Genomic DNA, 72,089 nt, shown 5'->3' with positions numbered 1-72,089 from the left:
AAGATGCGCACACCCTCCAGGCAGGCGAGGTTGAGAAGGACCTAGGTCTGGAGACCATAGTGGAGGCCGCCCAGGGTCTTGCGCTGGACGACTCGGAGGAGGAGGAGGACGGTGACCTGAAAAATCATAGTCAACCCGTCGTGCGAGGTTGAGTTAGCCACCCATGACACTAAGGGTGCTGCAACTCAATCTCCATAAAAGCAAGGTAGCGTCGGCGGAGCTCCTCATTGCCATGGAGCAAGCTGCCGACATAGCTTTAGTCCAGGAGCCGTGGATTGCGTCAGGCAACTCTGTGGCCGGACTAAAGTCCTCAAATTACAGCCTTCTCTACTCCACATCGGTAAGCAGGAACAGAACCGCCGTACTCGTACGGAAGGGAATCCATGCTCATCTTATGTCTCATTACAGCACGGATGACCTGACGGTGGTGATGCTGGAGAGTGAGGAAAAGCGCCTTATGGCAGCTTCCTGCTACATGGCACACGACAGGAGTCTGGTGACAGAAGCCGGCTCCAAAAATCTCCAACTCCTCATCGGTGCAGACGCCAACGCCCATCACAATGTGTGGGGAAGCCCTGACACCAACGATAGAGGTGAGTCACTCCTAGACTTTATCTTATCCACTAACTTAGATGTAGCAAACGTGGGGGAGGAACACACCTTCGTGGGTCCCACCTCGTCAAACGTGCTAGACCTAACTCTTGTCACGGGAAAGAGTACCTTGGTATCTGACTGGAGAGTCCTCGAAAGACCATCCCTCTCAGACCATAAGTACATTCAGTTCAAGTGCGAATTCAAACACTCTTCGAAGATAACAATCTATAGAAACCCCCGGAACACAAACTGGTTAAAGTTTAAAAAGACAGTTACTTCGAAGCTCGCGAATCCGGGCTCAGTGAAATCCGCGGAGGATATAGAGAAGTCCCTAAAGACCCTATCCAACGAGTTACTGAACGCCTACCATGCATCGTGCAAACCCTCGAGAACGAAGAGGAGGTCCAAGCCACTCTGGTGGAACTGAGATCTCTCTCTCCAAAGGAACAACCTCAAGGAATTCTTCAAGATCGCCAAAAAAGCGAACGAAGAGATTGTCAATGAGGAATATAAAATCCTACTTAGGAGCTACAAGAAGGAAATACGTAAGGCACAAAGGAACTCGGGGAGAAACTTCTGCTCCAACATTGAGAAAGTGCCCGGTTTCGGCTAGGCTCCGGAAGCTGCTCTCAAAGCAGCCCACAGTACAGAGCCAACTAAAACTAGACAACGGACAGTGGACAGAGGGCAGTAATGAAGCCCTACCAGCACTACCAGGCGCACTTCCCTGGATGCACCGAGGTCACTGACGCCAAGGAGCATCAGGACCTAGCAACTGAGGAACAGCTCCCCCCAATAGGTCTGTTAACCACTAAGAGAATCCACTGGGCCATAGACTCCTTCGCGGCCATAAAAGCACCAGGACTGGACGGGATATTCCCAGCCATGATGCAGTTGACCAAAGAGACCCCATGGCTCTTCGCAATATACTCAGCATGCCTAAGTACGGGCTATATCCCCATCCAATGGAGAACCTCGAGAGTTGTCTTCCTCCCTAAGGCAGGAAAGTGCAGCCACGTGAGTCCCAAGGATTACAGACCGATAAGCCTTACCTCCTTTCTACTAAAAACACTAGAAAAGCTGCTGGATTTACACATCAGGAATGAGGTAGGGGGACTGATGTCAACAAACCAACACGCCTACACCAAGGGGAAATCAGTGGAGACGGCACTACACTCGCTAGTAGCCACCATCGAGAGCGCCCTTCACAACAAAAAGTATGCTTTGGGAGCATTTGTGGACATCTCAGGAGCATTCAACAACGTGGCCACAACCGCAATAACAAGTCGCCTAGAAGCGAATAACATACACCCTGCAATCAAGGTCTGGATCAAAAACCTCCTAAGTTGTAGACGGGTGCAATCGGAGCGGGGCACTGCTTCCATGGTAAAGGGGGCACACAGAGGCACACCTCAAGGTGGAGTCCTGTCGCCACTACTGTGGAATTTGGTGGTCGACGACCTCATTAAAAATAGCAGCTTATGCAGACGACATAAGCATACTTATTACGGGTGTATGTCCATCGACCCTAAGCTCCATAATGGAACGTACACTCAGGGAGATACGTGAGTGGGCGGAAGAGGTAGAACTCAGTATCAACGCGGACAAGACGGACCTCATCCTCTTTACCAAGAGGTACAAGGTACCGATATGGACCCCCCGAAAATTTACCAAACTAGGCTGACTCCAAAATCACAGGTGAAATACCTAGGCAGAGTACTGGACAGCAAGCTGGCATGGAGGCCCAATGTAGTGGAAAGGGTGAAGAAGGCTACCATTGCGCTTTATCCAAGAAGATGCTCAGCAGCACATGGGGCCTGTCACCTGCTCTAATGCACTGGATCTACATCTCGGTGGTGCGACCAACTCTGCTGTATCGGGCCTTAGTGTGGTGGCAGGCTACTGAAAAGACGACATACCATAAGCTTATGGAAAAGACTCAGCGACAGGCTCTGCTCTGTATTACAGGGGCGCTGAGGTCAACCCCAACAAAAGCACTCGAAACTGTACTCGGAATCGACCCCCTGGACATTCACGCTCGCCTGATTGCGGGAAAGGCAGCACAACGCCTTATAGCATCAGGAAACCTATCAATACAAGGATACGGGCACAGTTCAATTGGCAGGGACATGACCAGATCAACTGATTACATGACCCCCCAAACTTGCCTTGACGTCAAAACAACCACATCTTTGGGATCTGAAGACTGGAAAATTGGAAGGGACCAAACTGAGCACCTCAATATATACACAGACGGCTCCAAGATGGACGGAGGAGTAGGAGCGGGCCTATACTGTACAAACCCTGAGATATAAACCCTGTCGTATAAGCTACCGGACCAATGCAGCATATTCCAGGCAGAAGTTTTTGCCATCGGGAAAGCAGCGGAGCTCGCTCTCCTCACAGAACGAGCACACGATGCGGTCAACCTATTCGTCGACAGCCAAGCGGCGATAAGATCCATGCATTCGTCCGCGGTCAGTTCCAGAAGTGTCTTGGCGAGCAGGGAGGCATTAGACATCCTAAGCACGACAAAGACAGTGCGGATCTATTGGGTTCCCAGCCACCAGGGCATCGAAGGAAACGAAGCGGCGGACGTACTAGCTAGGGAAGGCGTCGGGCTGGAGAATAGGAGGACCGAGAACGTGCCTGTCTCCCTTAGAACGCTGCAACGCGATCTAGAGAAGCAGGCTAGAACACAGACTGATAGCAGGTGGAACAGTACCACCACCTGCAGAACCTCGAAGATAATGTGCAAGGAACGCAACGAGAAACTTAGCCACTACCTACTGCACCTACCACGAAAGGACTGTAGATTGCTAGTGGGAATACTTACAGGTCACTGTCTGGCTGCTGCACATGCAGCTAAGCTAGGCATCACCAACAGAGACAGTTGTAGGAAATGTGATGAACCTGGGGCTATCGAAACCCTGGAACATCTCATCTGCTACTGTCCGGCTCTCTCAAGGGCAAGGAGGAGATACCTGGGCGCCCCAGTGCTGGCATCACTGGAAGATGCCTCCAAAAGGACGCCACAGGAACTGCTGGCCTATGCTAAAAACACCTCGATTCTCGGGGACTTTAAAACCACCTAAACACTCCCGCGACGGTTCATACACCCCCCCTATCCGGATAACTAAGGGCCAGATTGGCCTATGCGTGGCCCCGCTGAGGGCCGTCCGGGTTAACCTAACCTAACCTACCCCCTGAAATATATTAAGCTTTCCAATTAAACTTGTATCAATTTTGAACTTTAACAATTTTAAAAACTCAGGCACATCAACATCCAAGAAACACTTTTTAGCTTCACCTTACCCTCTGGGAAATATTAAGCTTTCCAATTGAACTTGTATCAATTTTGAACTTCAACAATTTTAAAATCTCAGGCAAAGTCCAAAAAATTATGTCCTGGCCTTTATTTTTGTTTATTGATAGATACATTATCAACGAAAGTCAACGAGGAAGCCGTCGCAAGCGCTTCTGTGGTCATACTTGAAGCCGCTAACGCTGCCGTCTGGAGGAATGTCGAGGATCTCTCAACCTCAACTTTCATAACTACTACTCTTCCAACTAACACCTAACACCTCACCAACGTCCACTGCTCCCGTCTTAACAAATAATTCTGTGACCCCTTTTCCTGTTCTTACTGCAGTTGCTCCTTTAAAATCTATTCTCGTCTTTCGACTAATGGCATCGGCTACGGAGGTCTGGCCGCTACATCCTCTGTAGCAAAAAACTAGCTTCTCCTAGTACGTTAAAGATCGCCTTTCAGAACGTTCGTGGTTTGGGCAGCAAGCTCAACAAGTTACATACTGATAGTGAAAATTTTGAGGCCGACATTAACGCTTTCTCCGAAACCTGGCTTCATTCCTCAATCTCTGATTCCGAGATCCTTATTGACAAATTTAACATTTATAGATCGGATCGTCCATCTCGTGGTGGAGGTGTCCTAATTGCTGTCCGCTCTGACATAACATCCCAACTTTTTTCTGTCGAAGCTCATAACAATATTGAAATTATAGTGGTTAAACTACGACTCTCCTCAATAAATCTATTTATATCGTGTTCTTACATCCCACCGTCCTCTGAATTTTCAACCTACATGATTAACGCAGTCCATTTTCAAACTGTTTCGTCCCAACTTAACGAGCCCGATTGTCTTATCGTCCTCGGAGATTTCAATCTTCCAAATATTTCCTGGTCTCCATCCGAAGACTCCAACCAGATGTTCCCATTCATGCAGCATGATTTCGTTGATTCTCTGTCCGACTCATCATTGGGTCAAATAAACGGCATATGCAATGGCATAGGCAGGACTTTAGACCTTCTCTTTACTACCGACTCAACGACCACTCTAGTCCACAGAGGTTCCCCGCTATCTCTTCCCGAAGACTTTTACCATCCCACCCTGGAAATTGATGTTCAGCTGCCTTCTCCTGGTCCCACCAAATCCTGCATAAAGCCTTCGGCTATATTTTGCTTTAAGAGGGCTGATTTTATCCCTTTGAATAGCGCACTTTCTCTGATGGATTGGTCATTCCTCGACGACTTTCATGAGATCGAACCCACCACTACGCATTCTACAGCACTGTTTTTTTCCATCTTTCCTACCTTTGTTCCGTTGGTTTCCCCTCTCAGAAATCTTTCTGGCCCCATTTGGTTCACTCAGCGGCTAATAAGCCTAAGGAATATAAAATCTCGTTTATACAAGAAGTTTAAACTGTCTGGCTCGCAGTCAGATTTTTCTAAGTATTCAATTGCAAAATCTAAATTTTCCATTTGTAATATCCTATGCTATAACAGTTATTTTTCTAAATGCAAGCTCAACTTTAAACGAGATCCTAAACAATTCTTTAAGTTTGTTAACTCTAAACGTAATTCTTTACAATATACCTCTTACCAATATACACTTAAATGGTACTTATGCAGATAACAATTCCGATATTGCTAACCTATTTCCTTCATTTTTTCAACGTTGCTACTCTGCTCCTTCTAATAACATGGCCTCTATTCTCGCTTCACCTAACGACTATCCTGCCGCGCACTCATATCCTATCCCTTTAAATAGCGCAAGTTGTATATATCCCCCCTTTATCGATTATGATAGCCTTCTAACTAATTGAAAATCGTGTACATTTTCTTTCTCCACTGGTCCAGATTTGGTGCCCAGTGCCGTGCTTAAACTTTGTGCGGATTCACTTTGCGTGCCTCTCTTAAAACTGTTCAACCTCTCTCTCGAGCTTGCTGATTTTTCCACCGTCTGGAAGGAATCATACATAATTCCTATTCATAACGAGGGGGAACGTTGTGAGTTGCTGCGGACACCGCAACTCTACAGTTATACCCGATACTTAGTCAGTATGGCTCTCCTCCGGCAGACGCCGCTAATATTGAACGACACGACAAAGAGTGCGTGCGAGAGAGACAGAAAATCAGTCTGAGCGTGACGTCGGGCGCTGCGTAGCCACTGCAAATTGATTTGTTCCTATTGGCTATAAAAATGATCTGATCTGATCCAGATTCAGCAATCTGATAGATATGGTCATTATCTATGATTTCTCGAATGTGCAATATTGTGGATGCAACAGATTTTCGTCCTTTGTGTGGGCGGAAGGGGGTGGGGCGAAATTTTGAGATACACGTTTTATAGTAAGATCTAACAGAAGTGCGGATACCAAATTTGGTTACTCTAGCCTTAATAGTCTCTGAGATTTTTGAATATCCCCAGATTTTCGTCCTTTGCGGGGGCGGAAGGGGGTGTGACGAAATTCTGAAACAAACTCGTCTCGGTCCGATATATTAGGAGTGTGGATACCAAATTTGGTTGCTCTAGCTTTCGTAGTCTCTGAGATCTAGGCGCTAATGTTTTACTCTAAGCAAAGCCGCCTATGCTACGTGTGTGTTAGAGAGAGACAGGGCGAGAAAAAATGAAATTGTTTTCTTGATGCTGGCTATAATAATAATGCGATCCAATTCAGATTCCGCAGTCTTAAAGATATGGTCATTCTCTACAATTCTACGTTTTTGGTTTTCTCATATCTTTAAAATTGTGGATGCCACAGATTTTTGTCCTTTGTGGGGGCGGAAGTAGGCGGGGCGAAGTTTTGAAATATTTTTGTAGCAGTGACATATCACAGAAGTCTGGATCCAAAACATCGTTGCTCTAGCTCTTATAGTCTTTGAGCACTAGGCGCTGAAGGGGACGGACAGACGGACGGACGGACAGACGGACAGACGGACAGACGGACAGACAGACAGACAGACAGGTTCCAATCGACTCGGCTATTGATGCTGATCAAGAATATATACACTTTATGGGGTCGGAAACGATTCCTTCTGGACGTTACACACATCCACTTTTACCACAAATCTAATATACGCCAATACTCATTTTGAGTATCGGGTATAAAAAGGGGTCTAAATCAGACGTCTCAAACTACCGTTGTATCTCCAATTTATCTGCCATTCCTAAGCTCTTCGAAAAAATTACTTCTCAGCTCTAACACTTTTTTAGTTCCCTGTTATCAGAATCACAGCACGGATTTGTAAAATGTCGCTCAGTTTCGCCTAACCTCCTTGAATTTTCCTCCTATGTAACTGCCGGACTTGCAAAGCAATGCCAAACTGACGTAGTTTATACTGATTTTAGTAAAGCTTTCGACTCAGTTAATCACAATCTCCCCATCCACAAACTATCTTTGCTTTCTCTGGACTAATGCATACCTTTGCAATCGTTCTCAGCGTGTCTGCTTCCAATCTTCTCTTTCTAAACCAGTTTTTGTCTCTTCGGGTGTGCCGCAAGGTAGCCATCTCGGGCCCTTATTATTTAACCTCTTTATCAATGATCTTTTTTTGTTGCAATATCTTTTGGTGTGTTCGTATTCTTGACAACGGTGACACTGTGATATCTCCTGTTTGCGTTGTGGCTGCTCAACAGTTATCTTCTGTCTGCAGAGGTCTGATACTTTGAAAATCTCTTTATTATTTTCATTTGGCTCTAAGTCCACGAAAAATAAGCTGAGCTGCTTCTTGGTCGCTCTGTTAAGAGGATTGTGGATGAATCGGGCTAGATGCCCCTTGCTCATGAGATCTTGCTTAATATAATCAGTTGGGGTGGAGTGGTGAAGATTTTTGATTACTACTCTATATGACCGTTCTTCTTTCAACTGGTAGCTATGACAGAGAACGCCTTTAGCCATCAACGCGGAGGCGATTTTGCGGTAAGTGGTTGAGTCGTTGCATAGGAGTCTAATTTGTCCTCCAGTGCTTGTTTTTATACGGTAATTTTCGGGGCTTGCCAACGTATCCAGCATTGACCAGAACAGTGCGATGTCGTTTACCCCGGGTATGATGATTGGAGGAGGCAGAGGGTTGCGTTTGGTTATAGGGGATTCATTACACTCCTTGTGAGGGCTGAGGTCCATATCTTCGGTACCGTCGGCAGTTGGGTCGTCAGTGTCCGCGAGTGGCGCATAGTAGTTTGCGAAAGAAGGGTTTCGACTACTTGGGAGACTGCGTTCAGTTGAGTGAAGTTTCCTTTTTGGAGGAGGGAGAGCTCCTCTGTTTGCACGCGACATGCCGCTACCGCACGTCAACCCAAGCAACTTCCTGGTCGCCACTTACGCTGACGATACTGCTATTCTTTCGTCATCCACCTGCTACAGAGCTGTTGCTGAACAACTTCAAATCTACCTCGAATCCGTGGAAAAATGGGCAAAAAAATGGAACATCACAATTAACGAAACAAAGTCAGTTAACGTAAATTTTACTCTAAGAAGCAAGCACCCACCAGACCTAACCTTCAACGGAAATATAATTCCGCGCAAGAGCAGTCACTGCTACCTCGGTGTCCACTTCGATAAAAGCCTAACTTGGGGACCGCATATCAGAGCTACAGTCATCAAATGTCAAAACAAACTCAAAAAGTTGCACTGGCTCATGAACTCAAAAAGTAAGCTTCCCCTACGCAATAAAGTCATATTGTACAAGGCAACTATAATCCCTATATGGACATATGCCATTCAAGTCTGGGGATGTGCAGCGAAGACGCATCTGAATAAAATCAGAGTCATGCAAGCGAAGGCTCTAAGGGCGATGACAGGTGCCCTGTGGTTTGTTCGGACCACAATGCTGGAAAGAGATCTCCTCATCCCAAAAATTGGAGATCAAATAAACCATCATAGCAGTCGATACAACGATAGGCTCATTAACCATCCAAATGAAACAGCTAGAGGATTACTGCACCCCCAAATCCCACGCAGACTCAAACGTCTCCACCCATCGAACATAAAAAAATAGAAAAATTTGCTGAATAACACATCATTAAAATGTATATATAAACCTAATCATTAAACTCTTATAATATGTAGTAAGCCAATGTAAATATCACTAATATTAGATCATAGTTTAAGTAAAGCTGATTTCTAATAAAATAAAAAAAAAAAATAAAAAAAATAAAAAAAAAAATATCAATGATCTTCCCCAAGTTTTAACTAATTCTCGAGTTCTAATGACTGCTGATGATGTCAAGCTATGTTTTTCCTACAGCGACCCGGTGTCCCCGTTATTTCTTCAATCGGATCTAGACGCTCTCAACAATTGGTGTACTATTAACGCTCTTCCTCTAAACATTTCCAAATGTAACGTCATGACCTTCCATCGCAACAAGCCTTACCTTTTTGACTTCACAATTAATAACATTTCCTTGGAACGCCTGTACAAAGTTAATGACTTAGGCATAATCTTCGTACCTAACTTATGTTTTAATTCTCATATATCCGCTATTTGGATGGTCGAAGGAATTTTACCACCAAACTACTTTTCGTGTCATTTGTACGGCATATCTTGTGTTTGTAGTGGGGCGGATCGAAGCTCAACTCTCCCACACCGCAATTGCGGTAGCCGTCATAAGAAATGAAAACCGTTATGTTTAGTGGTATATATATAATTATGTGTGTGTATTTGGTTGGACGGTCGCGCGGTAGATCGGCCGTCTGAAGCGGGGGTGAAATCGTAACTGCTTAACTCTATGCCTTATGGTGCTTTTTCTGCCGTGAGCGCCGTGTGGATCGTGGATTGTGGATCCGAGCGCCCCTCCGAGCGCGCGACAACGAGTTGGGACCGGGGCGCACGGAGTTGGCACAGTGCGCGGAAATTGTTTACGGCTGGCCTGAACATCCTCCCCCCCCCTTGCAGGATTGCAAAGTATAATGGGGTGGCCTATGGCTGGGCGTACGCCCCGGTGTGCTCTGGACTTGACAAGGACGTCGACTCAGTGTCGCTCCACGGTCGGATAGGCGTGAGGATGCGCGAAACGGGGGTTGCTCTTGAGGAATCTGTGGATGGCGCCGTGGTTCCTACGACGGGGCGGCTCGCGGGGAGACGAGTGTGTCGTTCGTCGTGAGCCGATGTAGATGGCGACGGTACAGTCGCGGCTGAGCGGGCTGGACGACGAGGGCGGCGTTTTGCATGGTTCGATTTAGATGGCGACGATGCTCCCGAGGCTGAGCGGGCCGGACGACGAGACGTGGGAACGTGGAGTAGCGTGTGGTTTTTTTTGCCGGAGTGTTGGTGAGCCAGGCAGTTCCCGCAATACTGGTTGATAAGGACAGCTCGGAGTTTCTCTTCGGGGCTCAGGAGAAGAAATTGGTGGCCAATTTCCCGAGCACGTCGGTTCTCCCTGGTGCGGTTGGCGCGGGGACGTGGGGCCATATCTGGGTGCGGAGAACTAAATTGAAATAAAGGCGTCGAAGACACATTAGTAACGATCTTGGAACGGGTGAGAGGCACATTTAAGACATTGGAAATTGCCGCCCGGTTACATAGTCTGGTGAGGCTATGTTGATCTAAGGACGGATTCACCTTCGAGTTCAGGCTTGAATTCGGACCGGAGCGTAGAGCTTTCATACAGTGCATATTTTGGAAATATTTCCGTCGGTCAGGAGACCGTTCGAGAACTTCTGCGGAGGGAGCTGGAAGGAAATTGCTGTCGTAAAAAGACCCCGAGTCTTCTACCAGTGTGATAGGTCGTCTGGAAATTTGACTCGAGAACGATGAGATTGGATTCATCACCTGAGGCACTGGACCTGTGAGTACCCAGCCGAAAATGGTCTCCTGCCCGAGGAGAGAGCCACAGATGTTGGTCAGTGAGCCACTTAACTGAATGGACGGAAGGATATCAGCTCCAATCAAGATATCTATTTGTGAACTCTCATAGAAGGTCGGATCCGCCCATGAGAGGCTCGGCAGGTCTCTCAAGAACCCTTGCGAGATCGGATGCGATGGAATATTCGCGGCCAATTCCGGAATAACGTAGGCTGTGGCATTTAGTTGTAAGCCCGGCTTAGTTGGAGAACGGATGGAAAAACTGCAGAGCTTCTTTGACTGAGCGGATACGGCATTATTTAGGCCGGAGACCTGTGCCTGGATACGTTGGAATGGCAATTTGATCATGTCCACAAGACGTTCTGTAATGAACGTTGCCTCTGAGCCAGAGTCGATCAGAGCGCGGGCGTGGAAAGTTTTTCCCAGGTGGCAAATATTAACGATGGCCGTGTCTAGGAGGACAGCACTCGTACCGGAGGCGAAATATGACTGAACGTTTGGCTGGGCTTCGGACGAACTTGGATTTTGTACGCTTGGTACTCGTAGATGTAGCTCGGGCCACGCTGAGGAATCTTGTGCCGTTGTGGAAATCGCCTCGCTGGAGTTTGCTGGATTGCTACGGTGCAGAAGCGTATGGTGCCGGTCTCCACAAATTATGCAATTGTGGGCGCTTTGGCATGCTCGTATCTGGTGGCCCCTTGCAAAGCAGTTCAAACAAAGCTGCTTTTGCTTAATGTAGTCGGAGCGAGCGCCAGCGGGCATTTGAAGGAAGTAAGGGCATAACCGGATTGGATGATACTCTTTGGAGCAGAGATCACACGTGCTCCTCGTTTGATTCACTGTGGTCTCGAACGAGTGGGCACTCCTAGGATAAGGACTTCCTTGAGACCGAAACGGAATGCTTCTCGAATTTTCTGCAGTGCGTATGCTCGCCCTGGAGTGGGCCTGAGTCTCCATGCCTGGATGGTCGTCCTCGGTCACTTCGGAGACAGGTACCGCTCCGCCAGGAACTTGTCCATGGCGTGCCAGGTGGGAATTTCGGACTTGTGCGTCACGGATTGCTCCCAAAGCTCTAAGGTCGTCTTTGGCAGCTTAGCGGAAATGAGGTACACTAAAACTCCGTCAGCGAAAACGCTGTCTGTGGAGACCTCGGAATGGGTGAGTGTCGTGAGGCACTTGTGGACGGCCCTCTGGAGCTCTTTTAGCGCTGCTGCTGACTCGGTACGGATTTGGGACTGAAAAGGATCTTCAGCTGGGCCTTGAGTATCAGCCTCTTGTTTTGGAAACGCTCACGGAGGGCGTTCCATGCGGACGCAAAACCCTCGTTCGTAAGTGGAGCATGTGCCACTATGTCGTGGGCTTCACCGCTGGTCTTTTTGTTGAGGTGGAACAGTTTTTCCACTGGAGCGAACCTTGGGTTTTCTATGTAGATGGCGGTGAACAGGTCTCGGAACGTGGGCCACTGCTGGTAGTCCCCACTGAAAACTTCAGTGTCACATGGAGGGAGGCGGCAACCGCCGGAAGTCGGCACTTGAACGGCCAGTTGCGGCGTGTGAGGGACAGTCGGGGGCTCGAGCTGATCGTTCAGTTCGGCCAGGCATTGCGCGTAGACCGCGTAGCAGTCATCGTACATCTCTTGGACATAAGCTACACCCTCTGGATCCTCTTCCGCCATCGTCACCGAACAGGCCGCGAACTCCGCGTCCACCGCGCTCTCGATGGACTTGGGAGAGCGAGCGGGTTGGTGTGCTAGCATCTGGAGCGCTGAGCTTCTGGTCGAAGCGGGTCAGTCTGCTTGCGGCCAAGGCAAACTTAGACTGTGCGGAACTGGCGGCCATAGTGCTAGGAGCCGTGCGAGGGACTCCCGAGGGGAGCAACAAATCCTCGAAGGCATGTGGTGCGTGAGCCCTGGACGTGGTCGGACCTCGCTCAGCTGGGGCCGGACGGGAAGATGTGGGCGTAGTGGCTGAGCCGTTGGAGCTGGGTGGATGGGTCAAACTCAGCGAACTCACGCGCTTAAACTTCTTGCGAGATTTCTTCTCAACAGTGGGCATGTTTTGCTGATGGATCTGCGATAACGCGTAGTAGAGTCGCAAAGGTAGGTGAGCGGAAAAGGCGACGTGGAATTTCAGAACTACGAACCGTGGATATGTGGTTTTGGTGGAATTTATTGCGAGTATTTAAATTATGGAAATAGTACACCGTGGCCGGAATATATAGATATGTATAAATACTACGATTGAACTACGGTTTAAAACAATATACTCTCGAAATGCAGGGTAGCGCGTCACTTGGCGTTCCGTTACAGTCAAGCGCGGCACCGAAAAATATTCTCCCAACAACTACAACGCAGGCAAACGGTGGAGAAGCGAAAGCGAAAAGAAAAACGAAAAGAATGCACCGCTGCTGCTGCTTGTATGTGTGCATGTATGGCTGTAAGTGCTATGTACCGCGGCTTGGGTTGAAGAGATGTCAAACAACGGGTAAAACGGTGGATAACCGTTTTATATACAATATGTATATTATATAGATGTGCAAGAATATGCTAATTTAAAATGCGTACGTATAGATATGTAAGATAAATACATACATACATACATATGTATGTGCAGTATGTATGGATCGTTATTTTGTTGGTAGTATAATTAGTTAAATAAGGAGGCGCAGTGATTTGTTATTTTATTTCCTTATAAAACCGACAAACTATGGAACGTTGAGCATGCACGGAATAAACCACAAAAATAATTGCAAGAATATGCCTTTATGTTTGTTGCCAGCCGCTTGGATTGCGTTGCGATGTGTACATACATGTATGTATGTATGTATGTTAGCAACGAAAGCTCAGCTGGTAGCTGGAGAGGTAAGAATATTATTTACACTGGATCGGAAGCTGAACGCAGGAGTTAGCTCGGATCAAATTAAACCTTTGGAGAAGAAGGAAGCCACAACCGTTGGCAGAACGAAGTATGGTTTAATTTGGAGCTAGAGCGAGAAATAAATACATACACATGCATGTACATATGCCACGGGAACTCGGACTGGGATGGAAAACTCGCACAAAATTACTGCACTGTTGTTAGGCACAATCGAAGAGTACTTATCTTGAACTTGGAGCGATCCGCCGATGCTGGCTGGGGTGAGCTTCTCCTTATGGGGAAGGCGAAGATCCGGCTCGAAGGACCAATGTTTGTAGTGGGGCGGATCGAAGCTCAACTCTCCCACACCGCAATTGCGGTAGCCGTCATAAGAAATGAAAACCGTTATGTTTAGTGGTATATATATAATTATGTGTGTGTATTTGGTTGGACGGTCGCGCGGTAGATCGGCCGTCTGAAGCGGGGGTGAAATCGTAACTGCTTAACTCTATGCCTTATGGTGCTTTTTCTGCCGTGAGCGCCGTGTGGATCGTGGATTGTGGATCCGAGCGCCCCTCCGAGCACGCGAGAGCGAGTTGGGACCGGGGCGCACGGAGTTGGCACAGTGCGCGGAAATTGTTTACGGCTGGCCTGAACATCTTGGAATATGGTTCCTGTATTACCCATTACCAAAAATATCAAGATATGCTTGAGTCCGTTCAAAAACAATTCCTTATCTTTGGCCTGCGCGGACTTAATTGGGACCCCTCTCGTCATCTTCCTTCTTATGAGAGTCGGCTGCGTCTCATTAACTTGCACTCGCTTGAAAGCCGTAGGACTTGTCATGGAATTCTCTTTCTCCACAAACTTCTCCTAGGCGAGGTTGAATACTCGGCCTTCATTAGCCTTATCAGCATTGCTGTCCCATCCCGCCCGACTAGGCATTACTTTCCTCTCCGTCTTCCTCTCTGTCCTTCAAACTACTCTGACCATGAATCTTTCCGTAGCCTTTGCCGCGACTACAATAAATTTTTCCACCGTATTTCCTTTGATACTTGCGCTCCTAAAAAACTTGCGCGTCAAATCTTCTTTAATGAATAATTTAAGTTAACTTTCTTCTGCCTTGTATTATGATAATTTTATAATTTGTACATTCCTATTTTTATACAGTTTAACTGTACATAGTCGAACTCTAAACATTAAACATTAACTAGGCGTCGTTTATGGTATCGTTTGTAACGGCTAAGTTCATTGTCCAAATCTTCTAATACCGCATTTTACCGTTAATTTCTGTTACTCGAAATACGACCGATTTTTCTTTTACAAAAAATACTTAAGTTTTTTCTTTAAATCAGTTTTTAACGGTAAAATGGAATTTCGGAAGGTACGTAACGGCGTAATTATATCTCTAGCGGACCGCGGGCGAGATATTCAGGAGCATGAACACGACGCGACACAGATCATCCCATAAACAATACAGTCCATTTGAGGGAGGACACTTGAGAAAAAGGACACGAATAGTAATGAGCGATCATAAAATCATCTACATGGGTCGCGTCGAATTAGGTGTCAATAACAAGGATGAGCGAACGAACATTAACAAGCTGAAGCTAAGAAGTGTTTGGGCTGCACTTATCAGCTTTCCGGAATTGCAAAGTTCAATAAGAACAGATAAAAGATACTAAAGTTAAGTGAAGTAAGAAGCTCAAACTCTGAAAAAAATACATTGGAGAAAAATTTTGCAATTTTAATTTTTCTTGTATTTTCCAAAATTGTGGAGGCTTTAGATTTTTGTTTTTTGTGGGGTCGGAAGTGGGCGGGGTGAAATTTTTAAATACATTTGTAACAGTGAGATATCAAAGGAATTTGGATACAATGTTTGGTTTCTCTAGCTCTTATAGTCTTTGAGATCAAGGCGTTCATGGGGACGAACAGACAGATATGGCTCAATCGGAAACTTTTTTGGGGTCAGAAACGACTATTTCTGGGTGTTACACACATCACTTTCCCCACAAATCTAATATACTCCTATAATCTTTTTGAGTAGAGGGTATAAAAAAACCATATTTCGTTTAGAAAATTTAAAGCCATAAATCTATCAGAAAAAGTAGGTTTGGCTCGAAGTGTAAATATGGTGTTGCATTGTGTAATAAGCATTGGCAAACAAATATACTCTCTGTCTTGGAGGGTGTTTGTAGTCAGCTCGTATAGCGAGCTTTATTTGACATTTAGGTTCCATTTAACTTCTTGTCAATTACCAACCCTAATTAGTTGGCACTTTTGCTGAAGGAGATAATGAAATCAATTAGTTAGGAGGCTGGAGAGGTGGAATCTTCTACTTACAAAATATATCGAGTTTCATTTCGATCCATCTGCGAGCTTTTGTCGGACAGATGTGAAGTGTTCCCCCGAGGGTATCGGATGCTACTTTACAGTGTTGGAAGATGATCGGGAAGGTCCGGGCTCCTTAAGCTCAGCTTCTTTTCCCTGTCAATCTTCCCACAATATAGTTGGACTGGATTCTTGAGCGCTTCGCAGTGAGTCCTGAGATCTTGACTATTTGGGTGCACTCCAGCGCTCTTCGCCGTGCAGGCTTTTTTTTTGCATGGACCAAGCCTTTGAGCCTTGGCCTATTCTTGTTTGCGACTTTTTCCTCATGTCAGTTGTCGAGTGCCATACTTATTTATTATCTGTTCGTTTTCCTGTACTATCATCTTCTATAAGAAGCCTAGTACTCGGATCCGATAAGTTTTGCCATCAAAATGTGCCATATATATACATATGTGCTAGCAGCAGAGTGTGACCATATCTGCATACCCTTCGGTTATATTCAGTATTCAGTCAGCTATGTCTTGTTAACTTTTTTTGTAAAGTTTAAAGACTAAATGTAATTGAATCTCACTTTATATAAAAAGAAAGGGATTGGCGAATCTTTTTGTGACGGAAGAAGAGGACAGTAGTCGAAGAATCCGCCGACAACATTGGCTAAATCCATATCTGTGGGACCGAAACACATATGTAGATATGTGTTCAAATACATCTAACAATACCATTTGCACATTTCGTAGTTTCAAAGTTGATCAGTTGAACAAGCTGCAGAAGCAGAGAAACACTTACGATGGCTTCTATGCCCAGAAGTCCGAGGCGGAGGTCACCACAGTCGATGCATTTAAGTTGGATCACGTCTGAGGACAATAATACAACTCTTTATGCTTTTTAATATTAGTTCACCTAATCGCTGGTTTGATTTATGTTTTTTTTCTCTGTCTATTTAAGCCTAGTACTCAGAACTCTTCCAACCACACACCGTATTCCGCAGCGGAATATAGAATATTTTTATATTTTGCTAGTGCCTTACAAAATACCAGGCCGTCAGCCATTGGATGCTACAGGGGGATAAACGGATGGCGGGTCGGCTTGCACAACTGTAAGCTCGGGATGAGGCGCAGCCACTCCGAGTTAGGGTTTCCCCTGTACCCGGGGCGGTCTGTGTCCCACACCCCTATGATACAGAGGGTTGCGAGCGAACCGTCACCCGCCGTAAATGTACACACCGGTGTAAGTGCGACTATACTCTTCCCGTAAGGGCGGCAGGAAACAGGTCCTGGTATGGTCATGTCTCTGTCAGGATGCTGGCGAATGGTAGTCGGGCGGAGAGAAGAAAACTCTTAGTGAAATTACCACAATCCAAGGTGACACTCTTATATGCCGAGGGATGCATGGCCGAAGGGGTGCCCGGTCGATAATATGTGGACTCTGGATACCCACTGACCTCCAGTTTAAATTAGGCTTCCCAGGGCAAGCGGGCTATGCCTCGGATGACTAACGCCTTCCCGCCTAATCGTGGGACCAACAATGCCAAGCTAAAAACATCGCATAGGAGCTAGGTACTCCTTCTAAATTACCGTAAAGACAAGACCATCCCTCTACATCAACGCCTGGGAAACCAGACTCAAGGATAATGGGGAAGGAGACTCAGTCGGACCACCGTCTTCAAACCGCAGCGAGGAGAGGTCCGAAAAACCAATTGTGCCAATCCACGTGGGGGGGTCCCAGGGGCCTCAGCCCCGGGGTGGCTGCCATGCAGAGCGATATCGCAGCTGGCAGACACCTTGCGGCCGCGGACCCCTTAACAACCCCGGCAGGTGGAGCCTCTGCCTCGAAAGATTGGTCCAAATTCCAGGACTAGAGTCTGTTGAAACTTTTGTGTGGAATCGATTTTCAATACCTTACTGAATATGAAAGTAATTGCAATTTTGTTTTTCTCTCATATATTGCATTGCTTGGTGAAGTGCATTTTGTGAGATGGGTGCGATCTGGTTTCAATTGTTTTTATGATACACATTCTCAAATTTATTGTTAATTTGGATGCCCAAAATGATCTGCATAAAAATAATATTAATTTAATTTTTGGAAAATGTCCGTTCTAAGACGAACCATTTTTTCACTTCGGTACAAAAAGTCTATTGCGGTTGAAAATTACATATTTTCAAATGTGTTTAATAATAATGATAATTCACAAGAACAACACAAAGAAATGCAAGAAGGATAAAAACATTTGTAAGCACGTTGCTGCAAAAATGGAAAAAATGTAATGGAACATTGTCACATTTCGAAAAGTATAACAAGCAGTGGTTGGCAGATTGTTTATTAAAACCCAAATTGAACAAAGCTAATAGGCTCTGCACACTGGTGGGAATGGTGTGATTTTTTAGCAGATGTGAAACTCCGATTCACACTGGTGCCATCTACCATCTACCATCCGTCAAAAACAGCTGATGCCCTTAACAAGTACATCAAATTTGCGCGGAAGATTTACAATTTTTGTTTCATTATATCCATTGTATCCATTATAAGGATGATGAAGATTTAGCAATTATTTCGGCTGTGGTTCAACAGCAAAATATGTGAACATATGACTTTAATCAGTCAGCCGAACAGATACGATCTGCAATCGCAAAATATTGTGTAGAAATGCAAATAAGAAACTTATTTATTTTTATATTTCAGCACTTCCAATAAATCATTCTGGAATTTCTTTTGCGTGTTGATGAGTTCCTCGACCATCTTTTCCTGCCTCATATCATGCTCTTCCTTTTTCCTATGATGGTCTTTCTTTCTCTTCAAGTCGCTCTCTGGCGATCTCTGCCATCCAAGAAGTGTCGTATTCTTTGGTTCGCTTTGGCGGGGGCCCATTGTTGCCAGAAAAGCCCATTGTTGCTACATGATCCGTCCAGATCCACCTCGATAATGTCAGAAAAAAACTCATTAACAAATGCAATGAACACCTTTTAGTAGTGTATTGTTAAAAAATATATTTAATTTAACTTACTGTGGTTGTCCAATGTGCTCTGTTCCATGTTGTTAATCCGGTAGCATCCCAGAAACCAGTTCAGCTTTTCGTGGTGCTGCCACTCAGCCCCCGCTCCAAATGTCTATTAGCAGGTTCTCTAAAGTGGCACTACATTTCAGCCTGCCGCCTGCTGTTCTCTTATTTACTGTATTGTGTATTATTATTATATATTATAATCAAATAAATAAATAAAAAATATATCTATTAAGCTTACCACTCGAATTTGCTGCTTCTTCTTCTTCCATTTTATATTTACTTTCCAGCTTTCGACAGTGATCCCAAGCTACCTATTAAATTCAGTTCTGAGGAAGCTTTGGCGATTAATGTAGATGGGCGCTTCACGAAAAATGCATACAAGCTAGTGAAAACGAAAACTAAACTTTAAAACGCAAATATTTTTCCAAGCTATTTATTGAGAAACGTAAAACTAAAATTCTCACAGCCGAAAGTTTTCACAAAAAATACGATAGAATTCATGCTCTTCTATTTACATCTGATCCTTTAATTTCAAAGTTATCAAAATTGTCGTCGAAGCTTTCCAAAAAAAAAAAATAAATTTAAAATTTCATAAGTTACAATACAACATAATTACAAAACTATCCTTGGAATGGTATGATAAAATCTTTAAATATTTTGAAGGATCAGAACTATCCATTTCGTTCGTTCTCTTTCGTAGTGACCAGACGTGTTTTTGTTTTGCGCTCCGCTTCTTTTCCATTTATTTTGCAAATACAGCCGGTGTTTCATAGGTTTCAAAATAAACCTTGATAAAATCCCCACTTAACCTACAGTAAAAAATCTGTTCTTTAACGCGAGTGCATGCCTATTGTTTTCATATAAACTTAATTTTTGATATAAATTCTGTGCGTTTGTGCTGTTGTTTGTGTGTTACTTTCTGTCAGTATGCTCACGCTGAGTTTGGCCCGCTCTTATCCTGTAGTCTTTGCTGTATCTATCACTCTCTCCCTATTATCCAAACTCAAACAACTGTTCTTTCTCAATCGCTCTTTAATCTTTCTGAGCAATAGCGCTCTCTGTTTAGTAGCTCTCGCTATAACCGCTCTCCAACCTGCTCTCTTTTTTTTCTAATTCCGCTTTGAGCGTTGTCTGGCACATTGGTCTGATACCAATTTGTTTGAAATTTTTTGTTGAAAATTTGTAAATAAACAAATAATATAAATGGAATTTTCTGGACGTTGACATGCAATGACTGCATCTTGCAGGAGGCGATGCAATTACTGCACCGTCAAGTGGCCCGTGTGACACCAGCAGAAGGCTGTTACGCGAGCATGCAGGAAAGATAGCTGTTAGACTAATATTCGAGGAAAATTAGCACTAAAGTTACTAAGAGAACTAGGCATGCGTTCAAAATACAAATACAAAAACCGCTACATTTACTTATTACTAGAAAGGTGTGTAAGGATTAGTAATTTAATAAGAGGAAGAGAATTAGTGGTGGATATAATATGGTAGAGGGCATAAGACCATAAACGGTTCATGCATGGAATAACTCGATCTACAAAGTGGAAGGAACAACTGTATAAGATTTCTAGTAAGTCTAATAGGAATCGTGAAGTTTATGCAGCTCAACAGATCAGGGCTGTCTATGTCACCCCTGATCAAGTTGTGCATAAAAATCACACCAAACATTTTTCTACTGTTAACTAAGGATGGGAGGTTTAGTAATAGCAGTCTACTAGAGTAAGATGGGAGTCTCACACCTTCATCCCAGCTAAGGCCCCGCAGAGCAAAGAGTTACAAGTTTTTCTGTACGGACGAACAAGCGAGGTATAGAGAGTCTTTGTTACTACTAGTTACTACTAACCACCAAACAGTGTATAGGGAGCCAACAAGGGGCTAGAACGATGAAATGTCATAACTTTGCATTTCGAGGCATTAAGGTGTAACAAGTTTGCACAACACCATGACTGAAAGTTATTGAGATCGGATTGCAAGCGAGAATGAAATAAAATGTCCTTATACTGGACACAGGGTTTAACATCATCCGCATACATAATTACTCGAGAGTATTTTAATGCCGAAGGCAAGTCATTAATAAAGAGTGTGAAGCGTAAGGGGCCTAGATGGCTGCCCTGTGGTACTCCCGAAGAAACCTTTACTGGTAAAGAGAGGGAGTTTTCGAAGAGGACTCTTTGAGACCTGGAAAAAATATAGCTAGAAATCTATCACAGGAGGTTGGGCGGAAACCCTAAAAGTTAAAGTTTATGCGCTAAAAGAGTTTGGAGAATGGTTTACAGAGTCGAATGCTTTACTAAAGTCGGTGTAAATAACATCCGTCTGTAAGTTACCTTGAAAGCCTTTAATAATGAAAGAGGTAAACTCTAACAAGTTCGTGGTAGTTGATCGCCGCCTTATAAATCCATGCTGAGTTGGAAATATAAGTGACTTCCAGATATGTTGCAAGTGCGGAGTTAATACCTTCTTAAACATTTTGGGATAGCGGATAACTTTGCTATACCGCTAAAAATTTTTGCGTCAGACTTGCTACCTTTTTTATGGAGAGGAATTATAAACGATCGCTTCCAGATCGGGGGGAAGCAAGAAAAATCTATGGACAGGGTGAATAGTTTAAGCAAGGGTCCTGAGTACACAACCTGGAACTCCGGCTGGACCCGGTGAAAACACCGGCTTAACTAGTCGAAGATCATGAAGTAGGGAACATTCATTTAACAAGGGACTGAAAATGCCGTTCGACCTCGGTAAACCGTATGGGTACAGAAGACCAGAGTAGCTTTCCCTTTGCCTGATCATTAATTGCCGACGTATTACAAAATGATAGCGAAAATGGGTGTGCGGACGTTCTACGCTTACCATTTACGAAGCAGTAATACTGTTTAGGGTCCTGAAAAAAACGTATCCTGCATCGAGATAGGTAGTTCTCATAGCATTGTACATTAAGAACTGAAAAGTTTGACCGAGAGTGAGTAGTAGGAGAACCAACTTCTTGAAAGCTATTATAAAGTCTTGATTTTAAATTTTTTAGACTGGATAGCTCTTTGGTAAGCCAAGGGGGGTTTCCAGATCTAATCGGACAAGAAAGCGAGACACAAGAATCAAAAAATGTGCCAAGAGCATTGTAAAAAATTGTTGTGCCTTTTATGACATCAGTGCAAAAGTACAAAGCGGATCAATCAAAATCCCTAATGAGGTTATTAAGCTTCGCAAACTCGGCTTTACGAAAGCAGCGGACACGTTCAGGTAACCTACTCGACCGATCCAATACAGTTGGTCCTATATCTAGCGACACTTCGAAAGTAGGATGGTAGGCAGGAATAGTGAGCGGAAGGGCTCGGGTTAACAACACTAAGGTCGGATCCTATACAAAGCATAGATCAAGCAATCGACACAAGGAATTTTTCACATGGTTGACTTGAGACAAGGACAGGTCAATCAAGCTGTCAACAAAGTCACGTCGTGACATGGGCACTAGGTTACTAGACTCCTTTACCGAAGACCAAACAGTTCCTGGCAAGTTGAAGTCACCAAGAACTATCATGTGATTTTTAGCTGATAGCGAGGAAGAAACAGCGGTTAAAGCGGACAAGTGCTGCTCATAAATAGAGATTTCCAAACAAGGTGGAATATACGAGCAAGTAATGAATATAGCGAAAGCGGGAAGAATCAGTTTTACACACAGAAATTCCAGCTCCTGTTGAACTTGGACAGTGAAGTGTTCTGACATGAAATTAGAGTCCCCTGCAATCAGAATCCCTCCTGCACGTCGAGACGAATGGTCCTTTCTAAAAGTTGTGTACCGACCTGCCAAAACCTCGAAACTAAGAATGTCCGGCTTTAACCAGGTTTCAGTAAACACAATAACGTGGGAAGCAAGTGCAACACTATCCCGGAAAAGAATGCTGAGCCTACTACGTAAGCCTCTAACATTCTGAAAAGTTACTAAAGTTACGCTTCACACTCTTTATTAATGACTTGCCTTCGGCATTAAAATACTCTCGAGTAATTATGTATGCGGATGATGTTAAACTCTGTGTCCAGTATAAGGACATTTTATTTCATTCTCGCTTGCAATCCGATCTCAATAACTTTCAGTCATGGTGTTGTGCAAACTTGTTACACCTTAATGCCGCGAAATGCAAAGTTATGACATTTCTTCGTTCTAGCCCCTTGTTGGCTCCCTATACACTATTTGGTGGTTATCTTGAGAGAATTACCTTGGTGGATGATCTGGGTCTTATGTTAGACCCCAAGTTAAAATTTTTCGAACACACTTCTATCATGGTAAATAAGGCCATGGGCGTGCTTGGGTTTATAAAGAGGTGGTCAAAGGAATTTGACCTCGCTTGTTCGTCCGATCTTAGAATACGGGTCCTGTGTATGGTGCCCTCAGTACAAAGTACACCAGGACCGTATAGAATCAGTACAGAAAAACTTTTTACTCTTTGCTCTGCGGGGCTTTAATTGGGATGAAGGTGTGAGACTCCCATCTTACTCTAGTAGACTGCTATTAGTAAACCTCCCATCCTTAGTTAACCGTAGAAAAATGCTTGGTGTGATTTTTATGCACAACTTGATCAGGGGTGACATAGACAGCCCTGATCTGTTGAGCCGCATAAACTTCACGATTCCTATTAGACTTGCAAGAAATTTTATACCGTTGTTCCTTCCACTTTGTAGATCAAATTATTCCTTGCATGAACCGTTTAGGTCATATGTTCGGACTATAATTCCCTCTACCATATTATATCCACCACTAATTCTCTTCCTCTTATTAAATTACTAATCCTTACACTTTTCTAGTAATTAGTAATTGTAGTGGTATTGTATTTTGAATGCCTAGTTCTCTTAGTAACTTTAATGCTAATTTTCCTCGAATATTAGTTGAACAGCTATCTTTCCTGCATGCTCGCGTAACATCCTTCTGCTGGTTTCAGCAACTAGAAATTGCTTGCCCTTGAATCACAGTTTCTTGGGCTCAAACTCTTGAGCGAATCGCCTAGACGGAAAATTCCGCATAATGATACCAATCTCTTGCAACCTAATCCGATTGGTACGCCTGCCTCCCACTTTCATCCATCGGAAGCATTTGGTACTCCGTGTGGTAATGCCTCGCCGTTAGTCGTAAATCCGCCAACGGTGGCTCCGGTGTTCTTTACACCGAGCAATATGCTTCCTTCGAGCATCCAAGTTCCCAACAGCATCAATCCTATCCCTGCAGTTTCTGCTGCCGTCACTTCTGACGTGGTGAGTGCTCCTAGTGCGGGTGTGTTGGTTGCTGGTGATGTCTTGCCAATTCCTGCTCCAGCTGTTGCTGCCAATTCTTCTGCCCCAGGACCGAGATCTCTTTTAGGAGTTGCTCCACCATCTCGATCTCGCTCGGGACTTCAACTTAGAGCAGTGGTCCCTCGGAAAGCAATATTTGTTTCTCGTCTTATTCCTGAGGCTACAACGGAGGATGTTAAACAACATCTTTCCTCTAAACTTAACACTTCGCCTGATGATATAGTTGTGACTAAATTTATATTTAAACATAAGCGCAACATATCATCCTTTAAAATTCTTCTGCCTGATTCTTTACTATCCAGTTCTCTAGAACCGTCAATATGGCCTGAGCATGCAATTATGCATGACTTCCATCTCAAAGATTCGAACTCGAATCCAAGAATTACCGAACCTGCTCCAAAAAACTGATGTACCATTTTTCCATGCACTATCAGAACGTTCGCAGTTTGTTGGCCAAATTGCGTCAAATTAATACTTATAGTGCGTCCTTTGATTTCGATGCCATCGCGTTTACCGAAACCTGGCTTAACTCTTCTGTCAATGAATTTTTCTATTTAACCTGCTCTTACATTCCTCCCAGGTCTGATGCTGAGCTTTACTTACACCACCTCTCAGCAATTAATACTGTCGTATCTGCATAAGGGTGCAATGATCGAATTATTATCATGGGGGACTTTAACCTCCCATTTCTTTCTTGGCTGCCTTGTGATGACGCTAACCTGTTGTTTCCCAATTGCCATAACGACTTTATCAATGGGCTAACGGATATTTCCCTTGTCCAAATTAATGCCGTTAAAAAAATTAGGGACAGACTTCTTGACCTCGTGTTTGTTAACGATGCTTCTCTTGCTACGGTATCTAGAGCAAGCCCAATATCTATCCCTGAAGATCCTTACCATCCAACTTTGTTGATATCACTGGAGTGTACACAATCTGGAGGTGCTGACAGTTCCATGGCTCCTTGTCACATAAAGTGTTTTCGCAAAACAAACTTTATCGATTTAGATCTACATCTCTCGCGTGTTGATTGGTTGTTTCTTTATTCATTACCGAACATAGATGCAACTGTTAACTCGTTTTATAGTTCTATTTACTCCGCCCTTAATACGTTTGTTCCAGATATCACTGTACCTGTATCGTCCAAGCCTCCCTGGTTCTCCAAGTATTTGTCATACTTAAAAAATAATAAATCCCGGCTCTATAAAAAGTACCAGAAGTCGGGCTCCACGTTGGCCTTAGCTCTATACTCCTCCGCTCGCTCTCTATTCCTTGCCGTCAATAGTCAGTGTTGTAATCATTACCTTTTACAATGTAGTAGTAACTTTCGTAGTGATCCTAAAAAATTTTATTCGTTCGTTAACTCTAAGCGTAAGTCAAACGCTTTTCCTCCGTCCCTTTATTACCAGAACAAAACAGAAGCTTCTGCTGTTGGTATTGGTATTTATTCGCTACCTTTTTCCAAACAACGTACTCGTCTCATATTTACAACGCATCCACTCCGTATCCGTACCAGCTACCTCAAGCTAACAGCATTTTTCTGCCCTTTTTCTAGGAAAGCGTTGTTCTGGAAGGTTTGTCATTTATGGACATATCGTTTTCTTCGGGTCCAAATAAGGTACCAAGTTGCATTTTAAAGCACTGTGCTCAGTCGCTTTGCAAAGCCTTGACCTTTCTCTTCAACCTCTCCTTGGAACAGTCTTGTCTCCCAGTAATTTGGAATGAGTCCTACATCATTCCGCTTCACAAAAAAGTTTCAAGATCAAACATTGAAAACTATCGTGGTATCGCAAAGCTTTCCGCAATCCCGAAGCTTCTTGAGTTCCTGGTCACCCGGCAACTGCAACATCTTTGTTGCAGCTTGATATCTCCGTCGCAACACGGTTTTTTCAGACATCGTTCAACATCGACTAACCTTCTTGAGTTTTCTAACCTAATCCACCGTGGTTTTCAAATTGGTTTGCAGACGGATGTAGTTTTTGCGGACTTCAGCAAGGCATTCGATTCTGTGAACCATGCTCTGCTTATTCACAAGCTCGCTTTATTAGGGTTCCCAACGAAACTTCTAGATTGGATTTTGTCCCATCTCTCTAACCGTACTCAACGTGTTTTGTTTTCTAACGTGTTGTCAAATACTGTTAATGTTACTTCAGGTGTGCCACAGGGAAGTCATCTGGGCCCGCTTCTGTTTATTTTATTTGTGATTGACTTTCCTCAAGTTATAACATACTCTACTACACTAATGTATGCTGTTGATGTAAAAATCTGTCTTTCTTACTCTGATTGATATTTGCACACACGCCTTCAACTGGATCTAAGTGAACTACTATTAAGGTGTTCAACTAATCTTCTTTTTCTGAACCTTTCCAAATGCAAACTTATGACATTTTACCGTCGCGCTCCACAGCCATATAGCTGCAACTGTAAATAAAGCTAAGGGTGTTTTAGCGTTCATCAAGCGTTGGTCCAAGGAGTTTGACGACCCGTACGTTACGAAACAACTGTACATCTCGTTAGTACGTCCTATATTGGAGTATTGTTCTTGTGTGTGGAGCCCGCAGTATAAAGAGCAGCAGGTTGTTTTTGAATCCGTGCAAAAGCAATTTTAAATTTTTGCCCTTCGGAACTTTAACTGGGACTCGGGTAGAATCTTGCCACCCTACCGGTCTAGGCTAAATCTTATTGACCTGCCGTCGTTGCACCATCGCAGAATATGCAATGGCGTAATGTTCGTGCACAAGCTCCTTCTCGGGATTGTTGACTCCCAAACTCTCTTGGGTCAGGTTGACTTGGCCGTTCCATCTAGATCTACCCGTACTTTTAGGCCTATCCGTTTACCCATACGTAGGTCTAATTATGCTGATCATGAACCTTTTTATGCCATAATTATAACTCCCTTTGCCAAACCCTATCCCCTTAACTGTCTCTTAAACTAATTGCATGCAATATTTATAATCACTTAAATTTAGCTAACTTTTAACTTCTCTTTTTCCGCCTTTAGTAATTAAGTACCATTATTAACAGATAATTTGTTAATTTAAGAAATAAATAAATAAATAAAAATAATAATAATAATAAAACGAGGGGGAACGTTGTTAGTTGCTGCGGAGACCGCAACTCTACATTTATACCCGATACGTAGTCAGTATGGCTACATTGAGCGACAATGTGTGAGTGCGGGAGAGACAGAGAACGTGTCTGAACATGTCGTCGAGCGCTGAGTAGCCACTGCAAATTAATTTGTTCCTTTTGGCTCTAAAAATGATCCGATCTGATCCAGATTCAGCAATCTCATAGATACGGTCATTCTCTATGATTGTACGTTTTTAGTTTTCGCGTATCTTCAATATTGTGGATGCCACAGATTTTCGTCCTTTGTGTGGGCGGAAAGTTTTGAAATATTTCTGTAACAGTGACATATCACAGAAGTTAGGATATAAAATGTCGTTGCTCTAGCTCTTATACTCTTTGAGAATATATACATATACTTCATGGGGTCGGAAACGATTCCTTCTGGACGTTACACACATCCTTTTTCACCACAAATATAATATACCCCAATACTCATTTTGAGTATCGGGTATAAAAAATATAAAAAAATTGAGGAGGTGAGGGTCGATGGACATTCACCCGTAATAGGTATGCTTATCACGTCTGCATAGGCTGTTATTTTCCTCCTATCAAATCTGTTTGACAGGACTCCACCCTGAGGGTTGCCTCTGTGTGGCCCTTTTACCATAGAAGCGGTGCCCCACTCCGATTGCACCCGTCTACAACTAAGGAGGTTCTTTATCCAAAGGTTGATTGCTGGGTGCTTTTTGGTCATTCCCTTTGGTATAAGCATGCTGGTTAGTTGACATCAGTCCCCCTTCCCCATTCCTGATGTGTATATCCAGCAGCTTTTCCAGTGATTTTAGTAGAAAGGAGGTAAGGCTTATAGGTCTGTAATCCTTGGCACTCACTTGGCTGTATTTTCTGACTTTGAGAGGAATACAACTCTAGAGGTTCTAAGTCTAAAAAACTTAAAATCAAGACATTATAAAAAATTTCAAGAAGTTGGTCCTCCCACTTCTCTCTCTCGCTATGTAATAGCTCGGTCCAACTCTTCAGTTCATAGTGCTCAATGCTATAAGAACCACCTATCTTGATGCAGGATACGTTTTTCTCTGGACCATAAACAGTTTAACTGCTTCGTAAACAGTAAGCGTAGACCGTCCGCACACCCATCCTCGCTATCATTTTGTAATACGTCGGCAAATAGTGATCAAGCAATTGCCGATCTTTTTGCCCAATTTTTCCAAACGACCTATTCGGAGGAAAGCTACTCTGGTCATCCATATCCATACGGTTATATAAGTCGTACGGCATTTTCAGTCCCTTGTTAAATGAACGTTCTCTACTTCATGATCTTTGACTAGTTATGCCGGTTTTCTCACCGGGTCCAGACGGGGTTCCAGGTTGTGTAATCAGGTACTGCGCCGAGGCACTGTGTGGACCCTTGCTTAAACTATTCACCCTGTCCATCGATTCTACTTGCTTCCCCCCGATCTGGAAGGAATCGTTTATAATTCCTCTCCATAAAAAAGGTAGCAAGTCTGACGCAAAAAATTATAGAGGTATAGCAAAGTTATCCGCTATTCCCAAAATGTTTGAGATGGTCTTAACTCCGCACTTGCAACATCTCTGCAAGTCACTTATATCTCCAAATCAGCATGGATTTATAAGGCGGCGATCAACCACCACGCAGCCTGTTATCGCTGCTGAGTGCCGCGCTCAGTTAACAGCCAGTTACATAGCGCTCTGCCTCGCTCTCGGGCTCTCGGTTCGGTGCGCTCCCACGATCCGCACGTCGCTCACGGTAGTCTTAGCATGTAAGCTACAGGGAGTTACGTTTCCCACCCCGCTACAAGCTGTCGTCGTGCACATACGCGTACCTACAATCTACATATATACATAAATTCATGGAACATATTTATTGGAACCACTCTGACTTCTTCTTTTGGATAATTTCCCACTCGTCGCTGGAAAGCCGCTCCGGTGATCCGCCCTCCTACAAACAGAGTTTACCTCTTTCATTATTAAAGGCTTTCAAGGTAACTTACAGACGGATGTTATTTACACCGACTTTAGTAAAGCATTCGACTATGTAAACCATTCCCTTTTAGCGCATAAACTTGACCTTTTAGGGTTTCCGCCCAATCGCCTAAGATGGTTTTGTAGCTTTATTTGTTCCAGGTCTCAAAGAGTCCTCTTCGAAAACTCCCTCTCTTTACCAGTAAAGATTTCTTCGGGAGTACCACAGGGCAGCCATCTAGGCCCCTTAAGCTGCACACTCTTTATCAATGACTTGCCTTCGGCATTAAAATACTCTCGAGTAATTATGTATGCGGATGATGTTAAACTCTGTGTCCAGTATAAGGACATTTTATTTCATTCTCGCTTGCAATCCGATCTCAATAACTTTCAGTCATGGTGTTGTGCAAACTTGTTACACCTTAATGCCTCGAAATGCAAAGTTATGACATTTCATCGTTCTAGCCCCTTGTTGGCTCCCTAGAGGTTCTCCATTGGAAAGAGATACAGCCCGTTCTTAAACATGCTTAGTATATTGCGGAAAACCATCGGGTAATCACCTCTTTGGTCATGCATCAGGGCTGGGAATATTCCTTCTGATTCAGGTGCTTTAATGCTCGCGAAGCATTCTATAGGCCAGTGGATTCTCTTAACATGATAACAGATCTGTGGGGCGGTATTGTTTTCCCTCGGTTGCGAATTCCTGACTTTTTGGCATCAATGATTGCGGTGCATCCCGGAAAATGGGCCGTTAGTGCTGTTAGGGCTTCTTCCCTGCCCTTTGTTCACTGTCCGTCATCCAGCTTGAGTTGACTCTGTGGTGTTATTCTTTGAAAGCAGCTTCCGGGGTCTTGCGCTTTCAGGTACTTCCTTGATGTTGGATCAGAGGTTCTACCACGAGTCTCGTTATGCCTTACTCTTTTCCTTCTTGTAACTCCTTATTAGAATTTTGTATTCCTCGTCGATAATCTCTTCGTAGGCTTGCTTGGAGATCTCAATGAATTCCATGAGATTGTTCTTTCCCAAACAAAGTACCCGGTTTCATCTTTCACCTGGCTTGGACATCTGTTTTGTTCTAGTAATTGCTTGGATAGGGTCACTGAGCCCGGATTCACGAGCTTTAAAGTAACAGTACTATTCTAGTTTTCCCAGTTTGTATTCTGGGGGTTTCTATAGACAGTTATCTTCGGAGGGTGTTTAAATTTAAGTTTTGACTGATTGTACTTTTGCGTTGAGAACGATTCTCTTTCAAGGACTATCCAGCTAGATACCAAAGTACTCTTTCCCTACTTGGATGAGATATGACCTACGAAGTCTGTTTCTCCCCCACGTTTGCTTCGTTTAAATTAGTTGTCGTCAGGTCAGGTGATGTGGGCCCGTCGTTTGCCATGTAGCCGGAAGCATCCCTACTGTCAGGTAATCTGTGTTACAATGAGACTTAAGGTAAGCATGGATTTTCTTTCGAATGAGTGCGACGGTTCTGTTCCTGGACTAGAGCTATGTCAGCTGACCCTTGCTATATCGCAATGAGAAGCTCCGCCGACGCCACTTTGCTTTTATGTAAGTAGAGCTGCAGCAAACTCAGCATAATGGGTGGCTGGCTCAGTTGCACGAGACGGGTTGACTACCAGCGTCAGACTACCACCGTCCTCCTCCTTTTCCTCGGAGTCTTCAGCGCAAGACACTATTCAGCCTCCACGATGGGCTCAAGACCTAGGTCGCTTCCAATTGGCAGGCCGTACGCGTCAGCCACCTAAGGGCTGGGTCTTCGTTGAACTTTAAGATTTTTACGCCATTAAGCCACCCAGTGAAAGTGGGCATGAGGGCCGCTGGATCTTCTTCCATTCGTGCGAGCAGCGAGTCGATGTGACGCGCGTGCAACAACTTCCAATGCGCCGCCGTCATCCTCCAGTTCTCGTCAATAAGTTCGATGAGTACCACGAGTACCATGAGTGTCTAGCTAAGGCAATGGTCCAGCGTCTCCCCGATCTCAAAATGGTGGAACTGAACCAGGGCCATGGCTACCTGGAGGGCAGGGACGAGTTGGTATGTCAACCCAAACGTCGTCGAGCAATCTTCTCTGCGTGGCGCCAGCTGTCACACTTGCCGGGAGCAGGCCAGGTCAATTGCAAAGCTACTGCCACAACTACTCACTCTAAGCTGAGCCGCACAGATGCCGTGGTCGAAGCAGACACGTTTCTGGAGAGCGGGGTTTCAATCAGCAAGACGGAAAACAACAGCGCTCTCCGCTCGCTGGTACCAGGCACAGGCACGTTATATACACACGTCGGCATAAGTATTTTGACAAAGCTCTACGCAACGTTTAGCGTTGAATTTTGACGAATTGCTACGTGTTACAGCTCTCTTATCTGATTGACCGCTAACTACATGAATGCATAAAGTATATTGCAAATTATCTTCGTAGTTGCATTTTGCGTTTTGTTAATATGCTTCTTATTCTCATTCGTAATCTGATCTTGGCTGGACAAAAGTATTTTGTCAGAAATTCAATTAATTTGCATTGATCTGCTGTTGATAGAAAGCGAAACCATTATTACGGATTATCTCAGTTTAGAGATTGTAAATGCTGATAAAAATTGTTTTCGTTTAATAATTTGTGAAATATGAGTAACCGAAAGGAATTCAGTGAATCTCTTAAAAATGAAATAATAGTGAAGTTCAACTCTTTTATTTCAGTGCAAAATATCAGTAGATTATAGTATATTTCACGTCAGACAAACTGCTATAAAAAAACAAATTTAAAAAAACCAACACTGCAAAAAACGCTACACGTTGTGGCAGACCACGAAAGACAACTGCCAAGGTAGACACTTTTAGTTTGCGGCAATTTAAGCAGGATGTCTTAAAAACTCCTCGATCGGTTGCCAATGACTTGAAGGGAACAGGAAATTTTGATGTCAGCGAACGGACAATACGTAGACGTCTTAAGGAAACTGATTTTGGAACATATATTACTAGAGCTATACTGCAAATAACACAGCGCAATAAGTCAAAGCGCCTTGAATTTGCCAAAAAATTGATCGGCAAATAATTTTAATTTTGGAAAAATTTTTTATGGAGCGATGCAAGTGCTTTTCAGTTTCATGGCTCAAAAAAAAAAAGTTTTCGTAAGAAACCTAAAATAACGTCGCAAAAAAGTAGGACCCATATGTGAAAGAGCGAGCCATGGAGGTGGGACCGGAATGTTTTGGGGATGCGTCGCCTACAATGGCTTGGGAAATTTAGTTCCTGTAGGTGGGAGCATGAATAAAGAGAAATATTTGGAAGTGCTAAACCATCACGCTTTCCCCTCTGGAGATAATTTGATTGGGGAGTCCTTTACATTCCAACAGGACAACGCCCCGTGCCATAAAGCTAAAGTCGTTACCCAATTCTTGAAGGACATTGGGGTTAATACTTTGGACTAGCCGGCCCAGAGGCCAGACTTACACATTATCGAGAATCTCTGGTCTTATATAAAAAGAAACCGGACTCCAAATTTGACAAGGAACCGTGAGGATACAATCTCAGAGGTGAAATCACTCTGGAGAGAAATTCCATTGTCTTATATCCACAGCTTAGTGGAATCAGTTCCAAGACGTCTGCAAAAGGTGATAGAGGCAAAGGGAGGGTATATATTTTACTGAGGGGGGGGGGGGGGGGGGGGGGGGGGTTGTTGATTATTCGATTTGTGAATTTTTTTCTTTACTATTATATTTTACTTTACTATTTTTTTCCTCAATCATCAAAATAAATTAAGTTTCTCTACTGCGGATACTTCAGGTTCATGTATTCGGGATAGAGCATCGGGGACAATGTGATCTTTTCCTTTTCGGTGCGATATCGAGAATTTAAATTGATGCAATCTAAAGATCCATCAAGCTAACCTTGCCGACACGTTTTTCTGCCGCATTAACCACATCAATCTTGAATGATCAGTAACCACTTCGAATTCTTGCAGTTCCAGATGGCAACGGAACTTTTCGATGGCCAAAATGACGGCCAAGCACTCGCGCTCCGTAACGCTATAGTTACGTTGCGCACGACCTAGTTTTTTCGACATAAACGCTATTGGCTTTTCCTGCAGATCCACTAATTGCACGAGCACGGCTCCTATACCAAAATCTTTAGCGTCACAGTCTGGGTTTTCGAGCACTGGAGCAGAAGTCAACACGGTTTTTAAAGATTCTATTGCGACTTGGGCTTCCGGTGTCCAAATAAACTTCTTGTTGGAAAGAAGCTCGGTGATAGCACAGGATAGCTCAGAGAAATTCAGGATGAATCTACGATGCCAGCCACAAACCCCACAAAGCCGCGAATCTGTTTTAAATTCCTCGGCGGCGGCCAGTTCACTATACAAGCTACTTTGGAGGGATCAGTGCAAATACCTCCATTACTGATGACGTATCCAAGATAATTTACGTTGTTGACACAGAACTGACTCTTCTTAATATTCAGAGTCAGGTTAGCTTTTCTGAACTGTTCAGCGAGTCGTACCAGGACTGCTAGATGGGAAGAGAAATCTGCAGATACGATGCAAAGATCGTCCAAGTATCCAAAGACGCAGTAACGTAAATCCGGAGGAATGATCTCACCCATCAAACGACACATAGTGGATGGAGCGTTACACAAGCCAAAAGGCATAAACTTAAACTGGTATAAAAGCCTTGCCGGGACCGAAAAGCAGTTAGTGACTTGGTATCCTCAGAGAGTTCGATCTGCCAGTAAGCATCTTTTAGGTCCAGCTTGGTTATGATATTTGCCTTGGGCAACCGGGCAAAAATACCATCGATACTCCAATACCAATCGCGCGCTTTGCCAGCCAGCAAGATGTACAAATGTTTGCAAAGGCCGAGAAAATCGCTATCCAAGGTTCATCTGTTAATATTTTGACTCGGTAAATGAATTCTTCTTCCCTTAAACCTTCGGTAGAACCATCAAAAGGAACATTCCACTTCTGCATAATGTCGGCCGTCTTGGCCGTTCGCAGGCAAAAAATGCTGGTTATACATTAACTTGGTGATGGGATATTTGGCCTAGCATAGACTTCCTGCGGACTCGCTGGCAGCTGAATCCGCAAAGTGGATATGGATCTGGCAACAGTGCGCTCAATTATCTGTCAGAGGACATCCAAGTCCAAGCCCTGGCTTGGAGCCCTGTCCGTGCATTGTGGGCTTCCCAAGGGCTAGAGTGAGTAGTGACATTGGCTGACGGAGCTTCAGTCTGGTTGATGCTATGGCTTGCATCCAATCCCGACAAACCCACTCGAGTTCTTTTGGGACGACATTTCGGAGCAACAAATACCACAAAAGGTTTTCGAACTCAGCGGATTTTTTCGCTGAGGACTCTGTCGTAGCGGCATATTTTATAAGATTCTTTTTTTTTCTATATTCTACCAAATTTTTTCTACGGTGACATTTAAATGGTGGCATAATAAGATAGAGATAGGAGTTAAAAATCTTTGGAACGACGACAAAAAAAATTTATTTAGTTTGGGCTATGGTTTCTAATGTGCATTGGCTTAGTATCAGTGCACTGATTTAAGTGTCCACATATGATTCGGCAAGGATTCGCAAGCAGCATACGCGCTAGTTCTAGACAACCATATGGAGCCACCGCTGCCGTTAGAATAATTCCCGCCAATGGTAATGGTATGAGTGAAAACCAAACCTGGGACCGCAATCTCTGTGCTTCCATCACCCGTACAGGGACAATCAGTACTGATATCTGGCCTAAACCAAATATTCAGTATTCTGCAATTGTATGCTATGCGCAAAGCGTAACAATACCAAATCCGAATCAACCTCACAATTCAATCTATTGAAGCTAAAATCCGCTGAATTAAGTGTAGTTTGGAGAACGCGACCTAAACCAATCTCGCTTGTTCGGTATGAATACGCAAGCAGCATATATACACATTCCAGACAACAAGTTTGACTAGCCCGACAAGATGTGTCCACATTGGAACTACTTTATCAATTCAGGATTATAACTTAAGCTTCCCTTCGTCTTAGACTCGACGACATCCCAATAAGACTCAGAGGAACAATCAGTATTGGGTTCCAAACAGAATCCGCAATATTCTGAAATTGTATCGGAGCGATGATAAGATCATTCGGAGAAAACTAAAGTCAGCATTAAGCATATGAATACAAACGAGCAAAATGTGGGACGAGCCGATAGCTGATATTGTTTCTAAAGTTACCAATAGACTTTTTAATGTCGCTATAAATTTTCTTCTCGTGCCCCACGTTGGGCGCCAAAAAGTTATGTAACAACGTAACACACCAGCGCGCAACTGGGTAGAGACAGTAGTGGGAATTGGAAAAAAAAACCTGCCCCACGTTGAGCGCCAACAATTTATGTAACAACTCACGTTATATATATATACGTCAGTAGGGGATGGATTGGAGGGGTCACGGCCGGTGAGGATTCTCTGCTTCCGTGCTCATTCGGTAACTTGGGGGGGATCGTTGGCCCGCGTCTCGACTCCTACTACATAAACTTTAAAAATTTAGAATCCCGTGACTCTACAGGGAGCTAACTCCGAAAAAAACAATATGACTATTCGCAGCATAAACGAAAACTAAATGGCACAATCATACGTAGGGCATACCCGAAAGTACTAGGGGCTTTCGTCTGTGAGTTCCAAAAATATCGCTGGCATGAGGTCTTGAGATGGAAGTCGACACACACGATTCTGTTCCATGATTTCCAGTTGTGAGAAGGTTCTGAAAATCACTATAATTCTCACCCTACCACATTGCGTCACCATGTCACCATAAAATTAGAAGTCTATTGCATATTCATGGCTAGCAAAATTCAATATATTTCTCGGTACTCAAAACTAGACATTTTTCCAAATATTCAGCAAACTAGCAAACACAAGTTTTTGAAAGGTTTGTGTTTTTTTTTTTTTTTTTTAATTATTTTTGTTGTATCTATTATTAAGTGTTTTTTTCTTCAACCATCAAAATATATTAAGTTTGGAGAACTTTCACGGCTATCGAGGCAGGACTGTGACGCAAGGTTACTGAAAGTTACATAGAAATAGCAGGGTTCAGAAGGAACCAAAAAAAAAAGAAAATTAAAGCTACACTATGCTACAACATCTTGGACCGGATCCGTAACGGCTTCTTCTAGGCCGTCGCCGAAAGTGAGTTAGTGGAGCATACGGCGGGAGGGGGGTGCTCTCTATGCACCGCAACGGCAAGGCGCATGGGGCCGGCGCATAGGTTATGTATGGTGCAGGGTTAAGACCGGTGGAGGTTATGCAGCCTGGCCGGTGAGCTGTTCCAACGATTTCCACAGGAGAATTATCTCGGCCCCACACCAAGGTCGGCTCCCGAAGAGAACTCCCGTCAAGGGTGGGAGTTTGGTGTGGGGGCAGAACTTTGGAAGAGCTGGGTGGGATACCGCTCATGGCCAGGGCCCGTTTTTCCGACTTTTCCAAGGAGACCCGAGTGTTGTTCGCTCCTGGCTGAGATGTGGGTCGCACGGCCTTGCAAAAAAAAAGAAACACTTGTTGGCGAGGCGGGACATATGGGCACTTTACGCCAGGGTAGTTGTCTTGCCAGTTTTCTCGGCGCACTGTTATTAATTTCGCCCGATTTTTACGAAGCGCACACCGCACGGGATTTTCGAAGTTTCTTTTTTTCGTTTTCGGTTTTTTCTTTTTGGAACTAATTTGGTATTTTCCGTGTTGGGTTCTTGCACGTGGTCGATTTAACATGTACAAATATTTGTTACCGCGGCGGAGATAATGACCGGCTGCACCGATTCAAATTTTCAAAAATGGAGTACGAACTGGTGTTTTGGCACTGCTTAAATAAGAGCTTACCGATCCCAATGCTCCGCTTCGAAAGCTCCGTTGCGATGCGCTGCACAGCACTTACGAAAGCTTAGATCAGCTGTTCCCTAAATCGAGCATACTTGCACCTACCCCAACTATGCTATGACATGCATCGATAATTGGCCCAAGGTTATTGCATGCGATATGCCCGAGCAACATAGCAATAACCTAACCTGGATCTGTACTGTCCAACCGCCACCGTTACAATAGTTTTGAATATAAAATTATAATTTTTAAATTGCACTGCCGAATTGTTTTAGTTCGATTTAAATATATAGCTTATGTACACAAATCGGTATGTGTGCGAACGGAGCGGCGGAACCGTGGGATTTTTTGACAGATGTGAAGAGCCGATTCACACTGGCATCAGTCATGAGCATAAAAAAACCAAGTTTTGGTCTCAATTCTGAAACTTCAAATATTTTAAATTGGCTATTTCATTCTATATAATGAAGCATAACATATATGTACAATAAACGTTATCCTTTGGACTCTCATAGAAAAAGCAAGAGATACTCCACCAAATTACAAGCAGCCAAGGCCAAGCCAACTTCCAAATAGAGCTGCTGCAATTTTGAAGGGATTCCAAAGAGTAACGTTATATAGAGCTTATGTGTATAGTTTTATTATAGCCAATAAAATCGCCAATTTATTATTTTCAACATGTGATATATCACAATTTAGCCAAAAACGTTGTCTTCGTCCTCAGCTTTTTCTTATGGATTTTTGATGGTGGATGGTGCCAGTGGTAATAGAGGTTTCACATCTGTCAAAAAATACCACCGTTCCCTGTAGATTTACTGTGTGGGGAAAATACTACAGGCAGATCGTTTCTATGGGATATTTATAGGCTCAGCACACTGAGCCCATACCGGGGGAATGATGGAATTTTTTTTTACAGATGTGACACTCCGTTTCGCACTGGCTTCATCCTCCATCCGTCAAAAACAGCGGAAGATTTATTATTGCATTTATTTTGTCTGTGGCTCAACATCAAAATATTTTCTTGCTTGACGTGGTACAAGCCCTAAAAAAACAAATGCCAGGAAGGTTTATCAGTCCGCAGAACAGATACGATCTGCAATCGAAAAATATTGTGTAGACCGTAATGATTATGAAAAACTTATTTATTTATGTCTTTACACTTCCAAAAGATCATTTTGAATTTTTGTTTTTGTGCTGATCAGGTCCTGGACGAGCTTTTCCTGCCTTTCATCTTGCTATACCTTTTTCCAGTGATGCTCCTTCTGCTCTTCTAGGCGTTCTCTAGATCTATACTTACTAGAATACTTACATATGCAGTTTTCTGCTACTTCTTCCATATTATATTTGCTTTGTTTAACGCTGTTTTTTTTTTTTTTGTTCATTTTGTCACAATTTTTTTACGTTTTCGTTGTAAATGACAATTATTAATTTTTCTGGACGTTGACATGCATGACTTGCGTCTTGCAAGAGGCGATGCAATTACTGCACCGTCAAATGTCCCGTCAGAAACCAGCAGAAGGCTGTTCCAGAAAATATAAATTTTTGCCTGTCTTGAAGCGTAATACTTTAATAAGATACATATCTCTCTAGCGAAATCGCCGTATATTTCGGCGACTGTAGAATATGACCAGGTTTACATATGCTTTTTAATCGTTTCCTTGAGAATATCTTCCCTGTTTTCGCCAGTAAAACTCATCTTGTTTGAGCACTATTCTATATCGAAAATATATACTCTGAAGCAATTAAGAATTTAAGCGCAACTAGTATATCTTCTCATAGTGAGACCATATATTATATGGTATCGATGAAGCGTTTAAACATCGATAAAAATTTTCTGTACTTTAACACATCTTGTTTTTTGCATAAATATAATCTCCTATGTTTTATGTTTTCACGAATGTTAAATTTGAATGTATTAATAAAAATAAATTGCTGCAAAGCTAAATAAAAAAAAATTATTAAAATATCTTAGCGAGAGCATTACGGAAATTGCTTATTTGGGAACAATGAGCAATGTTGATGAAATAAAAATCGATCAGCCTGCTCTTAGTTTTGAAAATTGTATGAGAAATTATTAAAATGATGTAATTGAACATCCAATAACAATTTCTATCTCTTCGAACAGCACCCGAGAACGATGATGAGCACAGAAAACGGCTGGAGATAGAAGAATTAATTGCTCAGAGCGACAACCAAAATATATCTTTGAATACTCTAAAAAGGTTAGCCTTGACGTCCTATGGATTGGTAAACGATAATTTGCGACGGATTCTGTGGCCTCAGTTGGCTGGCGTTGATGTGACTACGTTAGAGCGAGCTCCAACTCTTGATGAATTGCAAAACCACCCTGAATACAACCAAGTAGTCTTGGATGTAAATCGGTCTCTGAAAAGATTTCCTCCTGGAATACCATATGAACAACGTATTGCACTTCAGGACCAACTTACCGTTCTTATTCTACGGGTTATTAAAAAGTATCCGAATCTGCGCTACTATCAAGGTTATCATGATGTGGCAGTTACATTTCTCCTGGTTGCTGGAGAAGAAGTGGCGTATGCTATAATGGAGCAACTGTCCACCACGCACTTCTCCGAGTGCATGCAAGAGACAATGGAGGCCACCCAAAGGCGGCTGATGTTTATCTGGCCTGTTGTAAATTTTGAGAACCCAGAACTTTACCAGTTTCTTCAACGTTCTACGGTAGGCACTTTGTTCGCTTTACCGTGGTACTTGACCTGGTTTGGACACAGTTTAAATTCATACAAAGCTGTAGTTCGTCTATACGACTACTTTCTTGCATCACCCATGTATACACCAATCTTCGTGACGGCAGCGATTTTACTGCATCGTTCAAATGAAATATTTAAGGAGGACTGTGATATGGCATCAGTGCATTGTCTTTTATCAAGGGTATGATTGATTTAATTAAGTCAAAGAAATTTAAGTTTATTTTAATATTTGCAGCTACCAGAAGATTTGCCATTTGAAGTTCTATTGAAAACTTCCAGCAAGCTATATGATAAGTACAGCTTGACTGTAATAGAAAAGGAAGTTGAAATTCTAATTCTTAAAGAGTAAGTACAGCTTTCTGAATCAAAATAAAATTATAATATTTCACTTCTGACAATAGAAAAGAACAGAGGAACGTCGAAGAAAAGCTGCTTCTGGAGCGACGAAAGAAGCTTACGCGCTCTGTGTCCAAAAATCCAAGCTACAGCTTAAGCCACTGGTTCCCAAACTTATTGACACCAAAGTCTTTGCTAGTGACAACAGCTGTTTCTATTGTAGTTGGCGTTTGTGCATATTACTACAAGAACCAGTATCTGGCGGCGGGGATCAGCTGAGTTTCGGATGCTTATTTTTTTCTAGTCCCGAGATATATAGTCCGATTTGAACCCATTCGTCCGAAATGGATTTGTATGGCTGAGGTTTCGCTTTAACGTCTTAATGTCTTTCAAATAAATAGGTAAAATTGGCATGGCCAAGAATTCTTATATTTTAACTAAGTGTGCTTAAGTTGATTTTATGAATTCTAAATTGAATGAATTTATCTATTTTGGGCATATGAATGTAAATAATAGTGAATAATTATTTGTTTTTACGAACAAAAATATTACAAATAAACAATAAGTATAACATTAAGATGTTACTAAATATTGAATGAACTTTTTTTACAATTGAATTTGTTCACTGCTTTTTATTTTTCAAGCATATTCTCTAATAGGCATATGAACATGTTCAGATTTATCTTATTCATTTCAAAAAATACGAATCTTTTGGTTTTATTTTGCCGGCAGCTCAAATTTAGAGTTATTACTTGATGTACATTTTCACCGAATCTACTGTCTCCTAATATTAAACGTGTATCCCACGAAAAGGACTCCATGAAAAACATGGTGCCTTTGGAGCACTTTAACTTGTGTGTTGCTACTTCTGGTTGTCGTGCTGCAAACACTACGGGCACAAGCCGGTTCATTTCAGGACTAAAGTAGGAAAATAAAATTGACGATTCGGCTTTGTTGATATCTAAGTTGTAATTCATGTAGTAAGCCGATAAACTTCGAATGGCCAGCAAAAAATCGTATGGGTTTTGAAATCCATATTTGTGCGAAAGCCGTAGCGTCTGTTTCTCTGTTATATTTCCAATAAGGTAATCTACAGCCAAATGAAGAACCTTGTAAAAATATTTAAAATTAGGTAAACAAATTTTAATATCATAGGTCTACCTCGACAAAGATTTCTTTGTTATCTATATTTTTTAGTAAGTCCATCCTAAGGTTGATCTGAGGGAATGTGTATGAAGAATGTGTGTATCGGATTTCCATGACATATGAGCAGTGTGACCGGCCCTTAGAAATATACCGAAATTTAAGTCTCATGTTTCATAATATACCGTAAATATACTTACGGACCATTTGTATTCAAGTTCGATTATATTCCTCGTTTTTGATAATCGTTTGAATATTACTAGGTAACTAGGACCTTCAACACTAACAAATTTTATCCGATCGATGATTTAATTTTCTACAAGATTGGAAACATAAAATGTATTGGAGTATGGAATGTCCCAACATTTTGAGATGAAAATTCCCTCGACGAAGAGAGGAAATTCCTACCTAGAAAATGAGAGCAAACATCTATCGATACTATCGACTATATTTTTCAGAGATAAAGAATGCAGTGTATACAATATATGAAAACTACAATACAGTCGAACTTCACTAAAGCGAATCTCAAGGGGAAATTATTATACGGAAAATTCGTAATATATAATGCATTTTTGCAGAATATAGCATTGCAGTGTTATGGAAACGAATTCGTTATACAGTTTTCTTTCGTTGTACGAAAGTTCGTAATAGAGAAGTTCGACTGCACGAGTATATCATATAAATCGTATGCATTCAGATTAGATTAATTAATAACTTAAGCCTAGTATCCACAGACTCGAAAAAGTCGAAGCAATGCAACACAAGCAGTAAGAAAGTATCATATGCACTGAGAGCGTAATCAAAATGATATAAGATATAAAAAGAGATTATTTAAATGTCTTCAGAGCTAATAACAGCTGCTGCCCCGAACATACTCCCCGCCGGTTGAAAGACCAGGGCTATTTACAAGACCCTTAATGGGAAGGACGCACAGTTGAAGTTAAGTCTCGTAACGTCTGGATCAGGAAACTACATCAGCGGACCATCGACTTAAAAATTTTCGGTAATTGAGAATAGAGGACGAGATTTGATTACAGTAAAATAGTAAAGATCCCACAGAGCGATAGAAATGCGATAGTAGAAAGGACCGCAGTAGTCAATTCCAGTGACACTGCATGCAGGCATATCCTGTACTCGATCATTCGGTAGGTCAGCCATGATGTGTTCTACAAAATGAGGTCTGGATAGGCCGCTTTACAGCAAGGCGCGAGCAACAGTTTTCATGCCGCGGATTAATGTGATTATTTGGTTAAACGGAAATGTACGAAATCAGATGAGTGTGTGAAACACCTTAGCTGCAGAGCCGTCAACCATGATCCTCAGCTTTGTTGTCCTGATAATGATATGGCAAGAAATATTTGCCTATCTTCATTGGTCACCAGAAACATATGGTCGAGGGACAGGTACTCCTTCATAAATGCCGAATATTTTTCATTACTCACGAACAGATATTCCCCTGAGGGTAAGCGAGTGTGATGGTCGATGAAGTGCTCCACGCCGTGAAGTTCCTCCTTTGTTGCCCTAGCAATCGGCTCAAAAATGTGCTCCACTTCCCAAAGTTGACGAATCAACTCATCGAGCTGTGATTGGTGTCATCTGAAGATTGGGCTGCCATAAGCGACGAGAAGTTGGGGCCGAGTGCCCGTCTAGGCGGTAATTTGTCCCACACACAACTCGAAGAAAAGTCCTGCTCCGAAAAGAGAATCAATACACTGCGGCCTATGAAACGAAGGGTTAGTAAGATGAATATTCTAAGGTACATGCCAATTAGCAGTGCTAAAGGAGACGCAAGGTGGATTGTCCATAATCTTCTGGGCAACATAGCCTAGTGATGCTAGTTGCTAAATCTGAAATCCACGATTTCAGAACGAGATACACCAGATACCTTCAGTTGAAAAGATAACATCTCCTATGCCAGAGATTGTGGTAAGTGATTTAGTTTTTCGAGCTAAACGAGTTCTATAACAAGTTATAACAACAAGTTCCAACAGTGCAAGACATATCATGAAAGTTCCAGTGCTGTTTTTGACCAGTACGACGACGGTGGCTAATCGAACAGGATCAGACGGACTCTGAGATATAAGAGCTTAAGGCAAGGAGAGACACAATTTAACCATGGCGTTATGATTTGGCAAGTACAGCAGGGACCTGATTTACAATCTTTCACGTCACTTTCGTAGGTAATTGACGCATAAAAAGAGCCTCTTTATTTCCTTTTGACGATCATTCGGCAATAAACCTTTGAACCGTTGACAGCTGGCAATCATATGGTTTGTGCCCGGGTGCAACACAAAGGAAACGGGAGCGCACGCTGATGATGACGCTTTCTTTGTTGCAGAAAGGCAGATCATTTTTCTCAAAATGGAAGATGGTGATTTGACAAAGCTGCTTCCAATTTAGATTGAGTCGCCCTATCCAAATTCTGACAAATTTCGTGGAGGATTATGCAATCCGCAATTTCTTCCTTGGTTGCCAGCGCTTGTAGTTAGCCTCGCCCATCTCCAACGAACTGAGACGCTCCGCTCAAAAATGAGCGCAAATGCTGTAAATTCTCGATAGAAGTCAGCTCTGCTTCACTATTAATAATACTGTTAACATGGAATATAAGCTTGTCCACTCTGCATAGGCTCCGCTGAACTTGGGTAGCTGCAGCTGTGGCAAGCGCGATCGATTGGCATGTATATAATGCGTGGGCGTGTCTGAGAATGCTGGCTCAACTCACGCTGTAGAATGGTCCTCAATGATAGGATGGACGAGTCGAATTTTCCAGGTATTTCGCTGGACATGGACTCAAAATTCGCTTCCTCCAAACTGGTTTGTAGCACAGCAAAATTTGATTTCAGGTCCGTGAATGATTCTAATAGACCTCACAAGTCATATTCATCCGTTTGACTCAGCTTTTCTCTATCCATCTCTGTGCGTATGAGCTCTAGCCTATCGAAAATTGAAGGAGTTTAGGCTAAGAAGAAGAAGAGGGCCCCTATAACTCTTACAAATCATGCCAGTGTGCCAACGTCAACCTCAGCCTCAACTTCCTCTTCCTTATCTTCCCGTCCTGCTTCCACCCTTCCAAAAAACGAACTTCTCTTTTAGTAACCTATCAGAATGATAGAGTCTTGCGTATTAAACTCAGGGGGGCGGTACACAACTTTTAGAAATGACCGTTTGTCTCGACGTGCAGGAGGGGTTCTGATTGCAGTGGACTCTAACAGTCATAGTTCAACAGGAACTGGAATTCCTGTGTGTAAAACTGATTCTTCCCGCTTTCGCTATATTCATTACTTGCTCGTATATTCCATCTTCTTCGGATATCTCTATTTATGAGCAGCACTTGTCCGCTTTAACCGCTGTTTCTTCCTCGCTATCTGATAAAGATCGTATGATAGTTCTTGGTGACTTCAACTTGCCAGGAACTGTTTGGTCTTCGGTAAACGAGTCTAGTATCCTAGTGCCCATGTCACGATATGACTTTTTTGACGACTTGCTTGACCTGTACCTGTCTCAAGACAGAAATTGCTTGGGTCGATTGCTTGATCTCTGCTTTGTATCGGATCATAGTGCTGTTAACCCGAGCCCTTCCGCTCACTATACCTGAAGACGCCTACCATCCTACTTTCGAAGTTTCGCTAGATATAGGACCGTCTTGGTTCCACAAAGAGTTATGCAGTCTAAACAACATAAAATCAAGACTTTATACAAATTTTCAAGAAGTTGGTTCTCCTACATCTCACTCTCGCTATGTAATAGCTCGGTCAAACTTTTCAGTTCTTAATGCTCAATGCTATAACATAGCTCAATGCTATGTCAACGTCAATATATACCCGACAAAAAGTGTGTGCGAGAGAGACAGAGCTGCGTAGCCACTGCAAATTAATTTTTTCTATTTGGCAATCTGGTAGATGTGGTCATTATTTATAATTGTGCGTTTTTAGTTTTCTCGTATTTTCAATATTGTGGATGCCACAGATTTTCGTTCTTTGTGAGGGCGGAAGGGGGTGGGGCGAAATTTTGAAATACACTTGTAACAGTGAGATCTAACAGGAGAATGGGTACATCATCTGGTTGCTTTAGCTCTAATAGTCTCTGAGATCTAGTGGCTTACTTTTTGCGATGTGCAATCCGACAATGAAATGTGTGTGTTAGAGAGAGACAGAGCTAGAGAAAATAAAATTGTTTTCTTCAATCTGGCTTTAATAATGATACGATCTGGTTCAGATTCTGCAGTTTAAAAGCTATTACCATTTTCTATGATTGTGCGTTTTTGTCTTTCTCGTATCTTTAAAATTGTGGATGCCACAGATTTTCGTCTTTTGTGGGGGCGGAAGGGGACGGGGCGAAGTTTTGAATTACACTTTTAGCAGTGACATATCACTGAAGTCTGGATACAAATGTCGTTTCTTTAGCTCTTATAATCTTTGAACACTAGGCGCTCCTAGGGACGGACGGACAGACAGACATGGCTCTATTATTGATGCTGATCAAGAATATATATACTTTATGGGGTCGAAAACGCTTCCTTCTGGACTTTACACACATCCATTTTCACCACAGATCTCATATTCGCCTTTACTCTGCTTTAAACTTCTTTGTATCCGAGTGCCGGAACTTGTGAGAGAAGGTGGCATTGCAGACAGTGCACACATACGGCCGATCTGTCGATTGCGCAGGCCCAAATGAGATGCGAATCGCTTGTCGCACACCTTACACCCAAACCAGCACCCAGCTGTGAACGCGCAGCGTTTTCTTGTTGCGGCAGCAGTAGCCTCAGTTTTCAGAATTGACGTTCTTCTCCCCCGTGTGGACCTTGGAGTAATTGCGCATGTGGCGCTTGGTGAAGAAGGAACCCGTAGTCTGTTTCCACCTCGGGATCAACGTGCTTGTGCTGGCGTGCCATGTGCCGATCCAAAGTTTTCTGCTCCTGATAGGTCTTGTCACAGTGCGGGCAGGAATGTGGTTTCTTTGTCGTCGACTCGTCGAGATTGTCCAGATCTACGATTGTACAATCGTCGCCCTCTTGGTCGGACTCCTCTTTGTGGTCCACTTTGGCAGAGCGCATTTGGCGCGAAGAATCGTTTGTGATTGCATTGGAATTAGCCCATTTCAGAATGATCCTGCCGGGATCGGTATCATCGTTCTCCACATTCATCAGATATTCATATTCACTGTCACTGCCCAGGTAATCTTCATAATTATCATGTTCGATTTTGTGCCACGCAAAGGGGTTTACTTGTGGCTCAGTGGGAACTGGCGAGGCCTCCGACGGTTCTTGAACTCCTCCTGCTCTGTCCTGACCAGGCCGTTTTCAAAGTGGACGTTCTGGACAGCAGAAAGTCATTAAACACAAAGCTCTTCACTTCACAAAAGGCACAATCGATGCGAAAACTGTCCAGTTGGTTGGATCGTTCGTCCCCCGATATGCAAATTTGGTTTTTTTCGTTTTCTTTTCCTTTAAAAATTGCGAGATTGGGAAACAACGCGAACGCTTCTTTTTGAGTCCATATAATTAGGCAACGCGTTAGTTCAGTCGAGTTCAAAATGTTTCTATGTACACTTTTGCGGCACTATTCATATGCGAAATGTATGCGCCGGCAAAGCAACGAAGTGACGACCGAAAAATAAACCAAATGCACAAGCGAACGATCGAAATTTTTCTCTGTTCCGAGCTCGAATTTTAGAGAGACCTAAATGCAGCCGAAAGAGGAGGCAAAGAAAACTAACGAACCACGCTTAGAACTCCATGCAGCTGATCTCGACAGTGCGTTGTGCAGGCTGAAGCAGAAGGCGAAAGAGAGGATCCTAAAGAGGATTTACATCCTCTATACATCCTTTATATAGAGGTATATTAGATATGTGGTGAAATTGGATGTGTGTAGCGCCCAGAAAGAAGCGTTTCCAACCCCATAAAGTAAATATATTCTTGATCAGCATCAATAGCCGAGTCGATTGAGTCATGTCTGTCTGTCCATCCCTATGAGCGTCTAATAGTCAGAGACTATAGGCGCTAGAGAAACGACATGTTGTATCCAGAGATACAATGATCGTACGAGATACGATCGGATAATTATAATAGTCAAATCAATTTTTAGTGGCTACGGAACGACGTCCACGTGATAACTTATTTTCTGTCTCGCTCTATCACCCACTCTTTGTTGTGCAATGTTAGCGCCGTCCTGCGGAGGAGATCCGTCGCAGCATCTCACAACGTTCCCCCTCGTTTTAATTTGATTTGATTAACTAATTGGTTTAAACACGTTTAAGTCCACAGAGATCACGTCGGGGTCACCTAAAAGTTGGAAGCTACCGAGCTTTTTCGGCAGCTCTGACTCCACATTTACGAGTTTTATTCGTTGTTATTCTCCGTTGTTTAGTTTTAATTTAGTTTTGTTATTGTTCGATATTTTGTATGCCATTTTTATAGGCCTTGGCGGTAAACCTCGATTTTGGTGTTAAATTGTAGAAATTTTGAATGGGAGAAGCGATGTTGCGCTTTCGGACTACGACTCGAAAAGGTCGAAGCAATGCAATATGAACAGTTAGAAAGTTACATATGTGTACATATACGTTACGTATACGTGTATGCACTGAGAGAATATTTAGGATGAGCTCGTTAATACAAATTTAAGACAATTTGGATGCAAGATTTTATAAGAGATTATTGAAATGTCTTAAGATCTATTGACGGCTGCTGCTCCGAACACCGTAATTGCGCGAAAGAAGCAAGAAGGGTAGAAATAATTTTCTTTTTTTAATAGACCTGCCGGGACTGTTCATTATCAACATGAAGCTTCTAGCACTCAAAAAAGGCTACCAATTAAAAAATTAAAGTTATTTCTTCTCTTTCTGGAATCGCTTTTGGAATCGCTGTTCGTAAATAGGACAAACTGATTTGTTGGCTAATGCGGGGAAGAGGATTTTGGTTGGACAACCAACACAGACAGCGAGCTCTCTCAATTTTGCTTAAACTTGTCATGAGAGATGGGATAAACATAGAGAGAGACAAAAACCACAACCGCTAGTTACGATACAAAATTGTAGCTTTGCCTAACTCTGTTTTCTCGGTCTATATAAACTGGGTAGCTTTTTCTTACACTGCGGCTATATCCTCTAAGGACAGTGCTAAGAGTCGACATCGACATTCAGTATGCATGTACGAGATTTATAACAGTATTGCATATAATATTACCTACCGTCTCTGCGAGGAAACTTCCACTCCTGGCTGTCATGGCGAATGGCTTTTGCAACGGAAAATCCCCTAGCATTTCCTTTCTTGTATGTCACTTTTTTTGCCATTTTTATATGGTTCTATTCGCTGAAAGCCATATATATATTGACGTTTACCATCTTTATTAAACTCAGCGGCCCCATTCCAAGATTTCAAATCCTGCCTGTATTTTGTTCAACCAAATCTTTTGCTGCTATTCGCCGAAAAGCTGCTGTTTTTGCTCAGATTCGAAAAAATTATCGATTAATACTGGGCAAACAACCGATGGTATTTCCTGGGCACGAGCGAAGTATTGAAATATCTCCCGTCGCAGAACAAGCACAGCGAAAATGGAGCAAAGCAATCGAGCACGCGCAAGCAATACAGGCTCCGATTTTTACTTACTTTTGTTGCCAAGGGCAGGCGCTTAGCATCTTGTTCTTCCAAAAATCACGTCTAGTTCGGTTGCCCTGCGAATGTGATATTTTCCGACGATCAGCTTTGTCACCTTTCCCATGTCATATATGGATAGATGCAGTACCTATCCAGATGCAGGCAGATGGTGTTGGGTCTCCCAGCCCGATATTAGTCAACAAAAAATTTCTTAAATAATAGCCAGTGAAGCAGACTAACATAAATCCACCAATATTGTACGCTATTTGCACTGCACGCTCGGTATCGGCCATTCTTTCGCCTCTCTATCCACTTGCTTCCTTCCTGCAGTTCTCTCGCGCTCTATGTATCGTTCGTTGTCGGCTTAGCTACCAATAGAGCTGCTCTAGCGCTCTCCTTCTATTGCCCTTTTTCGTTCTCTCACTTTAGAGACTTTCGTTTCGAGCTGATCTTCGTAGCCATCAAAATCACGTCGTTGTTCATCGATCGTTCACATACATACCAATCTAAATACAACCAACAACCCGTGGGACCAAAGATGCGACTCCAGAAGTTCTGATGGCAGAGCGCCTCAGAGCAAGATATCCGCAGGGTTCTGAGAGGAACGTAGCGCCACACCATATGAGCAGTCCGCTCTTGAATGGTAGACTAATATGCGACGAAAATAAACTTTCTAAGAGAAAGTACAAATACAACTACAATTACTAATTACGAGACAGGTATATGAGTATTATTAATTTAACAAGAGGAAGGGAATTAGATGTGGATATAATCTGGTAGATGGAATTATAATCCGAGAATCAAATTCTTTTGACCACCTTTTTATAAATGCATACACTCTTATGACCTTATTTAAAATGGTAGAAATGTGTTCAGAAACTTTAACTTGACGTCTAATATAGCACCAAGATCATCAGCCAGGTTAATATTCTCAAGAGAACCACCGTTTAAATGTAATAAGGTGTGATTTATGACACCAAAGTGGCGACAATTTGATGTTCTGTAAGTGCCTAATTAAGGCCAGCTTTCAGGTAATTCAGGCAAAGACCAAGCTTCTTAAAAATTAATGACATTTTTGTTTTTGTGTTTTATTTATTTTACGTTATGCTAGGACTTACGACTAAGGATGACAATATTATCTTAAATACGGGTTTCCACCACACTCGGGGCTCTCCCTGGGTGCGGCAGCGTTGGTGCTGTTGATTAGGAGCAAATTGACCTCAGCGTCTGCTTTGGCCCGACACTCTAATCCGCATGCTACGACTCGCCCTTCCCAGTTGGTTCCCGCCGGTGGATGTGGATCACCACTCAATTTGAACTCACTCTGATGGACAGGCGCCTGATTCTCTGCTCTCCAATTTGGTCATGCGTTGGGCCACTGCCGGCCCGATCCCACCATTTCGTCTGTCTCTTGCCCGTCCTACTTCAGCCGAACTCAGCTTGTGTGAACCCTGGTTCCTGAAAAACCCATTTAAAATTTCCTCTGATGATGCCAAAGTCCGAGCCGCACGCAGTGTCAAAATGTAAGTTAAAACGAGGTGGAACGTTGTGAGTTGCTGCGGAGACCGCAACTCTACATTTATACCCGATACTTAGTCAGTATGGCTCTCCTCCGGCAGACGCCGCTAATATTGAACGACACGACAAAGAGTGCGTGGAGTGAGACAGAAAATCAGTCTGAGCGTGTCGTCGGGCGCTGCGTAGCCACTGCAAATTGATTTGTTCCTTTTGGCTATAAAAATGATCCGATCTGATTCAGATTCAGCAATCTGATAGATATGGTCATTATCTATGATTGTGCGTTTTTAGTTTTATCTTAAATATTGTGGATGCCCCAGATTTTTGTCCTTTGTGGGGGCGGAAGGGGGCGGGGCGAAGTTTTGAAATATTCTTGTAACAGTGACATATCACATAAGTCCGGATATAAAATGTCGTTGCTCTAGGTCTTATAGTCTTTGAGCACTAGGCGCTGATAGGGACGGACAGACAGACAGGGCTGAATCGACTCGGCTATCAAGAATATATATACTTTATGGCGTCGGAAACGATTCCTTCTGGACGTTACACACATCTATTTTCACCACAAATCTAATATACCCCTATACTCATTTTGAGTATCAGGTATAAAAAAACAGGGACCGCAAATAAGAGTTATGAATGCAACTTGTATCTAAATAAATCAATGTGAAGGAAATATGTTAAATATCTCCACTGTCGGGGCAAATATAATTCATAAGTATTTAAATATAAGTGTAAATATTCGGGGTCAGGGCTTATTTCTCTGAGTACAGTTCCAATATCGATTTAACGACTTAGAGATAAGATGAAAATGATACTTCCGCATTGCTATCGCACTCCCTTCCGCCCCCGCAAAGAACGAAAATCTGAGGCATCCACAAATCTCAGAGACTATTAGGGCTAGAGTAACCAAATTTGGTATACACACTCCTTTTAGATCGCACTATAAAACGTATATCTCAGAATTTCGTTAAAAACGCACTATCATAGAGAATGACCATATCTATCAGATTGCTGAATCTGGATCAGATCGGATCATTTTTATAGCCAAAAGGAACAAATCAATTTGCAGTGGCTACGCAGCGCCCGACGACACGCTCAGACTGATTTTCTGTCTCACTCCACGCACTCTTTGTCGTGTCGTTCAATATTAGCGGCGTCTGCCGGAGGAGAGCCATACTGACTAAGTATCGGGTATAAATGTAGAGTTGCGGTCTCCGCAGCAACTCACAACGTTCCACCTCGTTTTATAATATTTCTTGATGTACGAAGATGGTCCTTACGGAGAGAAAGAAAAATCTTGAAATTATCTTTGCTGTGCATCTACACTACTTAATCTAAAAGCCACTAATTTCTATAACGTGTCTTCGCTGTAAATGTCTCTTTTCTGTGCATCTACATATATGACTAAATCTAAAAGCCACAAAATTCTATAAAATTACAAAAGTGTTGTGTGTTTGTGACTCACTAAATATGCCTCCTATAGGGCGGCGGACAAGTTTAGGCAGAAGAACCCGAAATGCACCGAATAAAATTAATTATCAATCTAATCGTACTGCCCAGGAACGTGAAGATCGCAATGAACGTGAAAGAATTCTGATAAGAGATACCCGTGAAGCACGACATTCGACTAATAATGGTGCCAATTTGAATCGAGCTGCTTTCTGTTACGATGTTTTCTATGTTGCTATTGGACCTATGAGCTCAATTTTCCAATATTGTAAGGCATTGAAATACTAAAATGAAGCAAATGGATTGTGTTGCGCAAATGGAAAGGTGACATTGATAGCATTGCTTCCAATACATTCCAATATTCTTAATTCCATACACTTTTTAAAGAATATTCAACAATACAATAACTGCTTTTAAATGACCTCATTTGGAGCAATAAATATAGTTCGGAAAATTTCATGCCAACTTTCATAGTTTGTAATAGTATATGCAGTTGTATGTTTATTGATCATAACTATTATAGCCCATATATATTTTTACAATACATTTTTTCCTTTTACAGATACAAGGTCAAATATATCACAGATCAGGTTCTTTGTTAGTGCCAGATAGCGACTACGAATTTTTGCAAATTTTATTTTATGGGAAATAGTCCACAAGAAATCAATCTACGTTGTGCACATAACAATTCAGTGAAAAGGTCAATAGTTGAACAATTACAAAACTTTTTTCACAAAACACACTCAATTGATTACATTATTTAAAAGTGCATTGGATATGATTCCTGCTGATGATCACAAAATTGTTATTAGAGTAGATAAAACATGCAGGTCGTTTTAATGCACCTACTATCGATTTAGTTGCCATAGTTGTAGTTGTAGTACCTACCAGAATAAGAAAACTGAAATTGTAATTTTCATTTTGATTTATTAGTGACTATATATTAAAATTCGTTTATTAAGTGTTTTATAATTTTTATTTTTTGCCATACTTAATGTAATTGTTGAACTAAAAAAAAAATTAAAATTAAAGATCCGACTGTTAGGCGGTACGAAGTTTGCCGGTCAGCTAGTAATATAATAAATATAAACATAAATATAATATAATAAAATATATATTAATATAATAAAAAAATATATATATATATACATACACTTTGCACTAGACTGCATGCGAATAATAAATTGCCTGAACGTTATTGCTAACAAAAATGTTTAGTAGAAGATATCGATTATATCACCTTGATTTTAAATAATAACGCACGAATTGGTTACTAAAATATATTAAAGGATTGTTGTATGCATGAAATCGGATTCCATTTGTGCGACACACACAAACGCAAGAGAAGAGCCAAATCTTTATTATAGCCAGAAGAAGCACCATAGGTGCTGCAGACTCAACACTTTTTAAGTTCAGGATCCTTATCCATAAAGGAGGAAGGCATGCCCCAAAAGGTGGCATATTGTGCTTACTGTGTCAACTCCGTTTGGCGAACCCGGCAAAACACTGTGACCGTATTAGAGCTCTTCGATTTGGTCCGTCCGCATTATTGAATTCCAGCTTCATGGTAATATCGTGCACAATCACACACCCGTCAAACTCGTCTCTCACGGGACTATCGATCTTATCGAGAGCCCTTTCCAGGTCGATATGATGCTCGTTATTCATACGGTCAGCCTTACAGCCTCACGGGCCTTACAGTTTAACAGCCCCCAGCGAGATTTCAAAGTTTGAAGCGCACTAAACATGTGCAGCCGTCAACAACTATGCACACTACGAGCACCGAAACAAAAACACCGACTTGGTGTTAAAGCGATAGCAATGAGTTTTGGTTTGGTTTAGGATAATTGTGGCAGCCAGGTTACTGGGATAGGCAACGAGACGTTTGATTACGATGATCGTCGATTTTAAAGTGACTTCTGTTATGTAGACGAGCCTACCTCAGAGTTCTCGCTGGATGACGAACGTTGAGAAAGGCGATCCAAACAATTAAGAGCGTGGGCAGAAGCAACGAAACAATAATAAACAGTTACATTACGTTAAGAGAACTTTGAAATCGGTGTTACGCTTCTCTCTCTGCTGCCGGCGCTTAGCCAACCAATTATAAAAGATGACCTCGGCGGTGATAAGTGTGTTTACCCAATCTTCACGAACGGTAAGGTTCTTGTATGGGCCGCTTTTAGCACGCTTGACAATATTTCCAGTTCTCTGACAAACGAGCTGGCGTTCGTGAAGTGTTAATCCAACCTGAGCAAGAATACAAGAACCTGTACCGGGAAGTTAATGCAGTACGAGTACACGTCGCACAGTGAGGCCTCAGCCGAAATCAGGTGACAAAAGTCGGAAACTTTACACGCGCTTTGGTTAATGCAAAATTTAAGGAAATAGGATTTTTAGTTTAGGAGATATGAGTATTTCAAGTTGACCATTTTGTTGGAGAGCAACCATTCGGTCAATTTGTGTTCACTTACACACTACATCTTTCAGATAGAAGAAAAGTAAATTATGTAACGTATAATTCTTGATTAAGTTTTTTAATAGGTGTATTCATTGTTAATATTATTCAATACAAAAACTGGGCTGGCGCAGGATTTAAAGACAGCAGAATCTGTTTTTTTTTAATATCCTGAAAAATGCTTACTTCTACGATTCATAATTTTTTAGACCATGGTAAAATTTTCATTTAACATACCAATTTGAGATATGTCAGAGGAAGCCCAGAAAACGAGAAACAATGATTACAAGAAATACAAATACAGAAATATATGAAAACGTGCATGATACATAAGTATCACTTGAAAGTAAAATAAAGATTTTTTTCAACATACTGTCATTCTCATTTTTTAACAGTAATACACGGTACTCATGAATGGATAAAGGTCAAACTGGATGTAACAGCTATTTATAGTCTTTATTAGAACATCTAGCAACATATGTATGTATACATGTTATGCCCATTTTCTTCTGAGCAATTAACATTGTGAAAATGATCATCAAAATACTTAGCTGAAAAGTTGGAAATTGCATATAAAGCAAATTTTTTATTATAAATATGATTATGTTTCTTTTATACTCTAGCAACGACTATATGCATTTTTGAACACAGCTTGCAAGAATTTAAATAAACTAATAAAAGTCTACTCGAAAGTAGTTGGTTGTTAAAATGCCTTCCAAATCTAAGGGTTTGCAACTGATTGAAGCAAACAAATTATTTGTTTACTTAGCAACGAATTGCAACAACAAAACAAAGAGTATTTCGTTGGTTCTCGTGATCGTCAAAACATGGACAAAATGCGCCTGTTATTAGCTTCAGCGAGATGCTTCTGCGTTTTCAGTTTCAGTCACTTTTCAAGCCTTGTCGAAAGCACATACTTATTAAAACCGAAGTATATACATACATATGTACATAAATAGTGTTATTTGAAAATATCTGTGGCTTGCTGCGTTAATCCGATTATTAATTTTTTAAGATAAAATTATTGTTGGTTTAATCTACATACCACTTCGTATCTCTCTGTCGATGTTAAAAAATCTTTAAACATAACATAATGAATAAACATAAAACATAAACAGATGAATATTTAAAAACAGATGATACATATTGATGTATATGGTTAATTTTCGATAGTTCAATTCGCACCGACAGCGATAAAATACAACAAAACTGAACAAAAAACCTTTAAAACAACAAATCTTGGATACGATCAATAAAAAATATTTTGAGTGTTTATTTGAATATTTTTTCAACAGAATAAAGGTTTAACCACATATTGTAGTTGTCAAGACAGATGCAATTAAAAAATAAAAGAATTAATTAAGTAGTATAATAAATAAATAAAACAATACAACGCAATTAAGTAAGTATATTTTCATATATATGTAGTTCAAGTGACATTCATAGGTGGTGGATATAATTTTGATCAAATTAGATTAAACGGTTCACAAATACTCGCACAAAGAAAATGTTTTTTATTTATAATTTGCACATATGTAAATTCTTATTATACATTTTATTTGCCTTTTTTATTAAGATCACAAACGCTTACATATACAAAATTATAGTGACGTAGTATATTTAAAATACGTACATTTCCCACATGGAAGCATTTTCGTCACTGAATATAATTTTTTTGATTTGAGTCAACCCGACCTTAGACGGGTAAGAACCAATTGAGTTACTATGAGGTAAGGTGGAAATCATATACACTATACATTTTTAGCATGTACTGTATATTTCCAAACTTAAAGAAAAATTGTAAACAAATAATACTTTGAAGACACACATACATATGTATATATTTATTAATATTTTATTCGGTGTAAAACACCAGCTAATCCGATAATATATGTACATATGTGTGTATATTACGTAGAATATTGTCTCTTCATTCTAAATATAAACTGAATTGGAAAAATGCGGTAAAATTTTGCTAAGACGCAAGATACCACAACTTTTTAAGTGTGTATACTATTACAATGACCGCGAAAAAGATTTTTTAAACATTTTGGCACGACTCATTGAGCGTCCGCAAAAACACACTCTTCGGTTTTCCAAAAGGTGTTTATGTTCATTTCTTAGATATGCAGCTCAAGCTTTGCACAAGTATTGCTAGTATCTATCGGTCAAAAATATTTAATTCATTGTCACCGTGCCGGGAGCCTACACCAGTACCTAATTTTTTGTTGGCTTCATACTAATATAATACAGTATAATAAAATTATATATTTAATTATAATATTTTATATAATATTATATGTCCAATATATGTATAATATATAGATATATATATATATATATTTATATATAAATCTAGAAAAAAAATATTGAATTCATTTTCTCCCGGTACGGTGAAAATTCCGTATATTCATATATGTATATAATATACATATATGTGATGTGTATTTTAATGAATAAATTATTCATATAAACTATGTGATTTGCACATATGTTTGTACTATGTATGTGCAAATATGTCCCATACATACGTAATGGATCATTTTCTTTTGCATCGAAGAGAACCGTTCTAAATTAAATCAAGCTGGAAAGAATCCCATTCATTTCCTGTTTTTCGATTTTGTTCCATTTAGTCGCGCTCTCATAATGGCCGTATTTCAAACTTGTCACTAACTGGAAGATTGGTGCGACCTGGAATAAAAACCTTATGTAAAAAGCAAGCAGTGTGTGCTTTTGTTTTGCTTTCTGTCTAGCTGGTGGCAGAACAACGGCAAATTGTAGTTTATAGTATATACAGTGCGTTTAATCGGTTTAATTTTGGTAAATAGCGACATTATATCCGTTACTCAAAAAAAAAAACAGGTGTATATTATATTGCCATAATGTACAGATATGTATATATATTTTTGTATATATATATGTAGAGTGCCGGACTATAAAGTTGGCACAGCAATAACTTTTCAGTTTACTGCTGTTTCGAAGTTTATAGCTTTGAAGCTCTTTTGAACCGTTGAACTATGCGCCGATTGGAAGTCGGTACCCCTATTTGTAATTTCCACAATTTCATCTTGCGATTGGGCTTGGTTGGGAAAATGCAGAATGATTTTATACTGAGATTCTGTGGTTTTGACCGATTTGGCGACCATTGTAGGTAATTTGAGATTGAATATTGGACAGTTCCACAAAACTGGAAACAAGTGTGAGTCCATGTCCAAATAATAAAAATAACTATATTGGCAAATTATTTATCGTAGTACTAAACTGAAAAGTTATTGCTGTGCCAGCACTGAAGTCAGCATGGCCACCCTTCCTGCTTTAGAGTGCATACTTTTAGGAGACATATGAAGATAAAGCTATTATGTATATGGAATCACTACAGTATGTAGATGTGCCAGTGCCGAACATGTCGGAGAGCTAATCTTCAAAGGTAGATCCCAGGGAATTCGGCTCTGATGTTCCGCATTTGTAATATGTATATTTTCACAAAAATATGTGATGTATGCTTTCTCGTCTTCAGGGTTTAGAATGCTTTTTTCGTTTTTATTTTCATTTGTGCTTCCAGCATATTCAATATACGAATGTTATAAACCAATATATCTATGTCCGTATTTTGTTGATGACAGTATTCAAGGTGCGACATGCATCTACATTTTTTCTTTGCACATTCCCAACGCAAAGCGCGTGATTGACAATTGATTTGAGATATATGTATGTAAAACCATTCAATGAAAATATATTTTCTTAGATCGTACATTATAATTTGTATGATAAAAAAGTGATTTGAGGTAAAAATCTACATATGTATTGATCATGTATCAATTTTGCATTTAAAAGCTTAGTAATGTTAAAGTTATGTGAAATTTATAAATTTTATATTTTTAAAACATTTTATAGAAAAAAGCTCTATAATTTAGTAACAAATTGTGTTTAAAATCTATCAGAAAAACTCGATTTGGTTCATGAAAAAAGTTAGAATTGTTTACCTAGTGTTATTATTTTTTTACTTCGGCCTACATTACTTTAAATTAATTTTTTGTTCATTTTGAGCTTTTATCAACGGATTCTTAATGAATTTATTTTTATTTTTACAGAGCAGTGCTATGGTTTTATTGTTCAAAATATTTGTAACATTAAGATGATTGGCCTTTTACCATTTTTCGTGATCCTTCTGGTGTCATCCGGAATAGATAGTTCTAAATTTCACTGCGTTAACAACAACGGTACGTACTGACAATTTTTCTTCATTACTGCCTATTGAGTATTTAAATAGTTTTATACCCTGTACCCCTTGATAGGGGTATTTTAAATACATTTAAATGTATGGTCTGTTTCCTCCGAAGAAGCGTCAACCAATACAGTGGCATCTCCAGTTTTAAAGTTACGAAAAAAATGTAAAATCATAATGATTTTGCCACTAGGCGGGCCGAGCGAATGTTCCTTTCAGGTTGGGGGATGGTAGAACGGTGTGGAATGCAGCAGCCAAGGTAGTGCAGTCGACCGATTCTGTGATATAAACACTTAATCTTCTTAAAGTCTTTCCGTTTTTTCTTTTCGCCATAACCTCTAGTTGACAACTTTTCTACTACTTTTCTACGTCTCTACTTTCTTCAATGTGTTTTCCAACTATCGATTCTTGCGATTTAATGGATTTGTAGACGCGTGGTAATTTAAAATTAATTTCATTCAGAGTGATTCCACAGGAGCACACAAAGTTGTGGCTCTAGGTCGTATCATTTTTGAAAAGTAGGCGACACACAAGATGGACGGAAATGGCTATATCGAATTTAATATGGGAATAGACTGAACGTTATTGACTAAACGTTATTATAGACTAAACGTTATTGTACGTTTACATTATGCACCGTCAAATGGCCCGTCTTAAACCAGCAGAAGGCTGTTACGCGAGCATGCAGGAAAGATAGATGTTAGACAAATATTCGAGGAAAATTAGCACTAAACTTACTAAGAGAACTAGGCATGCATTCAAAATACAAATACCACTACAATTACTAATTACTAGAAAGGTGTGTAAGGATTAGAAATTTAATAAGAGGAAGAGAATTAGTGGTGGGTATAATATGGTAGAGGGAATTATAATCCGAGCATTATTATAATTCATGCAAGGAATAATTCGATCTACATGGTGGAAGGAACAACGGTATAAAATTTCTAGTGAGTCTATTAGGAATCGTGAAGTTTATGCGGCCCAAAAGATCAGGGCTGTCTATGTCACCCCTGATCAAGTTGTGCATAAAAATCACACCAAGCATTTTTCTACGGTTAACTAAGGATGGGAGATTTACTAATAGCAGTCTACTAGAGTAAGATGGGAGTCTGACACCTTCATCCCAGTTAAGGCCCCGCAGAGCAAAGAGTAAAAAGTTTTTCTGTACTGATTCTATACGGTCCTGGTGTACTTTGTACTGAGGGCACCATTCACAGGAGCCGTATTCTCAGATCGGACGAACAAGCGAGGTCAAATTCCTTTGACCACCTCTTAATAAACCCATGCACGCCCATGGCCTTATTTACCATGGTAGAAATGTGTTCAGAAAACTTTAACTTGGGGTCTAACATAACACCAAGATCATCCCCCATGGTAATTCTCTCAAGATAACCACCAAAAAGGGTGTAGGGAGCCAACATGGGGCTAGAACGATGAAATGTCATAACTTTGCATTTCGAGGCATTAAGGTGTAACAAATGTGCACAACACCATGACTGAAAGTTATTGAGATCGGATTGCAAGCGAGAATGATATGTAATGTCCTTATACTGGAAACAGAATTTAACATCATCCGCATACATAAGTACTCGAGAGTATGTTAATACCGAAGGCAAGTCATTAATAAAGAGTGTGAAGAGTAAGGGGCCTAGGTGGCTGCCCTGTGGTACTCCCGCAGAAACCTTTACTGGTAAAGAGAGGGAGTTTTCGAAGAGGACTCTTTGAGACCTGGAACAAAGATAGCTAGAAATCCATCTCAGGAGGTTGGGGGGAAACCCTAAAAGGTAAAGTGTATGCTCTAGAAGGGAATGGTTTACAGAGTCGAATGCTTTTATGAAGTCCATCTGTAGATTTCCTTGAAGGCCTTTTAATAAATTTAATACATTTGTGGTAGTTAATAGCAGCTTCAATGATGTAATAAAAGTTCATGTCCCCTTCCGTAGAGGAAATAACATTTAGTGGTCATGCACTGAGAGAAAAAAAGTATTAGTAGTAAAAAGAAGGGCACCCATGTTTAAATGAAATATGTGGCTTTCAAAAACAAACAGTTAAATTGAAAGGAATTCACTTGGATTAAAGTATAAATGTATTAAAGTCACTTTTTAGCGGCCCATATTTAATCTAAATACAAAAAATTTAAAATAAATATATTATATTACATTTGTAGCAAATATATAAAATTTAATTGTTTTTAAATATTTAATTTAAATATAAAATGTATTTAAAACAAATATTTGCATATTACTTTCAAATTGTAAGTGAGAACACTTCCATTTTAAATGTTTAGACTTTTGGCTCTAAATCAATGGCATAAATATTTTAATGTGAAAATATTAAAATTTCCGGTATTTGTTGTGGGCGCGCCGCAGCTTTAACTTGCTCATTTACTAAGATTATATTGATGGATTATTCAATTTAGATATTATTTCACATGACCCAAAAACAAATGAATTGGAAATTGGACTACAAATGACCAATCGACCTTTACACCAGGTGATCACGCGTATATTCTTCATGTTTTTAAAAGATGTGTTAGGTTACAGAAATGTTCGAATTGTTCCGATAAATACTTATGATGCCTGGACGACGTTGGATTTAGTTAGGTAAAACAATGCGTCATATGTGGTAAATGTATTTTTTTCTTATTTTGTTATTTTAATTCTAGGCGAGATAATCGGCACCCAAATATCAGTATGATTAATTTACAAGCTTGGATGCCATATACTTTTGGTGCCTTACCTGGGAATGTTTTAGATGCGGGTGCCTCAATAACGCTTGGTCGGTTTGGCTGGTTTGTACCGATATCAAAAGGTACAAAGGACATGTTACCATACGAAAGCTTACATTACGAAATCTTTCAACATGTCAACAATACGTATTATGATCTCTATATAATGGAAGATAGCGTACTAAATGAACTTATACAAATTAGCAGGTTTGAAAATATTTTATTTCCTTAAATACACTCTCTAGCTGGCTCCGGTTTTCACTCTCGCAATAATTTTCCTAATTTACACTAAATTGGGCGTTTTAACAGCAAATGAAAAAATGTGACAAGAATTTCTGAAAACGGGAGCACCTAAAAATGAAAACGAAACGATTTTGCTGAACACGCAAAAGTAGGTGAAAGCCGGAGCCTGCCTGTCTAAGACTTTGCTGTAAGGAGTTGTTCTGTTCAGTTGTTCTGGTCCGTATGAGTTTCTCACATATATGCTTACATATGGCTGAAAACAGTTATGTATATACAAATTCCCGTCCACATAATATACAATATAATTTGTTAACTTTAATAGCGTTTCACTAGAACGCCATCCACATTCACAAATAAAAGTAAATTGGAAAGCACGAAATTGAGAAAATACCATATATGTTTGGCATAAAATCAGTAATCAGTTTATAATTGTTCTTAACTACAGACTTCAATTTTGTTTTGTTTTTTCTGGTAGAAATACCAGAATCACTCGTGCCGAATGATCTCTGTTCCCCCTGATGCACAGAGCTCTAAAAATATCCCCAATTAAAACCATCAAAACAGGGAATATTTTGTTATTTATCTATGAAATACATATGTGGATAAATACATATACGCACCAGAATTTCCACAAAATTATGTTTAACTATAGCTGCTTTTTTAAATCATACGTATTTATTATTATCAATTTTTTAAGCGCTCAGGTGTATAGAAATCCGAACTGCGATGGATACAAATGTGTAACAATATTAGCAGAGTTCAGAAACGATTCTAGTTTTGTTGAGGATCAGTTGAATGAAACTGCCATGATGGTTAATGTACTTTGGATTGGTGAAAAGTTTAGAGAGACAATTGACTGGCTTATCAGAAAGTACGAACAGAAATTTTCCGATGGATCCAAACGACTGATTATTTTGCATTGGACCCCATCCGAAATAATATTTTCCCAGAACACTTTTCAACAAATCACAATGCCAAGATGTGAAGATTATACGTACTTACAGCGCTCAGGTTGCAAATATGAGCTTACTCCAATTTTAAAATACTACGCTAAGAGTTTGGCATCTGACAAGCAACTTATGTATGCACTACGGTATTTTAATTTATCTGACAAACATTTGTCAAATATTAGAATGGATCTAAAGTATTATCGAAAGGATCTGAGTATTTCTGCTACTGAAATTTACGATAAAACTGCATGCCATTGGCTTTTGGAAAATAAAAACTATTACAATTTGTGGAAGGAAAGCAATCAACCTATTACTCTATTGATTGGTGGTATATTTCCAATTAATATAACTAATAGAGGACATGAAAATGTAATGAATGTAGCAAAACATGCGGCATCAGCAATTAATAAAGACCAAACAATACTGCCTGGCTATCATTTGGAAATCTTAGTAAACAATGGGCAATGCAAGTCGGATATGGTTATGAAGTCCTTTATACACTATTACAGTATTCCAAATATGCTGGGTGTTTTAGGACCGGCGTGTAGCGAAACTGTAGAACCAATAGCTGGTATTTCAAAACACATGAATATGATGATAATGTCTTATTCAGCAGAAGGTGCTACCTTAAGTAACCGCGAAGCCTATCCAAATTTTTTTCGTACAATTGGCTCAAATTGGTTGTTTGTTGATGCATATCTCGATATCATGGAGCAATTTAAATGGAGTCGTGTTGCATCTTTAACGGAAAATGAATCCAATGATAATACATCCCACATGGAGAAGAAATTAAAACTTCGAAATTTTACTCTTATTATTAATCGAAAGTTACAACCTGTTGTCACACCGATGGAAATGAAAGAGGTACATATGTTTGTGTTACTGATGATTATTCGATAACTATAAGTTTTTGAAATTTTTAGCATCTACATAAATTAAAAGAAGCTCATGCTAAAATTATAATTGCAGACATTGTACATGTACAAAATGCTGCAATCGTATTTTGTGAAGCGCACAAGTTAGGGGTTTGTATAATTAATTTATATAAATTACTTTGTTTAAATTGTTGCTTTTATATGTAGATGACCCAACAAGATGATTATATTTGGTTTCTCCCACCTTGGCTACCAAAAGATTTTCAAATGTGGCAAAGAATGGTTAACAGTAGCTGTTCTGCTAGTGAGCTGAGAAATGTAATTGTGATGTATATATTATTTATATATAAATCAACTTTTTAATGAACATCCTTTACAGGCAATCGAAGGTCACTTTAGTGTAAGACACTCTCCATTTGGTAACCCTGAAGCACTAATGCAGGAAGGAAAGCCAATAAGGGCTTGGTTAGATGAATATAGAAACCAATCTGGAGAGCCTTCGAACTATGCCGGCTTTACATACGACGCTGTTTGGGCCTATGCGATTGCCGCACACAAATTGCTCCTTAAGGACCAATATGCTGTCAATTATTTAAGAAATACTGAGGTTGTAAATCGGTTCAGGGAATTAATTGGGCAAACTAATTTTGAAGGGTTGTCCGGTAATGTGTCCTTTGCCCAAGGAGAGCTTGGGGGATCCCGTATTATCGACTTGGACATTTTACAGTGGAAAAATTCTAGTCTTGCAAAAGTGGGAAAGTTCAAGCCTAGCGTAAATGGTAAGGGAGCCAGTATGCATGTTTGCGGAGGTAATTTATCGTTGAACTTAAAAAATATATTATGGTTAAAGGGTGTGGTGCCAGAGGATGGAAGATATGACTGCCGGTTCTCAAGATTAGCTCGTACATTGCGAGTGAACTGTGATATTGCTGCGATGTTTTTCGCGATAGTATTGTGTTTACTTGCAATATCTATAATATCATTTACGTCATTCTGGTTTTGGAAGAAACGCTATAGCCGGAAAATGAAACGATCGGCACAGATCATGAAAATGTTTGGGATAGACCTGCTATCTCCATCGCAGAATAAAACTAACACTTTAGATAAATGGGAAATTCCAAAGGAGAATGTTGTGGTTAACCGTCGGTTAGGAGAGGGTGCATTTGGAATGGTTTACGGTGGAGAAGCACAGATAACTTCTGGTCAGTGGACTGCTGTAGCAGTAAAAACGCTGAAGTCTGGGCAGTCTATGGAAGATCGATTGGACTTCTTGTCAGAAGCAGAGGCTATGAAGAAATTTGATCACAAAAACATTATAAAGCTATTAGGCGTTTGCTTGCAAAATGAACCAATATATACAATAATGGAGTTCATGTTATACGGCGATTTAAAAACTTATCTATTGGCTCGCAGGAATATGGTGAAAGAGAAGATTACAGATGAATCTGATATCTCAGCAAAGCGTCTTACGCTGTATGCTATGGATGTTGCATGTGGTCTTGCTTACTTGGCTGAAAAGAAGTACGTTCATCGTGATATCGCGCTTAGAAATTGCCTAGTTAATGCCCAGCGGGTTGTCAAAATAGCAGATTTTGGTATGGCTCGTCCAACGTTTGAGAGTGACTATTATAGGTTTAACAGAAAGGGGGCTCGTAAGCTTTTTCCTGTTCGTTGGATGCCACCAGAAACACTAGCCCTAGGATTGTTTACTCCAGCTTCTGATATATGGTCATTCGGTGTGGTACTCTATGAAGTAATTTCATTCGGTTCATATCCATACCAAGGTTTAACTAATAATCAGGTGCTTGAATATGTTAAGAATGGTAAAACGATGCATATACCGTTAGGTGTTAAGCCCCAACTAGAGGGTCTCTTAAAGGCATGCTGGAGCCAGGAAGCAAGCAAACGTCCTACTGCTTTGGAGGTTGTGGAGTACATTTCCAACTACCCTCGACTATTAACTCCTGCTCTTGAAGTCCCTGCCACTTCTATTGAATTGCCGGAAAGTCAATCTGATCAAATACAGGAATGTGAGGAATTGAGCAATTTAAACACTTCGGCCAATACTAAGCCCGATACAATATTCAAACCTCTTTGTGATACTGGTTCGTTTACACCCATAACCCCAGATGGATACAGTATAATGTCCCCACTCTTAATGCCCCAAGTGAGTTAATTGTTACTTGTTATATTTTATTTGGTCTAATTTGCCTACAACATTTACAAAACAAATAAGAAATCGCTATGCAAATAATAGCATTGCACATACATTCCTAACATTTAGAGTCTTTGATATGGTAAATGATTTTGTAATTAATTAAGCTTCTTAATTTTAATCAAATTTGTGGCTTATGTTTAGTTTTATTTTGTAATTTCCTATTTTGCACATATTGCACTATATAATACTTTCGTTATATAAATTTGTATGTTGCCTCTCCCCGTTGTAATATGTACTGTATTGTACTATTGTAATATAAATTATAGTTGTTAAAAAAAATATATTACTGGCCATTTCCATGATGTAGCACGGGACATTCGCAAGCATTTAAAGTTAAAACGAGTGGGAACGTTGTGACGGCAAGGGCCGCGGCTTTACTTTTATACTTTTAGTCAGTCTATTTTATACAGTAGCGGACAGTGAAATTTGGACACTCATGTTAACTAAGTATGACACTGCTTGTTAACGGGAAACAAACTGCCCGTTAACCAACCGATCGCGCGTAATTCAAATCTTTAAAGTCAGTCGGTAAACCTTTTTATAGTGTAAACACATTCATTAGCTGTTAATTAACGTCTCTTTTTCATACAAACTTTAAAAATGTCAATAAATACTAAAGATGATATGGCATTATTAGCACCAACCGTGGGATGATTCAGTCTTTTTAAAACAGTTTTATACGGAATTTCGAAAATACGCGGTTCAGTAAAGTGACCACTCGCCCCAGTAAGTAAAAGGAAGACCTCCCAAAACGACCATCAAAATAGGATAGTATTCTTAAACGCTTGAGCAAATCGGCTTAAAATGGCATACGATTTTGGAAGTCAGCCTATTTAGTCGGTAGCTAGCGATATCAGCACGCCACCCTAAAGTTTTGTGAGGGTAGCGTATTCAGGAGACAGCAAAAGTACCACTTTTGGCCCTAAAAATGCTCCAGAAATGGCGCCAATGAACATTCGAAAAATTAGGTTAGAGACTTGAAACTAGGTACAGTTAATTGTATTGATAAATGTATGTATGTATATATAGGTCTTCAGACCGATCCGACAACGCCCTCCACTACTGTCCGTACAACGTTCAATTTTTACTAGTTGTTTTTGTTGAGTAATACAGTATTATTGACATTATTATTTGATGAGTATTTATATATTTCTTCTATTAATGCTTACTTAAGACAATAGCCAATTAAAATGAATCTCCTTAAATTTGTCATATTTCTACAGCATTTTGGCAAGCTCACTTCGATTTGAATTTCTGATAAATCAATTTATTTACTTATTTCATCGTTTTTCTCCAAGCTGAGTTAAATATATGTCTGCAGTTGCTAAAATATCAAGCTAACAATAGTGGAAGCATTTCTATTGATATACATCCAAACATTGAGCAGCGTATTTTACAAAAATTCAGTCTAACCTACAAAATGAAAATAACCGTACAATTATAACGTTCGCAAATAGACAGGCAAGTTGGTTAAATGTTTATTGGTTACCGATTAATCGTTGGGTCAGGTAAATGGCATATGATTCAAATGGCTACAAGGCAGACTTTCTCCTTAAGTCCTTCACTTTCACTTTCTCAGATCGATTGGTCATTCCTCGATGACTTTCAAGAATTTGAGCCAGTCACAATTGCTTTGTATTTTACATTTTCAATACTTACTTCCCTTTAGTTTCCCCTTCAATAAACATAGCTGGTTCACTCCGCGTTTAATAAACCTACGGAATATTAAATCTCGTTTGTATAAGAAGTTTAAAAGATCTGGTTCGAAGTCGGATTTGTTAAAGTATAACAATTCAATTGCAAAGTCTAGATTTTTTAATTGAATACTACATACTTGACCAAATGTAAGCTTGAGCTTCAAGCATGTTCCTAAGCAATTCTTTAGGTTTGTTAATTACAAATGTAAATCTTCCCGATTTCCTTCTTCATTATTCTTCAGTGCCATTTATTTATTTATTTTTTAAACTTTGCTGTTTAAATTACCATGGTATTTCCAACCTACATTCCATTTCTAATTTCTTTGAAAAAATTATTACGTCTGAGCTCCAACACTTCCGTAGTTTCTTGTTTTCGCAATCTCAGCACGGACTAGTGAAACGTAGCTCTGTCTCTACTAAACTGCTTGAGTTTTCCACCCGTGCCACTGGCGGATTCCTAAAACAGTGTCAAACTGATGTAACATAGTTTATAGTGATTTAAGTGAAGCTTTTGATTCAGTAAATCATAATTGATTTATCCATTACCTATCTCTTCGCGGGATTAATGTCAATTGGATATTGACGCTTCAATAATTGGTGTTTAATATTCCTTCTAACTCTTAACATTTCCAAATGTACATAATGTCATAACATTCGCTACAAGCCATACCTTTCCGAGTACTCAACTGATAATATTTCCTAACAACGTCTGCATGAAGTTAATGACTTGGGCATTGTCTTTTTACTCAATTTATGATTCAATTCCCATATATGCACTTTTTCGAATAAAGCCAAAGGGGTCCTTCGTTTTATCGAAAGATGGTCTAAGGCATTTACTGACCCTTATACCACATAACTACTTAGTGTTTCTATTGTCCGGCCTATCTTGGGGTGTGGTTCCTGTGTCTGTGTCTACCATCTTTGCGCTCCGTGGAATAAATTGGGACGCTTCTATACATCATCCTTCTTATGAAGGCTAATTAAAATCTAATTAAAATCCATTCTCTGAAACCCCGAAGGATCTGCCATGGAGTTCTCTTTCCCCACAAACTTCTCTCTGGTGGGGTTGAATCAACTGCCCTCATCAGTGTTATCAGTATTGCTGTTCCGTCCCGCCGGTCTAGGGATTACTTTACTCTTCATCTTCAACTCTGTCTTTCTAACTATTCTGATCATGAATCTTTCCGTGGCCTCTACCGTAACTACAATAAATTTGTCCATCTGTTTTCCTTTGATATCATAGAAATTGCCATTGCCGCTTGTAGAGTTATTTATGTTGTAAATTTGTCCTGTAAATTCTAATTGGCCATTGAACTCCAAACAATAAACAACGTAAATATATATTAGTTACATAAAGGAATCAAATTAATTAAATTATAAAAAAAATTGGAAAATTTCTTCAGTTTGCTCAGAATTACCGAAAAAGCGTTTAGACCTGTGATTTTTATTTAATTGCTGAAAAAAAAATTTGTTTCTATGGTGTCATAATTGTTTTTTTTAATTTTTAGAAATATTTTTTTTCTAATGTTTTTGTGAGCAGTGCTTTTATTTTTCACATAATTTAAGTATCTTATATCTGGTTGTATTGAACTTTTCAATTCTAAAAAGCTGAGAAATGCAGCTATACAAAACCCGAACTCTTTATAGCTTCAGTTTACCGCCTAGAAGTATTAATTTTTCAAATTAAAATACAATAATTTATGTCGGTATATTTTTCTTCAAAATTTGCACTTTAAAAACTTATTTTTCATGTAATTTACGTGCTCGGATACACTTCATAATTATATGTATAAGAATTTCTCTGCATTTCGTTTAATATAAAACACGTTACAGCTTCAGCTTACCGCTAGAAAAATATTAATCTTTAAATTCAAAATTAATAATAGTTTGCGGTATTCTGTTTTCAAAATTTTGATTTTACCCAGGAAATTCAGAAAAATTATTTTATTTCGCACAGTGGGATACTAGATGAAAAGAGTTGGTAAAATTCAAAGAATTCGATGAGCGCTTTGGATAAAATGAATACACGCATCTTATAAACAATAGAGAATTTCCTGAGCTTTTAAAAATTGAAATTTTCGAAATAATCTGACTTTTAGTTTAGGAGATAGTATGTGCTCTGAAAGTTTGAAATTGTTTCAATGTGCCAAAATATATTAAACTTTTATTCAGAACTGCTTCTTTCAGGTGGTTGTGTTCCTGGTATCTTTTATTAGGTGTATTCATTCTTATCATATCATATTATATCATATACATATGTACATATATCAATACTCAATAAAAAAAACTGATCCGTTAAATAGACAGTTCGAAATAAAGTCTAATTTTACAAACCATTTAATTTTTGGGCTGTTTTTCATTTTTGACTTGATTTAACAAAAATAAATTTTTTTTGTATGTGTTCTTTAAATATTCCTTGACCTAAGTTTAAGCATTCTGTGCTTTTGAGTCGTTCAGCTTGTACATCGATTTAAGAGACGAAGGTTTTGCATGAAAAACTGCCAAAAAAAGGGCTGTCGCAGGTAATGATCCGATATTAATGCTATTAAGGCTATTAATGCTGATCAAGAAAATATATATTCTTTATGGAAATGTTTCCTTCTGGGCGTTACACACATCCATTTTTCTCCCAAATCGAATATATCTCGGTAATCTTTTTCAGTATAAACGAGGGGGAACGTTGTGAGTTGCTGCGGACACCGCAACTCTACGGTTATACCCGATACTAAGTCAGTATGGCTCTCCTCCGGCAGACGCCGCTAATATTGAACGACACGACAAAGAGTGCGTGCGAGAGAGACAGAAAATCAGTCTGAGCGTGACGTCGGGCGCTGCGCGGCCACTGCAAATTGATTTCTTGCTTTTGGCTACAAAAATGATCCGATCTGATCCAGATTCAGCAATCTGATAGATATGGTCGTTATCTATGATTCAACGTTTTTAGTTTTCTCGAATGTGCAATATTGTGGATGCAACAGATTTTCGTCCTTTGTGGGGGCGGAAGGGGGTGGGGCGAAATTTTGAGATATAGGTTTTATAGTGAAATCTAACAGGAGTGCGGATACTTAATTTGGTTACTCTAGCGTTAATAGTCTTTGAGATTTGTGGATGCCCCAGATTTTCGTCCTTTACGGGGGCATACGGGAGTGTGGCGAAATTTTGACACAAAACGGTCAAGGTCCGATATCACAGGAGTGTGGATACCAAATTTGGTTGCTCTAGCTCTTACGGGTTTTGAGATCCTTGAACTCATATTTTGCAATTGGCAAAACCGACCATGAAACCTGTGTGTTAGAGAGAGACAGAGCGAGAAAGAATGAAATTGTTTTCTTGATTCTGGCTATAATAATTATACGATCTGGTTCAGATTTTGCACTCTAGAAGATACGGTCCTCCTCTACGATTCTGCGTTTTCTGTTTTCTCGTATCTTTAAAAATGTTGATGCCACAGATTTTTGCTTTTTGTGGAGGCGGAAGTAGGCGGGGCAAAGTTTTGAAACATTCTTGTAGCAGTGACATATCACAGAAGTCTGGATCCAAAACATCGTTGCTCTAGCTCTTATAGTCTTTGAGCACTAGGCGCTGAAGGGGACGGACAGACGGACGGACGGACAGACGGACAGACAGACATGGCTCAATCGACTCGGCTATTGATGCTGATCAAGAATATATATACTTTATGGGGTCGGAAACGATTCCTTCTGGACGTTACACACATCCACTTTTACCACAAATCTAATATACCCCAATACTCATTTTGAGTATCGTCCGACCCCATAAAGTATATATATTCTTGATCAGCATCAATAGCCGAGTCGATTGAGCCATGTCTGTCTGTCCGTCTGTCCGTCCGTCCGTCTGTCCGTCCCCTTCAGCGCCTAGTGCTCAAAGACTATAAGAGCTAGAGCAACGATGTTTTGGATCCAGACTTCTGTGATATGTCACTGCTACAAGAATGTTTCAAAACTTTGCCCCGCCTACTTCCGCCTCCACAAAAAGCAAAAATCTGTGGCATCAACATTTTTAAAGATACGAGAAAACAGAAAACGCAGAATCGTAGAGGAGGACCGTATCTTCTAGAGTGCAAAATCTGAACCAGATCGTATAATTATTATAGCCAGAATCAAGAAAACAATTTCATTCTTTCTCGCTCTGTCTCTCTCTAACACACAGGTTTCATGGTCGGTTTTGCCAATTGCAAAATATGAGTTCAAGGATCTCAAAACCCGTAAGAGCTAGAGCAACCAAATTTGGTATCCACACTCCTGTGATATCGGACCTTGACCGTTTTGTGTCAAAATTTCGCCACACTCCCGTATGCCCCCGTAAAGGACGAAAATCTGGGGCATCCACAAATCTCAGAGACTATTAACGCTACAGTAACCAAATTTAGTATCCGCACTCCTGTTAGATCTCACTATAAAACGTATATCTCATAATTTCGCCCCACCCCCTTCCGCCCACACAAAAAACGAAAATCTGTTGCATCCACAATATTGCACATTCGAGAAAACTAAAAACGCAGAATCATAGATAATGACCATATCTCTCAGATTGCTGAATTTGGATCAGATCAGATCATTTTTATTGCCAATAGGAACAAATCAATTTGCAGTGGCTACGCAGCGCCCGACGACACGCTCAGACTGATTTTCTGTCTCTCTCGCTCGCACTCTTTGTCGTGTCGTTTAATATTAGCGGCGTCTGCCGGAGGAGAGCCATACTGACTTAGTATCGGGTATAACTGTAGAGTTGCGGTGTCCGCAGCAACTCACAACGTTCCCCCTCGTTTTTTTTCAAATGCAGTTTATTTAATACAGATATATTCGTTCAGAAGTTATTCATTAGGCA

The 72,089-nt window shown here is 40.7% G+C and overlaps 3 protein-coding genes, 1 long non-coding RNA gene and 1 pseudogene across 7 annotated transcripts; 2 read left to right on the top strand and 3 right to left on the bottom strand.

The window, feature by feature from the left end:
• Positions 1-18,114: 18,114 nt before the first annotated feature.
• LOC117188942 lies at positions 18,115-19,986 on the bottom strand. Its single transcript, XR_004473008.1, has 3 exons — positions 19,121-19,986; positions 18,886-19,051; positions 18,115-18,796 (listed from the first exon to the last, which is right to left on the bottom strand). It is a non-coding gene; the product is annotated as an uncharacterized LOC117188942 (long non-coding RNA).
• Positions 19,987-38,903: 18,917 nt separating this feature from the next.
• LOC117188833 (TBC1 domain family member 20) lies at positions 38,904-40,577 on the top strand. Its single transcript, XM_033393289.1, has 4 exons — positions 38,904-39,136; positions 39,201-39,985; positions 40,040-40,149; positions 40,206-40,577. The coding sequence occupies exons 1-4, from the start codon at positions 39,082-39,084 to the stop codon at positions 40,417-40,419; spliced, it is 1,164 nt and encodes a 387-aa protein (XP_033249180.1). The 5' UTR covers positions 38,904-39,081; the 3' UTR covers positions 40,420-40,577.
• Positions 40,578-40,720: 143 nt separating this feature from the next.
• LOC117188834 lies at positions 40,721-41,413 on the bottom strand. 2 transcript variants are annotated; one of them, XM_033393290.1, is made up of 2 exons: positions 41,302-41,413; positions 40,721-41,249 (listed from the first exon to the last, which is right to left on the bottom strand). In XM_033393290.1, the coding sequence occupies exons 1-2, from the start codon at positions 41,398-41,400 to the stop codon at positions 40,773-40,775; spliced, it is 576 nt and encodes a 191-aa protein (XP_033249181.1). In that variant the 5' UTR covers positions 41,401-41,413; the 3' UTR covers positions 40,721-40,772. The 2 variants fall into 2 exon arrangements, with proteins under 2 accessions (XP_033249181.1, XP_033249182.1); XM_033393291.1 differs by having other exon boundaries at positions 40,721-41,230; positions 41,302-41,412.
• Positions 41,414-45,840: 4,427 nt separating this feature from the next.
• On the bottom strand, positions 45,841-47,107 carry LOC117188665 (annotated as a pseudogene).
• Positions 47,108-55,122: 8,015 nt separating this feature from the next.
• LOC117188760 (retinal guanylyl cyclase 2-like) lies at positions 55,123-65,855 on the top strand. 3 transcript variants are annotated; one of them, XM_033393097.1, is made up of 9 exons: positions 55,133-55,233; positions 55,598-55,704; positions 58,394-58,522; positions 60,947-61,130; positions 61,193-61,462; positions 62,196-63,312; positions 63,372-63,473; positions 63,531-63,647; positions 63,703-65,855. In XM_033393097.1, exons 3-9 carry the CDS (start codon positions 58,438-58,440, stop codon positions 65,497-65,499), a joined length of 3,672 nt encoding a protein of 1,223 aa, XP_033248988.1. In that variant the 5' UTR covers positions 55,133-55,233; positions 55,598-55,704; positions 58,394-58,437; the 3' UTR covers positions 65,500-65,855. The 3 variants fall into 3 exon arrangements, with proteins under 3 accessions (XP_033248990.1, XP_033248988.1, XP_033248989.1); XM_033393098.1 differs by having other exon boundaries at positions 55,149-55,704; positions 63,531-63,641; XM_033393099.1 differs by lacking the exons at positions 63,372-63,473; positions 63,531-63,647; positions 63,703-65,855 and having other exon boundaries at positions 55,123-55,704; positions 62,203-62,326.
• Positions 65,856-72,089: the final 6,234 nt, after the last annotated feature.

Source organism: Drosophila miranda, chromosome 4 (genome assembly GCF_003369915.1).
Source record: "Drosophila miranda strain MSH22 chromosome 4, D.miranda_PacBio2.1, whole genome shotgun sequence".
NCBI lineage: Eukaryota > Metazoa > Arthropoda > Insecta > Diptera > Drosophilidae > Drosophila > Drosophila miranda.
The sequence above is the reverse complement of the archived record's forward strand: the minus strand, read 5'-3'. Positions and strand labels throughout refer to the sequence as shown.

Bases quoted from the DNA above. Each gene is read 5' to 3' on its own strand.
- LOC117188833 (XM_033393289.1), top strand. From the start codon at position 39,082: ATGAGCAATGTTGATGAAATAAAAATCGATCAGCCTGCTCTTAGTTTT. The intron at 39,137-39,200 runs GTATGAGAAATT...CTCTTCGAACAG, and splicing joins TGCTCTTAGTTTTGAAAATT to CACCCGAGAACGATGATGAG. The intron at 39,986-40,039 runs GTATGATTGATT...TAATATTTGCAG, and splicing joins TGCATTGTCTTTTATCAAGG to CTACCAGAAGATTTGCCATT.
- LOC117188834 (XM_033393290.1), bottom strand. From the start codon at position 41,400: ATGGAAATCCGATACACACATTCTTCATACACATTCCCTCAGATCAAC. The intron at 41,250-41,301 runs GTAGACCTATGA...TATTTTTACAAG, and splicing joins ACAAAGAAATCTTTGTCGAG to GTTCTTCATTTGGCTGTAGA.
- LOC117188760 (XM_033393097.1), top strand. From the start codon at position 58,438: ATGATTGGCCTTTTACCATTTTTCGTGATCCTTCTGGTGTCATCCGGA. The intron at 63,313-63,371 runs GTACATATGTTT...TGAAATTTTTAG, and splicing joins CACCGATGGAAATGAAAGAG to CATCTACATAAATTAAAAGA. The intron at 63,474-63,530 runs GTTTGTATAATT...TTTTATATGTAG, and splicing joins GTGAAGCGCACAAGTTAGGG to ATGACCCAACAAGATGATTA.